This window comes from Sprattus sprattus, assembly GCF_963457725.1.
Source record: "Sprattus sprattus genome assembly, chromosome: 11".
In the NCBI taxonomy this organism is placed as follows: Eukaryota; Metazoa; Chordata; class Actinopteri; order Clupeiformes; family Clupeidae; genus Sprattus; species Sprattus sprattus.
In genome coordinates, this window is record NC_137909.1 from 29,551,455 (window position 1) to 29,623,543 (window position 72,089).

General features: G+C 44.9%; 4 protein-coding genes across 4 annotated transcripts in view; 3 read left to right on the forward strand and 1 right to left on the reverse strand.

The window, feature by feature from the left end:
• Positions 1-9,439: 9,439 nt before the first annotated feature.
• arih1 (ariadne ubiquitin-conjugating enzyme E2 binding protein homolog 1) lies at positions 9,440-36,388 on the reverse strand. Its single transcript, XM_080846908.1, has 14 exons — positions 35,941-36,388; positions 31,345-31,412; positions 30,912-31,056; positions 25,719-25,811; positions 23,069-23,124; positions 17,437-17,503; positions 16,694-16,800; positions 14,340-14,382; positions 13,863-13,934; positions 13,395-13,525; positions 12,901-12,970; positions 10,908-11,168; positions 10,643-10,755; positions 9,440-10,279 (listed from the first exon to the last, which is right to left on the reverse strand). Exons 1-14 carry the CDS (start codon positions 36,220-36,222, stop codon positions 10,195-10,197), a joined length of 1,593 nt encoding a protein of 530 aa, XP_080703034.1. The 5' UTR covers positions 36,223-36,388; the 3' UTR covers positions 9,440-10,194.
• A 703-nt stretch (positions 36,389-37,091) lies between these two features.
• hexa (hexosaminidase A (alpha polypeptide)) lies at positions 37,092-53,838 on the forward strand (the record flags this gene model as incomplete). The annotated part of the gene is made up of 15 exons (XM_080847786.1): positions 37,092-37,368; positions 38,472-38,582; positions 38,781-38,846; positions 39,022-39,068; positions 39,175-39,285; positions 39,882-39,983; positions 42,063-42,195; positions 42,961-43,141; positions 43,510-43,596; positions 44,603-44,675; positions 46,451-46,631; positions 48,074-48,164; positions 49,905-50,012; positions 52,119-52,207; positions 53,016-53,838. The coding sequence occupies 14 exons, from the start codon at positions 37,092-37,094 to the stop codon at positions 52,180-52,182; spliced, it is 1,632 nt and encodes a 543-aa protein (XP_080703912.1). The 3' UTR covers positions 52,183-52,207; positions 53,016-53,838.
• Positions 53,839-65,767: 11,929 nt separating this feature from the next.
• Positions 65,768-71,300, forward strand: nr2e3 (nuclear receptor subfamily 2, group E, member 3; the record flags this gene model as incomplete). The annotated part of the gene is made up of 8 exons (XM_080847343.1): positions 65,768-65,861; positions 66,433-66,583; positions 67,124-67,227; positions 68,722-68,991; positions 69,482-69,663; positions 70,235-70,475; positions 70,766-70,871; positions 71,168-71,300. The coding sequence occupies 8 exons, from the start codon at positions 65,768-65,770 to the stop codon at positions 71,298-71,300; spliced, it is 1,281 nt and encodes a 426-aa protein (XP_080703469.1).
• A 657-nt stretch (positions 71,301-71,957) lies between these two features.
• Positions 71,958-72,089, forward strand: part of stoml1 (stomatin (EPB72)-like 1) — a 6,019-nt gene continuing 5,887 nt past the window's right edge. Inside the window, exon 1 of the mRNA XM_080847222.1 lies at positions 71,958-72,089. This exon is cut by the window's right edge and continues 113 nt beyond it. Within this exon, the coding sequence (XP_080703348.1) occupies positions 72,031-72,089 (59 nt within the window). The 5' untranslated portion in view covers positions 71,958-72,030.

Below are 72,089 nucleotides of genomic sequence, written 5' to 3' on the forward strand. Positions count from 1 at the left end.
ACATAGGGGTAGGGTTAGCACAGTGGCACTAACATAAGGTTAGGGTTAGCATAGTGCCTTAACATAGGGTTAGGGTTAGCACAGTGCCTTAACATAGGGTTAGGGTTAGCACAGTGCCTTAACATAGGGTTAGGGTTAGCACAGTGGCACAGTGCCTTAACATAGGGGTAGGGTTAGCACAGTGGCTCAGTGCCTTAACATAGGGTTAGGGTTAGCACAGTGGCACAGTGCCTTAACATAGGGGTAGGGCTAGCACAGTGGCTCAGTGCCTTAACATAGGGTTAGGGTTAGCACAGTGGCACAGTGCCTTAACATAGGGTTAGGGTTAGCACAGTGGCACAGTGCCTTAACATAGGCCTCTGAGACCGTGGGGACGTAGTTTTGCTGTAAGACTTTTAAGTGCAGATACTTGAGGAAAACCTGGATAATCTCTTGGGTAATCTCTTGCGTTTTTTGTCTCTTTCCCTCCGCACTGATGCCCTTAAAATACAAACATTGGAAGTGATTGAATGAAGAGACTCGTGACAGATGCCCACTAATAAACGCATACAGTCAGCCATAACTCTGCACTGAGCAGATCCCTAAGTCAAGCAACACTATTAAACGCATACAGTCAGCCTTACCTCTGGCCTGAGCTGGTCCCTGAGTTAAACATCATTTACATTACGTTTTTTCTGCTCTACTTGAAATCTCTTGGTAAAAAGAAACGTTTTCTTGTTTTTGCCAGAGAACTCACGGAATTGTATTTATTTTTTTATTTTTAAACTCATTTTATTGTTTCTTTCCCATTTTTTTTAAGTTCAACACAAGTTTAAGTTTCACACTCTCTCGTGATGAACCTTTCCTTGCAGCTTCCATAGATTTCAAGTGCAGTGCTTCAGCGCTTAAATGCTTTTCTCCAATCCGCGCGCTTTAACGTAGCTTTGGCTTTCTGGGTAAGCAGGTGTGTGCACATCAATAAAGCAGGTGATTGGTGCTGTTGTGTGATTGGTGCTGTTGTGTAATTGGTGCTGTTGTGTGATCGATGCTGTTGTGTGATCGGTGCTGTTGTGTGATCGGTGCTGTTGTGTGATCGGTGCTGTTGTGTGATTGGTGCTGTTGTGTGATTGGTGCTGTTGTGTGATTGGTGCTATTGTGTGATCGATGCTGTTGTGTGATCGATGCTGTTGTGTGATTGATGCTGTCGTGTGATTGATGCTGTCGTGTGATTCATACTGTTGTGTGATTGGTGCTGTTGTGTGATCGATGCTGTTGTGTGATCGATGCTGTCGTGTGATCGATGCTGTCGTGTGATCGATGCTGTCGTGTGATCGATGCTGTCGTGTGATCAATGCTGTCGGGTGATCGCTGCTGGCGTGTGATTGATGCTGTTGTTCAAACAGGATTCATGTGGGGCCTCCCTCAGCTCTCCTATGCTGGTCGTCACTTTGCTTTCAGTTGCTAGTTGCTGTCCATTACACGCAGTGCATGTGCCACTTTTGTTTAGCAACAATGCATGCATAGGTCTTCAGTTATTCTAAAAAGGGCTAATGATTGTTACCTCCGCCAGGAGGTTATGTTTTCGCCCCTGTATGTTTGTTTGTTAGCAGGATTACGCAGAAACGCATGGACCGATTTCCATCAAACTTTGTGTGGAGATTGGTTAATATAATGGCAATAATTGATTAGCTTTTCAGATGTCAAGGTCAAAGGTCAAGGTCACAAGGCGGAGGTTTGCATTCTCTGAATGCTCCCATTCTTGTTTGTGAATGCTGTTATGTGAAACGTGAAACATGTAGAGTAGGGCTGGGACGACGCGTCGACGTCATCGATTACGTTCATCCTTATTCAATTTTCAATTTTATTTTGGAATTAAAGGGCAAGCCTGACTCCTGAGCATGTTGGAATGCATACGTTCCTCCACACAAAAATAAGCTGGTTCTTTGTCTTTAACCATGTATTCTGTTTTTGAGTGTTAGACAACATTTTTATGACCTGGTTAGGTGATTTCTTCAATTTTCTTTTTTAAATTTTGGAATTTTGAAGAGCAATAAACAAACACATATTGCAATGTCAAGGGATTCATGTTTTTTTCCCCAGATGTAGAAATCAACATGTATAGTAAATTGCTATTAGTGAATTAATGGGGAGATAATCGATAATCGAATCAAATCGAATCGAACCGAACCAAACTGAAAAAATGAATCGTTAGATTAATCGATGCATCGAAAAAATAATCGCTAGATTAATCGTTTAAAAAATAATCGTTTATCCCAGCCCTAGTGTAGAGCTATGAGTCCAACAAAAAACTGAAATGCTGAATCAGACCAAAACCCGATGGTGGCCCTACAAATAAAGTGACCTTTGACCTTTTGACCTGGTTAAACGAATCAGAAATAATTACTAGGACATTACTGTCCTAGTTAATCATTTTTCTTGGTAGTTTGCCCAGAGATGTAACACTTTATCTTTATCATTGTGGCCGTTGTTAATTCTTTTTCTTGGTAGTTTGCCCAGACGTGTAACACTTTATCTTGTTGTTTTGCAGATGTAGCACCTGATGTGCCAATCAAGGCGGAAACGGAGGATCTTCTAGAGGGAACAGACCCCTTAGGAAACCCCCCCCACTCCTGCGGTCCCGACCAGTTGACACCAGATTCCTTCAAAAGCTCGCGAGACCCCGAGGGGCACTGTTTAACGGTGAAGCAGGAACCTGAGGAGAGGGATATCCATGTGCCTTCAGGAACCATTTCAGGGGGTGCACACAATTCAGTGCACAAGGAGGAACGGGAGAATGTGGAGGAATCTAAGAACATAGAATGCTGGACCATTGTGAACGCTTTGGCCGGGGGGGAAGAGGAGGTGGCTTGGGATGTGTGCACAGGTGTGATCGCCGAGGACAGTAGGGAGGGGCTGGATATAAAGGTGGAGGTGGTCCAGGAGGAAGAGGAGGAGGAGGAGGAGGAGCAGCAGCAGCAGCAGCAGCAGCAGCAGCAGCAGGAGGAGGGAGAGGAGGAGGAAGTAGAGGAGGAGGAGGAAGAGGAAGAGGTGGAGAGACCATGGGGAGGTCCTGTGTCTTCTGACGAGATGCCCTCTGGGGTAAGTGATGCTGAAACCGACAGCGTCTTCACACCGTCCTACCCCAGCTCCTCCTCTTCCTCCTCCTCCTCTTCCTCCCCCTCCTCGGCCCCAAAACAAGTAGCCCCCAGGAGCCACTCTGGGGTGATCCTCAAACTCAGGAGGGTGGTCTGCGGTGAGGGAGGGCGTGGCAGGGGGACGCTCTACCAGACCGTCTCTGATCTGACTGAACCTGCCGAGGAGATGAAGGGGGAAGCCCAGGCCTGTAAGGTGGAGAGACGTTGGGACGGGGACAAACGGAGAAATAGGGATCGAGACAAACACCATAAGAGGGACAGGGACAAGGTCCACAAGAGTGACGGGGACAAACACCAAAAGAGGGACAGGGACAAGGTCCACAAGCGAGACAGAGATGAGAGTCGAGGCCGGGAGAGGAGGAGGAGGGAGAGGGAGCAGAGGAAGAAGAGACGTGAGGAGCGGAGTCGCTTCAGGAGAGAGAGGAGACGAAAGAGACTCCTCCGAGCGCGTTCCTTCTCCTCCCCTTCTACCGGGCCCTCCTCCCCCCCTTCTCCCTACCCCTCTTCCTCCCCTCCTTCTCCCTGGCCCTCCTCCCAGAACCGCCTGCACAGGTCCGCCCTCCCCAAGATCCGTTTCTGTCCCTTCCTGTCCACGTGCCACAGCTCGGACCGCCGGCGGCGCTGGGTGCTGCGCTCCGCCGTGCAGTCGGCCCGGCGAGCCCTGCAGAGCGCCTTCTTCCCGCCGGACCTGGTGGGCAAGCGGATCCGGCACCTGTACGAGGAGACGGACAAGTCGGAGTCGTGGTACCGCGGCGTGGTGCTGCGCGTGCACGAGGCCCATCCCAACCCTCTGAAGACGGTGTTCGAGGTGAAGTACGACAGCGAGCCAGAGTGGCGGTACTTCCTGGAGCTGCTCACGGACTACCAGAAGGGCTGGCTTAAGGTGGAGGACTTGTAGCACACCTAGGGGTGCTGGTCACAAAGACTGCACGTGTGTGTGTGTGTGTGTGTGTGTGTGTGTGTGTGTGTGTGTGTGTGTGTGTGTGTCTGGCTTAAGGTCGAGGACTTCTAGCACACCTTGGGGTGCTGGTCACAAAGACTGCGTGTGTTTGTGTGTGTGTGTGTGTGTGTGTGTGTCTGGCTTAAGGTCGAGGACTTCTAGCACACCTTGGGGTGCTGGTCACAAAGACTGCGTGTGTTTGTGTGCATAAGTGTGTGTGTGTGTGTGTGTGTGTGTGTGTGTGTGTGTGTGTGTGTGTGTGTGTGTGTGTGTGTGTGTGTGTGTGTCTGGCTTAAGGTCGAGGACTTGTAGCACACCTAGGGGTGCTGGTCACAAAGACTGCACGTGTGTGTGTGTGTGTGTGTGTGTGTGTGTGTGTGTGTGTGTGTGTGTGTGTGTGTGTGTGTCTTTCTGTGTGTTTGTTTGCATTTTTCTATGCCTCTGTTTGTGTCCCAGTCTGGAATACCTCGCTCCAACAGTGCCTTGTTTGCAGTTCCCATAGTGTCTCAGGCGAACAGTTTTAATGTTTGCGTTGAGCATGAACGTGACCAACTTGAGACCTCGGTGTGTGCTGGATCTGCTGATGGTTCATTTTGTATGAGTTGAATGACAATCAGTTTTCACTCCGGTGTCTCCCCCTTTTGTGTATGAACACTTTTCCGCTGTGTGGGTTTATTTTTTTACTCCGCAATGGACATATTTGTTTACATGTTATGTTATAGACACACACACATATATATATATATATATATGATACGCGCACACATACACATAAACATAACAATGTTCCATGATCTGTGATATCACAGCTGATTTCCCTGACTTAAATCGGGGTGTGGAAGCACTTCAGTGACCTGTGAAAAGTCCCAGCTTGTTCTGTTTGGGAAAGGAATGATGTTGGGCAAGATAACAGTAACGTCCAAAAAAAATGGGTGGCAATGACTCGTCAAAATTGTATCCAGGCCGGCACGTGATGGCATTACTTCAGCAGCGGTGAAGCTGTTGTCATAATTTAGCATTGTAGGAAATCCGGTTTTTTATAGTGCCTTATCAGATGTAACCACTGTAATTAAACAAGTTAGTTCATGTGTTTCCAGTGATATTGGCCGGCCCTGTCAATCAGTAGGGATGTGTGGGGGGAAAACGCCGGTAGTTTGTATGAAACAGGCTTGTTTTTAATTGAGTTTCAGTAGGTTGGCAAAGATCGAAAATAGATCAAATCTTCCTAGATAATATGCCAGACAAGATTCAACATGAAAAAACCAAGTTGGGAGAACACTGTTGCTATGCAAGACAACCGATTTCAAAGCTCAGCTGGACGAGTGAATTGTGAAAATACTCAGGTTTTATTTGGAACTTTGGGTGAGCCGATCCATGGTTCTATTAGGGACAAGCTCTTCCACTGTAGTCTACCTTTATATGTACAGGTTGTGTAACGATAACAATGTTTTAATGTTTTTAACCCATGTGACCAAATGGTTTATAAATAACTGTTTGTACATCCATAACGTGTAAAATAAAAAACTAAATTGTAACTTGTTCTTCAGTATGTCTGTTCCCTACCTGTGCAATGGCTCCCTCTTGTGGTCGACTCGGAGCAATGCTACTAGACAGAGACGATGGCATTTATTTTCTGCCCTCGCATGTCATCCTTGTTCAAGTCCAATGTAAGAGCAAGGCGTTGGCCATTTGATTGGGCATAAATCCCTCATATAACATTCACAGTTCAACAGGAGGGCACTACGCAGACATGTGACCGTCTTATGTACAGTTTACGGAACAGTGGTGTGTTGTCATCCCCACCCTAATGGCAAAGCATTTTAGTGCGCCATGTCCACGGATGGATTACCGAACTGGCCTACCGTGTCCAGCCCCAGAGACCCCTAAGCCAGAGCCTCTGCGTGAAGTCGCTCTTATTTGAGGTGTATTTTGTTAATTTGATGTTGGCTTTGAGTGAACATGCGCTGTCTTAAAAAAATTGTATGTGCTCTGTATATCCTATTGAGGTACAGGTGAAGTGAAGAAAAAAAAAAATCATTACATTTAAGTAATGTGCGAGCGCACAATTTTTTAGCGTAAAGGAGCGATTTCACATGTCCAGGCGCAGGGGCCCATGGTCTCATCATCCGTCCATGGTCATATCACTGTTTATATGTCAATATTGTGAATTCCCGTAAAACGTTATTAGCCTTATAAATAATGTTACGGTATGAGAGGATGGAGTCCAGATCTTGCTTTAGTCAGTAACGTTACATTGCCAGTGTTTCCATAATCCTTCACTGGACTGCCCCATACTAACTGGAATCGGTACAGTACACACAAGTCAGGTAAACATTTGCACCATTTTGCACTTTAATGTTTTCTCCAAAACAGACAACTAATTTCCTCCACATTTGTACACTATGTATATAAGAAATCAAACAATTTAATAGCATAAAGAAAAGATATATGTAGAAAAAGTATTAAAAGTTTTTTGGATGTCTTAATCAGATGGATGTAGCTGCTTTTTGTTACTGTGAATGTTTTTTTTTTTTAATCGCAATATTCATGAACTACGGAACATGATCCAACAAACACACAGAGCTTGGGGAAGCCTCATGTTGGCTAGAGCGCCACCTGGCTGTGACAATGGGACACACAGCCGACGAACAATTGCACATCTTCATAAAACCCTATATACATCCCCCAGTATTTCACTGGCAGGACATTGGGACAAACCAAACGAAAACAAAAACAAGTGTCCAAACATGAAACTGCATCACTAAGGTCACATCTGTCGGTTATCTGATGCAATAAGAGACAATAGTAAATAAGTACAACACGTCATTTTAGTTCAAAGTTCCAGCTGTTGTAGTTCATCTATTTAATAGACGAGTCAATGTTTCACCCCACATACACATCTGGAAGAGACCACCTTGAGGTCGGAGCCATGGGATTTCATTTTGCCTTACTCCAGCTATGTGTTAAATTGAATTTTTTTTTTTACTTAGTAATACGTAAAAGCTAGCCTAGTCTAATTGTCCACATTTACCCCCTTCCCCCTCAGCAGAAAATTAACATTTGTTTTTAAATCGATAACAAGACTTCAATGTGTCCGTCTTTGATGCATTAAATTAAGTTTTGATGTTAGTTACTTTAAAACGCTGTTGGAATCGGTATGCTTAGAGTAGCTGACAGTGACACCAGGACAGCATACACAAACTGGTGTGCAGGACCTGCACTTAAGGGAGACCAGATCCCACCGTCCAGGCCCGACTTGACCCCCGTGCTGCCATGGTCCCTTCACCCTCATCCCCGCACCCTTGCACCCATGAAGGGTACCTTCAGGCACAGAATGTTATGACAGAACGTTTCACAACAATAGCTACAGTTCCATTTCCATGGTTCCATAGCCTTGCACCCATTGGCCCCCCCCCACACACCCACCACTCTCCACCCATCCTGAGCACCAGCACTGGGAGTGGAAGGGTGGCAGAGCGGGGGTGCTGTGGACCAGCCTAAAGGTTCCTTCTAGAAGGTTCTACACTCGGAACACGCTCCTGTCGGGTGTTAACCACGGAGGCTGCACAAGTCCCCCCCCCCCCCCCGACGGCCACGTCACGTGAGAAGGTCCGAGGTCAGCTCCATGCTTCACTTGTGTGAGAGCAGTGGTGCCAGTCAGAGCCCAGGGCCTGCTCCAGTGAACAGCACCATGCTCTAAGCCCGCCCCCCCCCCCCCAAAAAACAAACACACACACACACACACACACACACACACACACACACACTTCCTGTTTCACAACACAGGCGCCATCTCCAACACTGCACTGGGACACCCCGCAACAGGAATTTCAGAAAAAGATTTACTGCAGATCAAAAAAAGAAATAATAATAGCTGACCATGTTTGACAAGAGCAATACACTGTGGAGTACACCCTAGCTGACACCCGCGTGCCCACGTCTGCTGCTCTGTGCTCCTGCCCGACTACGGATGCTCTCGTCTGGGGCGGTTCTCCAGAGAGGCATGCTCCGTCTCCACGGAACCTCAAGCCAAGCCAAGCAAAAGTCAAGAAATCACAACAGTTGTTGATGAAGGAAGCTAAACTATATTTAAAAACAAACAAACAAACAAACCAAAAAAAAAAAAAAAGGGAAGAGATTACATGAGTGAATGTCACTCAAATTTGGCTCCCAGAAAGTAGTAGTGTCACGCTTTGGAAAAAAATCATAACGCTACATATCTAAATCAATTCAGGGGACGAGAGAAAGAGAGAGAAAGGAGAGAAGGACAGGAGAGGAGAGAGAGAAGGGGAGGGAGAGAGAGGAGAGAAGAGAAGGAGAGAGAGAGAGAGAAAGAAAGAGAGAGAGAGAGAGGAGAGAAGAGAAGGAGAGACAGGAGAGAAGAGAAGGAGAGAGAGGGAGAGAGAGAGAGAGAGAAAGAAAGAAAGAAAGAAAGAGAGAGAGAAAGAGAGAGAGACTCAAACATCCCAGCCAAACTACCAACCCTCAGCCCAGTCTGTGCATCTGAACAGCAGCTTAGTATCCTAGCAACAGAGCAGTAGCATCATCATCATCATCACTTCCACTCTGAGCTCCTCCACGCGTCTGCAGTGCGCTCAACAGGCCCGTCCGCCCGGCAGAGGTCATTTGGCAGAGGTCACGCTGCGGCTTTGAGAAGCACTGCTTTCACCGGGTGCTTTTGCACTGATGTGACGGGGGCAAGACACACACACACACACACACACACACACACACGTCGGGTGAAAGGTCCCAGTCTCATTGAGAGTGCGAGAGATGCGGAAGAGACACACACACACACACTCAGTCTACACAGTAAATACAGCAGAATTTCCTTTTGTTTGATGTTTTTTTTGGAGTATTTGTAAAGAATAAATATTTTTTTTTTCCATCACTTTAAAAATTATGCAAACACGTGCCATTCCATGCATATATGCATTATTTACAAATCAAAAAAATACTGATTTGCTTTTTTTGTCTTTTGTGATTTCCCCTACATTTTTTATTTTTTTGTTTGTCGGTTGTCGTTTTCTTACCTAAAATGTTTCCTCTTTACAATGAGCCAATCAGCATTCGAGAACCCAGACGTGGCTGCATGGCCCCACCCACAGCAAGCATGGAGGAGGAGTCTTAAAGCTGTGCACTAAACAGAAGCCCCTCCCACTGATAGGGACAGCTATATAGCTACATGTAGATAGCCACATATCTATCTATGTCTATATCTATATCTATAGATAGATAGATAGACCTAAGTCCAATGGGGTGGGGGTGATATGGGTGGGGGGGGGGGGTGAGGGTGTCGACACAAACCCAGGGAGGGGACGGACCTCCCACCAGTCGTCTAGGCAACTAACAATACACGTGATGATGCTGTTTGGGATTTACTTCCTCTCTTTTAATCTTCTAGCTCTTTATTTAAATATAATTTACTCTTCAGTTTAAAAATAAACAAACAAACAAACAAATTATAATGATGAAAAGAATTTAGAAAACAAAAAAAAACAAAACAAAACTCCAGGGATGCAGAGAGAGAGAGAGAGACTTGTGCTGGCTGGATGAAGAGGTGTGTGTGTATGTGTGTGTGTGTGTGTGTGTGTGTGTGTGTGTGTGTGTGTGTGTGTGTGTGGTTGTGTGTGTGTGTGTGTGGAGCGTAAAGGAGCTCAGCATTACCTCCTCCTGCTGCCCTACTGTTCCTGTATCAGTGCTCCAGTCCATGGAGGGGCTACTCTTAAAGAGTCTGTGTGTGTGTGTGTGTATGTGTGTATGTATGTGTGTGTATGTGTGTGTATGTATGTATGTATGTCGAGTGAGTGTGTGTCGAGTGAGTGTGTGTCGAGTGAGTGTGTGTGTGTGTGTGTGTGTGTGTGTGTGTGTGTGTGTGGGTGTGTGTGTGGGTGTGTGTGTGGGTGTGTGTGTGTGTGTGTGTGTGTGTGTGTGTGTCTGTGTTGAGCGAGTGTGTGTGTGTGTGTGTTCGTTCGGTGTGTTGAGGGAGTGTGTGTTTGGGTGTTGAGTGAGGGTGAATGTGTGTATGTATGTGTGTGTATGTATGTGTGTGTGTGTGTTGAGGGAGTGTGTGTGTGTGTGTGTGTGTGTGTGTGTGTGTGTTGAGTGTGTAATCCAGGCTCAATCCTCGATGTACTCCCACAGGTCCTTCTCATAGCCTTCATGCACGTGCTGCAGGAGCACTCGCCGTCTGCTCTCACAGTATCTGCACAAACACAACAACAACAACGTGTTACACAACAACAACAACAACGTGTTACACACACACCCATTGTGTCTGTGTGGCGGCAGGAAGTGGACAAAACAGGAGCTAAACGCAGAGAGAGAGAGAGAGAGAGAGAGAGAGAGCGAGAGAGGGGAGGGGGGGTAGGCAGACAGACAGAGAAACAGAGAAAGGAAACCCTTCATTTCCTCTTGAGGCCTGGAGACTTCATGCCACTACACCGTCTGGGCTGAGCCAATCATATTCCATGTTTATCAAAGACAAACTCCTGCCTAATCATACAGTTCCAGGGTACTAACAATCAATCAATCAATCAATCAATCAATACACAAACGGCACACGTACCGGTACTTGTCTTGTACTTTCTGCTTGATGTCCTGCAGGGAATCCTGGGAAATGTCTCGCTCCAGGTATCCAGACAGTACTTCTGTGGCATTCTCCAGATCTGCCTGGTTATTCTGAGACACACACACACACACACACACACACACACACACACACACACACAGAGTTAAGTTCTCCGACAGTAAAACAGCACTCTGTCCCTCGTGTGGCCCCTAGTGTGGCCCCTGGTGTGTCAGGGTCCTGAGGGTGGGTGGCGGCGTCCTACCTCAAAGATGATGGACTGGTTGTTCTTCTTGAGGTAGAAGGCGAAGACGTAGGTGAACATGAGGGTGGAGCGGCACTGGCACAGCACGTCCACGGCCTTCTTGAGGAACTGCACCTCGATCCAGGACATGTTGTGCTGCTGCATCTCCTCCATCTTCTGCTTGACCTGCGCGTACAGCTTGTGCTCGAAGCGCAGGCTCTGCATGTGGTTCATGTAGCGGTTGCAGTAGAACAGGTACCGCTGCAGCGCCGCCCGGGAACGCTGGGAGAGAGAGGGACACAGACAGAACCCGGAGAGGGGTCCGGAATGTTCTAATGTGGTCCACATGGAGATAGTCAGACCATGGTCTTATATTGTATATATTGTTTATTGTATGCATACTGCTTAGAGCTAGCATTAGCTTCAGTTTACTGTGGCTGGTTATTGTTGCATACTGCTTAGAGCTAGCATTAGCTTCAGTTTACTGTGGCTGGTTATTGTATGCATACTGCTTAAAACTAGCATTAGCTTCAGTTTACTGTGGCTGGTTATTGTATGCATACTGCTTAAAACTAGCATTAGCTTCAGTTTACTGTGGCTGGTTATTGTATGCATTCTGCTTAGAACTAGCATTAGCTTCAGTTTACTGTGGCTGGTTATTGTAGCATACTGCTTAAAACTAGCATTAGCTTCAGTTTACTGTGGCTGGTTATTGTATGCATACTGTATAGAACTAGCATTAGCTTCAGTTTACTGTGGCTGGTTATTGTATGCATACTGTATAGAACTAGCATTAGCTTCAGTTTACTGTGGCTGGTTATTGTATGCATTCTGCTTAGAACTAGCATTAGCTTCAGTTTACTGTGGCTGGTTATTGTATGCATACTGCTTAAAACTAGAATTAGCTTCAGTTTACTGTGGCTGGTTATTGTATGCATACTGTATAGAACTAGCATTAGCTTCAGTTTACTGTGGCTGGTTATTGTATGCATACTGCTTAAAACTAGCATTAGCTTCAGTTTACTGTGGCTGGTTATTGTATGCATACTGCTTAAAACTAGCATTAGCTTCAGTTTACTGTGGCTGGTTATTGTATGCATACTGCTTAAAACTAGCATTAGCTTCAGTTTACTGTGGCTGGTTATTGTATGCATACTGCTTAAAACTAGAATTAGCTTCAGTTTACTGTGGCTGGTTATTGTATGCATACTGTATAGAACTAGCATTAGCTTCAGTTTACTGTGGCTGGTTATTGTATGCATACTGCTTAAAACTAGCATTAGCTTCAGTTTACTGTGGCTGGTTATTGTATGCATACTGCTTAAAACTAGCATTAGCTTCAGTTTACTGTGGCTGGTTATTGTATGCATACTGCTTAAAACTAGCATTAGCTTCAGTTTACTGTGGCTGGTTATTGTATGCATACTGCTTAAAACTAGCATTAGCTTCAGTTTACTGTGGCTGGTTATTGTATGCATACTGCTTAAAACTAGCATTAGCTTCAGTTTACTGTGGCTGGTTAAGCCAAAGGTGGTTTTCCCTGTGCTGGCAGCTTTAAGCTATACTGCTAATCCTATTCCTGGGTACATCAACAGTATTTTAGAGTTGTTCAGAGCCCAGGACCTAATCCCAAGAGCGCTAGCTTGACACAGAAGCAACTATACAAGAGTGGAAATGAATCATTTATAGAATTATACAATAATTACAAATCTGACAATTATAATTATTGTTATAATTCATTATTCATTTTGGCTTCTCAATAGGTGTAACAGCTCTGGATTCTCACGGAGCGAGGGTCGTAACAATACGAACAGCCCAACGCTCGGAGAAGAAAAGGTGACCCATGGCCAGACAGTGTTGAGAGAGAGAGAGAGAGAGAGAGAGAGAGAGAGAGAGAGAGGGCTGAATAACCGACTGAGTAACCTCCTGAGAGAGAGAGAGAGAGGACGAGAGAGAGAGAGAGAGAGAGAAAGAGAGAGAGAGAGAGAGAGAGGGCGACAGTGGGCTGAATTACCGACTGAGTAACCTCCTGCGCGTCCCTCGCAGCCTTGGCATCATCCTCATTGTAACGGTTACAGTTGTACCTGGGAAACAGGAAACATGACTCATACCGGACTCATCTCAGAACACGGCCCAGAACACAACAACAACAGCAACAGCAACAGCAACAACAACGTGTGCTGCATCCCAGTGCTAGTGCTTAGGGATGCACACAAACAACGAGCCGTTTTGGAGCAGCCCCCTGCATCCCTTCCCAGAGAAGAATGGGATTATGTTCAACCGGAAATGTCAGCCTTGAGCCCAACCAAAACATTCTGATCCGTTAAATGTCAAGCACAACACACACACACACACTTATTTTCCCCCCCCCGGTCTTCTCTCTCTCTCCACAGACACACACACACACACACACACACACACACACACACACACCTAAGACTCTCTCCACAAACACACACACACACACACACACACACACACACACACACACACGCTAAGTCTTCTTACCAGGCTGAGCCATGGGGCTCCCAGGGCCCAAGGCAGACCCAGCAGAACTCTGCTTTGCAGTTCTGGTTCCGGCACACCATGTGGTTGCAGCCGCCGTCCTTCTCTATGGTGACATGACACTTGGGACATTCCTGCGGCAACACACACACACAACGGTTATTATCCCTAAGGCAACACGCAGCACACACACACACAGACACAACGTTTATTATCCCTAAGGCAACACGCAGCACACACACAACTGTTAATATCCCTAGGGCAACACGCAGCACACACACTCACACTCACACACCTACATGTACACACACACACACACACACACACACACAGTAACTGTTATTATCCCTCAGAGCAGCACCATGCATTAAAAGGAGGGTATGTGTGGTGAAAAACACACACACACACACACACACACACACACACACACACACACACACACAGCTACACTTACATATACACACAACTGACCTTGGTATTTGCAGCGATCCAGTTTGAGGTTTCGCTGTCATCGTCACACTTTTTGATCCATTTCCTCAGCCACTGAGAAAGAAGAAAGGGTTGCCATGAGAACGGCCTGCTTGGGTGACATGGATCTGACTGTTACCGCGTCACATCAGGTCACATCTCCACACACAAAACAGGCTTTTGCAGAAGGGTCTAGGTCAGCTCAGTGGTCAACTAACAGTGCGCTCATCTGGGACAAGTGAGACATCTCATAACACCAAAACAACTGATCAGTAATGGGCCAATCAGGACTGTGAATTTACTGGCCAGATAAATGTGGATCACTGAATTGTGATTTTAGACTTGTGGGGGGTGTTGGTCAGTCCAGTGGAGCAGACCTGCAGGTTTCCCCACAGGGATGAGTGACCTTGAGGGGGCCGAGTGACCTTGAGGGGGCTGCGTGACCTTGAAGGGGGTTGTGAAGGATGCTCTTTAACGTACCTTGCATTTGACCGGGTCGTGCCAGTTTTCTCCACAGTTGAAGCTGAGGGAGGAAGGACACATGAGAGAAACAGCACATCAGACTGGGTCATGAACACACACACACACACACACACACAAGAGAAACAGCACATCAGACTGGGTCATGAACACACACACACACACACACAAGAGAAACAGCACATCAGACTGGGTCATGAACACACACACACACACACACACAAGAGAAACAGCACATCAGACTGGGTCATGAACACACACACACACACACACAAGAGAAACAGCACATCAGACTGGGTCATGAACACACACACACGAGAGAAACATCACATCCAAGGCAGGCAAAGGAATAATCCCACAGGTACGTCAGCAAGCGCTCTGTGTGTGTGTGTGTGTGTGTGTGTGTGTGTGTGTGTGTGTGTGTCATGCCTAGGTGTTGACTGAGCATGCCAACAGGATGCGAGGGGCGTAAACAGAGACGTCTCCAAGCACAGGTTCTGCCTAGAGAGTGTTAAGACCTCGGAGACGCCCCCTAGAGGCTGAACGCAGCTGCATCTACGGTAATGTGTGTGTGTGTGTGTGTGTGTGTGAAGGTGGTCAAGTAACACAAATACAAATAGTAATTCTCATAATAAATATTCATAAATATTAATGATTATGATACCTAAACCTTATAAATATAACTTTTGTATCACTGTTATGCAGCTATGGAAAAAGGGCTGAGAAAAGGACTCCATCTACTAGAGGAGTACCACGTTCCTCATGGGGGGGGTTTCTGTTGTTTACGTCACCAAACTGGGCCCTATGCTGCGTTCAAGACACATGGTCAGCACACGGCCCGACAGGAAGTAGACACATGGTCAGCACACGGCCCGACAGGAAGTAGACACATGGTCAGAACACGGCCCGACAGGAACTAGCGGTAATCCGGCCTAACTTCTCTCCATTCAAACTCTATGGTGTGGCTTCGCCCACTTCCTGCCCTGCTATGGCTTTGACAGACAGCTGTGTGGAGATGAAGGGGATCCCCGTCTTTGGGAAGGGCACGGGAATATAGTGTATAGTGTGGACTAAAACCTGAATACTGTTTTCACCAATTTAGTAAAATTTCTGATGCCCAATTCAGTACTATCCACTTGGTAAAAGTATTTCAACATTTTTTTTAAGACTTGTTTTTGGAACCTGGTAATATTCTTGCTTCATGACTGCATCTGTACTTACAGTAACAGAAGCAGTTTGTGGCCATTTTTCAAATGTCATTGTGAAGAAAAAAAGAAAAAAACGGTGTAATTATGTCAACTTTCTTTGAGTTAACGGCACGGTGGATTCCTTGGGTATAGGTCATGGGTAATGACTGGTGTGTGTGTCTGCAGATGAAGCCAACAGAGAGGCTCCTGGGGGCTGGTTGGGGGGGGGGGGCGGGGGCAGTAATCTGGGCGTCTGACTGGAAGCCTCGCACAGGTAAGCGGTTTAACCTGCTCCACGGCGCTCCAGTTGGACGGATTAGAGAGTGACTCATCATCAGGAGGGAGAGAGAGAGAGAGAGAGAGAGAGAGAGAGAGAGAGAGAGAGAGAGAGAGAGCGGGGGAGAAAGAAAGAACAAGAGAGAGAGAGAGAGAGAGAGAGAGAGAGAGAGAGAGAGAGAGAGAGAGAGAGAGAGAGAGAGAGAGAGAGAGAGAGAGAGAGAGAGAGAGAGAGAGAGAGAGAGAGAGAGAGAGAGAGAGAGAGAGAGAGCGAGCGAGCCGGGAGGGGAGAGAGAGACCGAGCCGGGAGGGGAGAGAGAGCGGGGGAGAAATAAAGAACGAAAGAAAGCGAGAGAGAGGGAGGGAGAGAGAGAGGGAGAAAGGAAAATGAAGATGATCTCAAGGGGCTTAAATAAAATGGTCGCTGTCTTGGGAGTGGTTACCAGCGCCTGGCAGCTATGCCAACAGAGCCAATCCCCATGCCAACAGAGCCAATCCCCATGCCACCGCCCGCCCTCCAGCGGCTTCTCAAGCGTAGGTACCAAAGGGACGTGCCAGACACAGTGTCATCAGATACGCCCGTGCTAGACTAGGCGTGTCTGTCTGTGTGTGTGTCTGTGTCTCTGTGTGTGTGTCTCTGTGTGTGTGTCTCTGTGTGTGTGTCTCTGTGTGTGTGTCTCTGTGTGTGTGTCTCTGTGTGTGTGTGTCTCTGTGTGTGTGTGTCTCTGTGTGTGTGTGTCTCTGTGTGTGTGTGTCTCTGTGTGTGTGTGTCTCTGTGTGTGTGTCTCTGTGTGTGTGTCTCTGTGTGTGTGTGTCTCTCTGTGTGTGTCTGTGTGTGTCTGTGCGTGTCTGTGCGTGTCTGTGTGTGTCTGTGTGTCTGCGGACACTTACCAGAACTGCCGTCCACACTTGCACCTGACGGGCTTGGCATCGGGGTACTGGACCTTGACCACGTGGTGGCAGTCTGGCGCGGGGCACCATTTTAACAGTCGGTTGCACTGGGAGAGAAGGAGGGGCAAGAGGGGCAAGAGGGCAAGAGGGCAAGAGGTCAGTTCAAGGAACAATCATCTGAAAAAATGATTGTACTTTTTTTGGTTCATAGAGATTAAAGCAGATATTGTTGAAATGAAGGTCTGATAATGGAATTTTTGAATATGAACATTGTTTAGGTTTTAGTTGACAGTAGAGATATGCTTCATCTCCACCTCTACTCTTCTCTACCTCTCTACTCCATCTCTACTCTACCTCTCTTCTCCAGACAGAACACCTTGGCCTCTGCCCAGCATACTAACTCAACACAACAATACACAGGATGCCACTTGTTTTTTTTTATGCATCTTCACTGGCTGATTCAGACTTAATGAAAACCACAGGAATAAACCTTTCCAGGCCTTGCTCTTGGCATTTTCCATCTCTGGAAATGAAACAATAAAAAGTCTGACAGAGCGAGAATATATTACTTTGGTTTACTTTGATCCTCTGTACATGATTGTGTTGCCTTTTATTGCACAATTATTCAGAGTTTGTAATCTCATTAAATATCTCCATAGCGTGACTTCACAATCTAAATATGACATTCATAAATATGACCTTCATCTCTATTGGTTTAATGAAGAGAAAGATTGCAATCTTACCTCTACAAAACTATTGGTAATTAAGTGCTGGTACTTCAACTTGACTTTCGAGTCCTGGATCAACCTCCTGCAAGGGAACAATTGCACAGACAAGACCTTAGTACAGAGGCGAGGCAAGACCACACACACACACACACACACACACACACACACACACACACACACACACACACACACACACACACACACACACACACACACACACACACCGTGATCCTCTTAGTCAGGTTAAACAGAGCCACCTCCACAGCCATTGCAGTAATTGGCACTTTCTAAATAAACAACGGGGCCTTGGCCCAGCCCACAGACACAAGTCTCAGAGCTCAAACAGGACAGGGCTGCAGCTGTGTGTGTTAGAGCAAGACTGCATGTGTGTGTTTGAGCCAGACTGCAGGGCTGCATGTGTGTGTTAGAGCAAAACTGCATGTGTGTGTTACAGCAAGACTGCATATGTGTGTATTACAGCAAGACTGCATGTGTGTGTTACAGCAAGACTGCAGGGCTGCATGTGCGTGTTAAGACCCAAACTGCAGGGCTGCTGCAGTCAGCAGTAACACCCAGATCCCAACATAGCACACACGACACAGGCTCGTATCTGGCAGCTCAGACAGCTGAGCTGCAGCTGTGTGCTCAGAGCACGGCTCCTCTGGGCTGGCCTTCCACAATAACACAGTGACAGAAAGGACTCCTCTGGGCTGGCCTTCCACAATAACACAGTGACAGAAAGGACTCCTCTGGGTTTGCCACAATAACACAGTGACAGAAAGGACTCCGCTAGGCAATACAATAACACAGTGACAGAAAGGACTCCGCTAGGCTGCCACAATAACACAGTGACAGAAAGGACTCCGCTAGGCAATACAATAACACAGTGACAGAAAGGACTCCTCTGGGCTGCCACAATAACACAGTGACAGAAAGGACTCCGCTAGGCTGCCACAATAACACAGTGACAGAAAGGACTCCGCTAGGCAATACAATAACACAGTGACAGAAATGACTCCGCTAGGCTGCCACAATAACACAGTGACAGAAAGGACTCCGCTAGGCAATACAATAACACAGTGACAGAAAGGACTCCTCTAGGCTGCCACAATAACACAGTGACAGAAAGGACTCCGCTAGGCAATACAATAACACAGTGACAGAAAGGACTCCGCTAGGCAATACAATAACACAGTGACAGAAAGGACTCCGCTAGGCAATACAATAACACAGTGACAGAAAGGACTCCTCCAGGCTGCCACAATAACACAGTGACAGAAAGGACTCCTCCAGGCTGCCACAATAACACAGTGACAGAAAGGACTCCGCTAGGCAATACAATAACACAGTGACAGAAAGGACTCCTCCAGGCTGCCACAATAACACAGTGACAGAAAGGACTCCTCCAGGCTGCCACAATAACACAGTGACAGAAAGGACTCCGCTAGGCAATACAATAACACAGTGACAGAAAGGACTCCTCTGGGCTGCCACAATAACACAGTGACAGAAAGGACTCCGCTAGGCTGCCACAATAACACAGTGACAGAAAGGACTCCTCTGGGCTGGCCTTCCACAATAACACAGTGACAGAAAGGACTCCTCTAGGCTGCCACAATAACACAGTGACAGAAAGGACTCCTCTGGGCTGCCACAATAACACAGTGACAGAAAGGACTCCTCTGGGCTGGCCTTCCACAATAACACAGTGACAGAAAGGACTCCTCTGGGCTGGCCTTCCACAATAACACAGTGACAGAAAGGACTCCTCTGGGCTGGCCTTCCACAATAACACAGTGACAGAAAGGACTCCGCTAGGCTGCCACAATAACACAGTGACAGAAAGGACTCCTCTGGGCTGGCCTTCCACAATAACACAGTGACAGAAAGGACTCCTCTAGGCTGCCACAATAACACAGTGACAGAAAGGACTCCGCTAGGCTGCCACAATAACACAGTGACAGAAAGGACTCCTCTAGGCTGCCACAATAACACAGAGACAGAAAGGACTCCGCTAGGCAATACAATAACACAGTTACAGAAAGGACTCCTCTAGGCTGCCACAATAACACAGTGACAGAAAGGACTCCTCTAGGCTGCCACAATAACACAGTGACAGAAAGGACTCCGCTAGGCTGCCACAATAACACAGTGACAGAAAGGACTCCGCTAGGCTGCCACAATAACACAGTGACAGAAAGGACTCCGCTAGGAAATACAATAACACAGTGACAGAAAGGACTCCGCTAGGCTGCCACAATAACACAGTGACAGAAAGGACTCCGCTAGGCTGCCACAATAACACAGTGACAGAAAGGACTCCTCTGGGCTGGCCTTCCACAATAACACAGTGACAGAAAGGACTCTACATAAAGGCTGATGCCAAAAAGATGATGTTTCTCTCTGGAGAAGAAAAAAAAAAAAACACAGAAGGTGTAAGGTCCTTCCATGGAAAAGACAGCCAATGGGACAAGTGTAAGGTCCTTCCATGGAAAAGACAGCCAATGGGACAACAAGTGTGAGGACCTTCCATGGAAAAGACAGCGAATGGGACAAGTGTTCCAGGCTCAGCCCATCCTCAGCATTCCCTGATCGGAATATTTATTAAAAAAAGAAAAGAAAAAAAAACTGCTGCAATAACAACCAGATCCCAAAATAGCGCACACAACAGGCACAGGTCTGAGAGTGTGTCTGGTCATTACTGCAGTAGCCATGCTCTGACAAGAAGCCAAGATGGCACACAGGACAGACAGACACCGGTCTGACACCTCACACAGGACAGGCACAGGTCTGACACCTCACGCAGGACAGGCACAGGTCTGACACCTCACACAGGACAGGCACAGGTCTGTCACCTCACGCAGGACAGGCACAGGTCTGACACCTCACGCAGGACAGGCACAGGTCTGACACCTCACACAGGACAGACACAGGTCTGACACCTCACACAGGACAGACAGACACCGGTCTGTCACCTCACACAGGACAGGCACAGGTCTGACACCTCACACAGGACAGACACAGGTCTGACACCTCACACAGGACAGACAGACACCGGTCTGACACCTCACGCAGGACAGGCACAGGTCTGACACCTCACGCAGGACAGGCACAGGTCTGACACCTCACGCAGGACAGGCACAGGTCTGACACCTCACGCAGGACAGGCACAGGTCTGGCACCTCACGCAGGACAGGCACAGGTCTGTCACCTCACACAGGACAGGCACAGGTGTGTCTGACACCTCACGCAGGACAGGCACAGGTCTGACACCTCACACAGGACAGACAGACACCGGTCTGTCACCTCACGCAGGACAGGCACAGGTCTGACACCTCACGCAGGACAGGCACAGGTCTGACACCTCACACAGGACAGACAGACACCGGTCTGTCACCTCACGCAGGACAGACAGACACCGGTCTGTCACCTCACGCAGGACAGGCACAGGTCTGACACCTAACGCAGAGCTGCCTCTCAGTTGGTTACCGCAGTCGCTCAGCAGAACTATGCGGGAAGGACGGACACCAACATGTCACATGGGACGGGCACGGATTTGGCACCTCAAGCACAGCTGCTTCCGCCTGGTCAATAGTGCAGGGGCTGTTCTCACACACACACACACACACACACACATATATATATATATATATATATATATATATATATATATATTTGTGTGTGTGTGTGTGTGTGTGTGTGTCTGGTGAACACAAGACAGCTGCATCAGTGGCCTTGTGATTGTAGTTGCCCAACAGTAGCAGACAACAACATGGGAAATGTGGCGAATGTGCCTTTAAATGTCAACTGCTGCAACTAATTTGGGACAGCACTATCTCCTTTTCTTCCATAGAGGATGGTCAGTGTGCCCTATGCTAAAGGAGATAAGAAAGGAAGCATTGAAAACCCATTTCCTTAGCATTTAGAGAATTTGACCAGCTCTTTATCATTGGTTAGCACTTAGATACTCCTGGGTCATTTTCCCAGTTAGAAACGTTCGTAAGCCAAAGACTATTGGACCACAGCCTTCCTGTCTTCCTGTTGCCTTCATAACTTACTAGGAGTAGGAGTGAGATTGTAGTAGTAGTCCTTTATTGTTACAGCACAAGTATACAAGTACACAAGTATACAAGTACACAAGTATAAGCAACGCAGCCCGTCACTAGTAAACTAGCGAAAGTGGCAATCAGCCCGTCCATAACATGTACTGACAAGGGGGTAGACAGAACGGGAGGACAAAGGACAAGGACAAAGACATTGTAAGAATCAATGTGACCCATGTTGGTGGGACGAGGCTGTGTGGCTTCTTTCCCAGGTAGTGTGTCCTTGGGTCTGGTCCCAGTCACTTCCAGGTCAATGTGCAATCTAGACTTCTGTAACACACCACCCCTACACAACTCCTGCTCTACCCTGCCCTGCCGTACACGCACACGCACACGCACACGCACACGCACACGCACACGCACACGCACACGCCGGGATGCAGGACTGTGTGTGTGTGCGCGCGTGTCAAGTCTTCTGCTGCCCAGCGGATGTAGGTCAAGACAATTACAGCCTTCTGTACGGCACCACGGGGGGTCAAATGAGGAGTGACATCAGCAACAGATGCTAACACTCTACGGTTTAGCATCCTCGCTAGCACCCCCACCTCCCACGGCAAATACTGCAGGTTAAGGTCCAGTGTGAGACAGTGCTTCTACACAGAGGCTACACACGCATATGCTAAGCACATGCTAAGCACATGCTAAGCACATGCTAAGCACATGCTAAACGCTTTCGCTTCCTTGGGGGACGCCGCTTCTACACAGACTACTTCTGTCCAGACCACGCCCACAAGCAGTGTGTGAGCCCTGGCAGCTTACTGCTGTGGCCGACGCGCCCCCAAACCTGCCCGTCTGACCCTTGGAGGCCCCCCTAAACCTGCCCCTCTCATCATTGGAGGCGCCCCCAAACCTGCCCGTCTGACCGTTGGAGGCGCCCCTAAACCTGCCAGTCTGACCTTTGGACGTCTTCTCCTCCTCCAGACTCAATCTGGCGAGTTAGCGAACATCTATCTACCTGCCGTGACACACAGCCTGGACTGAGCCCAACCCCCACCTCGGCCTGACACAACGTTTCCTCAGCCGCCATCTTATCTCGCTCGTACAGTCCACCGAGATCGTCACTGATCTTCTCCTTTTTCTCGAGCGCTTGTCAGGGTTGGTCATATTGTCCTTAAAGGCCAAAACCACCCAACTAAGTGACTCATACATCCAAAATATCTTCAACCTCTTTGGTGATGTCCATAAAGGCTTTGTCTCTCTCTCAGAGTACTCCACAGGCCTGGAGTGTGTGTGGTCACACGGTCCTCATGCAGTGCAGGGGCTATTGCGACACGCAAGATACTGGTCACACCTTAAGATGGTCTTTTCCTTTTCCAGCCAGACACCATCTGGGTTAGTAGAACCCTAGTAAACATCAACCTGTTGCCACAGACACCCTGGAGCCAGTGCCCCTCTCCACACACACACACACACACACACACACACACACACACACACACAGAGCTGGGTGTTGCCTTACAATAAGCTAAATGGACACCTGAGGAAGCGTGGTGTGGCTCAGGTTACACACACTAAGGGTGAGGAAACATGGTAGAGATACTTACATGACTGTGTTGTCATCCACGAGGATATCGCAGCTATGTGCTGGACAGGAAATAGTCTGAGAGAGAGAGAGAGAGAAAGAGAGAGAGAGAGGATAAGTTAAGTTATCAGAGAGCTGTTCAGACATCTCAAGAAGAAAGATATAGGGTAAGCAGTAAACTGACTGTGGAAAAATAAACCCTAAAATGGCTAAGCTCTAAGGGCCTCTTTCTATGGAGCTGGTTTGCGAGAGAGACCGAGTCGACACAGCTAAAGAAAGGGGAATCCATAGCTTATATCGCTGCTGGAAAAAAGAAATAAATAAAAAAGCCCCGAGCACACTAAAGAGATTCCTCCTGCCCTTTGCTTGCTCCACACGAGACCCAGTTTGAATGCATCCCAGCTGGATAAACCCAGTCCTCCATCACACTGCATTAGTCACCCACTTTCTCTGTCCACACACACACACACACACACACACACACACACACACACACACACACACACACACACACACACACACACACACACACACACACACACACACACACACACACACACACACACACACACACACACACACACACACACACACACACACACACACACACACACACACACACACAGCTTGTCTGAGAATGGAGTGTTTTTCTCTCTCAAACACACACACACAACCTGAGAATGGAGTGTTTTCTCTCTCTCAACACACACACACACACACACACACACACACACACACACACACACACACACACACACACACACACACACACACACACACACACACACACACACCTCACTGACTGACTCACATAGTCACTGGGGCTGCCAGAGAACAGAACTGCCCTCATATCTCAGCGGTTATATGACTGAACAGAGACCTGAGACTCCCCAGCAGTGCACTGCTCTTACCAAAGCTTTTATAAGGCTGAAAAAAGCCCTGCGAGAGCACCCATGGCTGCTCTTGCAACAGTGTACGAGTGACTGGAGACTGACCAGACAGACTCAGAGTCACTCCCCTATGCTGCTGTAAGGGCAGCCAAACTGGTACCAACGACAGAAAATACCAGACTGGAAGGTTTACATGTGTCATTATGGGACAGTCGGGGGAACGTTAAGAGTGGTAAATATTGCGGGCAAATAGAATTAATCGGACTCCATTACATTATTAAATGACCTACAATATTAACAGTGCATAAGCCAGCTGTTAGATGTCAAGGCACGAAACATGAGGAGTTATATGAACGGTTGATGAATGAACAGTTTATTCATACAGTAAACCCTAAGCTTGAATGTTACAGGAATATAAAGTAACAATTGTAAACAACTGTAAATAATAGCCATCGAATGAACAGGTTGGATGTCAGTTATATACTTTAATGTACTCAAATAACCCTGAATGCATGAAATAGACATAGGTTTAAGGTTTTATACCTCAAGACCCATTGCTATGCATTTGCCACCAGCCAATCCCGTAAGGCCACATTCTGCCCCTGATGCCCTAAAGAGAACATTCTCTCACCCCCTACCCTTTGATGTGGGATCTGGTGATGCCAAGGCAGAGGTCACAATGGGGATGGGGTCAAATGATACAACTATGGCAGGTACTTCTGATGGCAATGCAACTATGATTAGGCTGCTGACTGTTCTCTCCCTTGTACGTCACTTTGGACAAGCTAAATGACTAAATGTAAATGTAATGCTAATCACATCAAAGGCAATGCATGTGATACATTCAAATGGATACATTTGCACCTAACTTGGGAACCAGAAACCCCCTTTGGTTGTCTCTATGGCAGTGGGGCAAGGCTGAAGCTATCAACCAGATACTAAAGGAATGCAGAATGTGGTAATTAGTTCAACTGTGACCAGGCCATGGGGTGCCTGATAGCAACCAATGCAAGGGAGTCGCTATGGATACAAACAGTCCAGACCGAGGCGCTGAGGTGTGACCTCCTACCTTTGACCCCCTTCTGACCTCTGACCCCCTGGCCAAACACCCCAAATGTCCACTTTCAGGATTTAATCAATCAGAGTGAATTATTTTGCGTTACGCTGCAATTACCTGACATAAATCAAAGCTGCATTTAGCCACAGCATCTATATGGTCGACTTGAGACCTGTGACAAACCGATACAATTTCGACCAACTCTATATACGACTGAACGGAAGCCCGGCTTAAACCAAATCTGCCGTCGCCACAGCCAGGATAAGGCTGCTTTGAAACCTGCCATTACCCACTGCTAATGTTACTGCAGTGTGTCTGTAGCAGAATGAAGACTCACAGAGGCCTAATGAGTCATGAATATGTTTCAATGGGGAGCACGCAAGCCTCATTGCACGCGAACAATACAGGGCTGTGCTTCAGTATCTAAGGGTGGTGGATGAAAGGATTTACGGGAAAAGTTAAATATGGCTTTAAATAAACAGCTGAAATGTAAGTCAGCAAATTAAGGTACAAATGTAAGCAAATAACATAATGTAAACATAATAACATTTTGGCATATTAATGGCAAAGTCACTGTGGACAAAGGTCACACAAGGTGTGGTCATTATGTGAGTTAGCTATGCCAGAAAGCTCAAAGAATCACTAATGACTGGCATCCATCAGTATCGGCTGCATTAAAAAAAAAATAAAGTAAAAAAAAAAAAAAAAAAAAGCATGTCCAGTACCTGTCCCATTCCCTCCTCGATGATTTTGGTGGTCAGGTAGTCTCCCCAGCACTGCATGCAGAACTTGTGACCACACTCCAGGCCTGTGAAGTACTGCAGGACAGACAGAGGGAGAGAGGGAGAAGAGAAAGACAAGAGACAAAGAGACAAAGAGACTGTCATTATGGACACATCACCAAAGAGGAATTTGGACATGCGAGTCACTTCAGAGTTACGTGCTTTTGGCCTTGAGGTAAAATTCCCGGCCTAGACTGACAAACATTTCTGACAAAAACAGATCCAGAGCCTGGAGGGCAGAATAAGACCATGTTGATTTCTGGCTGTTTTTTTCAGAGGTAATTCTGTTGTTCTTATAACAATGTATCATGTTAACTTAAAATTGTTTTTAAAAAAAACCTTCCTGATAAAGTAGCTATGTTATTTCAAATAGTTTAGATTTAGTCCAACACTTGATTCATGGTTGCTCCTACTAAATATCAAAGACACCCAATCAAAACCAGCCCGCCCCGCCCCCCATGGACTGCACTCTAACACTTGATGCACCTTAATATGGAGATATGGAGATATATTGCTTTTTTTTATATTATTATTATTATTTTATGTATGATATTTATGAATCTATTTATTAATTGTTATTTATTATTATTTAGCTGTGTAAGAAGTCTGTGCTGCCTCTACTGTCTCGTTGTCTTTGTGACAATGACAAATAAAGTACTTTGAACTTTTGAAAATCCAATTCATGCTAATAATGAGCATAGCATCTGCAACCATTAAGTGTTGCTTTCTTTCGCCATGCGAATGAATAGAATGTTGACGTTCCAGAACGTAGAATTTAACGTTTAAAATGTAACTGTCTGAAGCGACTGAAAATATTGACAATGTTGATGGAATGTTGTGGTCCAATTAAAGGGCTTAAGTGTATAAAATGCAGAGTGATTTACTAGTGGAGAAGGGTTTGAGTGAGGTTGTTCCAGGATATCCTCGCGCCTGGAATGCCTTTTTTTTTCAATCAGAAATGAATTAATCATTAAACTGGATCTTACTGTTGTATGCACTGACAAGCACTTAAAAATATATATATAAAAAAATGAAATGAAAAATCAGAGAGAGATATTCTCAGTATGCCTTGTTTGTGGAACTTCAGAAGAGAAAACAAAAGGTGCTTTGTTCATGGTCTCTGCCCACCAGTCGATACAGTGTGAGGCTCTCTGCGCCACCCTCTCTGCTCACCAGTCGATACAGTGTGAGGCTCTCTGCGCCACCCTCTCTGCCCACCAGTCGATACAGTGTGAGGCTCTCTGCGCCATCCTCTCTGCCCACCAGTCGATACAGTGTGAGGCTCTCTGCGCCATCCTCTCTGCCCACCAGTCGATACAGTGTGAGGCTCTCTGCGCCACCCTCTCTGCCCACCAGTCGATACAGTGTGAGGCTCTCTGCGCCACCCTCTCTGCCCACCAGTCGATACAGTGTGAGGCTCTCTGCGCCACCCTCTCTGCCCACCAGTCGATACAGTGTGAGGCTCTCTGCGCCACCCTCTCTGCCCACTGATGGCAGACAGAGGCCTGATGGGTCACAGATGTGCCCTCAGCCGCTCGTGTTTATCTCCGTTAGCTTTTTAAACGTTCATATCCAAACAATAACAAAAGGCAGATGCCACAGGCCGTTTCAGATGTGTGCAGACAAGAGCCGTGTCCATATGAAGGTGAGCGGAACAGGACACCTATGCAGGGTGGCACCAGACTAATATGCCACAGGACACCCGTGCAGGATGGCACCAGCTTCATATGCCACAGGACACCCGTGCAGGATGGCACCAGCTTCATATGCCACAGGACACCTATGCAGGGTGGCACCAGCTAAATATGCCACAGGACATACGTTCAGGGTGGCACCAGCTTCATATGCCACAGGACACCCGTGCAGGATGGCACCATCTTAATACGTCACAGGATTGCACCAGGGTGGCACCAGCCTTATATGCCATAGGACACCCGTGCAGGGTGGCACCAGGTTAATATGCCACAGGTCTGCAGTCAGGCATTGCATACAAGGTGTTTCAGCCCCCTCTGCATCCCAAACCCAGAGAAGAAACCAAAATGTTCACAGGCTGTTTTCAGAAACACTCTGCTGAACAGCGGAAGATATGCTGTTTGAGGCTCGTCTTTGTTCCACACTGCAGTTGCCTCTGGAATGGATTTGGTGCTGGTCTGGCGTGCATCTGGACCAGAGCAGGGCCCGGTCAGTTGCTAAGTCCACTACTATCAAAGGCATTAAACACCTGCATACCAAATTGCTCCAGACTGCCATGGCCTATTTCTGATACTTGATTTATGGCAGTAGCTACCAGACGTATATATGCTCGACATGCAAGCAGTGTAAACCCGCAGTTTTGCTTGCTTGTTTGTTTGTTTGTTTTATGTAGTGGCAGGAATCAACACTCATTCACATTTAATCTTTTCCGCATATTAACAGAGTGCACGCAGTTTATGTAATTATGAAAAAATTGCAATTTTCCCAATACCAATGGCAACAGACATGGATGCATATCACCCTGCTGAATGTGGTGCCTGGCTGCTCGTCTTACAAAACCAGGTCACACACACGCACATGTGTGTGTGTGTGTGTGTGTGTGTGTGTGTGTGTGGCACTTAGGCACTGAAGGGCACGGTGTGTACTTGGACAGTCCTCAGATCAGGAGTGTGTGTGTGTGTGTGTGTATATGTGTGTGTGTGTGTGTGTGTGTTTTGACTCAGTAAGGTCGGCTGTGTGATGAAACACTCAGTAAAAACAGGATCACTCTCAGCTAGTGGCTGTAAGCATCCCAATCCAGGGAGATGTATGAGCTCCTGGTGTGTGTGTGTGTGTGTGTGTGTGGATCAATCCAGGGAGATGTATGAGCTCCTGGTGTTGCTCAATACGTCTAAGTAGGTCAGGAGTGGCAATTTGCCACTCTATACAGCACGTCTTGTCCTGGACCATCTGCTGCTGGTAAGCAGGAAACCTGCAAGTCATGCTAATAGTCACTGGTGGAATGGGAATAACATGAGGAAACCTGCAAGTCATGCTAACAGTCACTGGAGGAATGGGAATAATATGAGGAAACCTGCAAGTCATGCTAACAGACACTGGTGGAATGGGAATAACATGAGGAAACCTGCGAGTCTTGCTTACAGACACTGGTGGAATGGGAATAACATGAGGAAACCTGCAAGCCATGCTAACAGACACTGGTGGAATGGGAATAACATGAGGAAACCTGCGAGTCATGGTTACAGACACTGGTGGAATGGGAATAACATGTCCCAGTCAACAACAAGGCCTCGGGTTACCCTTTAATCTCCAGACAGTGCTTACAGGGAAACGAATGTATACACTCACACACACACACATACACGACTTTCACTTCCACCTGAAAGCAAACACTCGTTGGCAGTAGCCCTTCACTAGCTAACCAAATCGCTAACAGTCACACACTAACCAATCGATGACAGCCGGTGAATAGGACAGTTAGACACCACTGCATCACTGGATCATACAGTGACTACACAGTCCCACGCTAGAGGTTACTTCCTGTCCATAGGTCTAAAGCCTACCACAGTAGATGTTTAAAGTTTTTTTTACATTTAGTCATTTAGCTTTTATCCAAAGCGACTTACAAGGATGTATACACGTTTTACATTTACACTGATGGCATACTGCACATCAGGAGCAAATCACTTACAGCAACTCTGACAAGAAGCCTGGATCACTCTCTCTCAGCAACAAAACTAGATTTGCGTCAAACCGGAAAAAAAGTCATACAATTAAATCCCAGACATGTATTAACCTGTATAAAAAGCGAAAGCAGTCCCATGTCATGGATGCCAGTGCGAGCACATATGAACCTCTAAGAGAACCTGCCAGTCAGCTGCCCACCCCCCGCCCCCCGCCCCCCCTGCCCCCCACCCCCCGCCTGCTTTTTCTACAAATGTAGTAATCCAGTGAAGAGATTAGCAGAGAAAGCAGCTCATTAGAAATCCCCATCTGACGGCTAAGGCTGAGTGGGAGCTAGCAGCTAGCAGCTTACACCCATCCCACCATCCCACCCCCTCCGCTCAGACATGAATACACAGTCCATGTTTACCCCTCCTTACTGTCTACCCTGCCATTCACACACAGTTCACTCACATTCACCTATGCATTTACACACACACACACACTCACTTCTGCTCATGTTCGCATACGCACAGGTACACACAAAAATAAAAGTACACATGCAAATGCATTGTGTACACACACACACACACACACACACACACACTTCTGCTCATGTTCGCATACGTACACAAAAAAATAAAAGTACACATGCAAATGCATTGTACACACATACACACACACAAACACACACACACACACACACAAACACAAAGACACACACACAACTGCTCATGTTCGCATACGCACACAACCACACACAACGAAGTATAGATGCAAATGCATTGTACACACACACACACACACACACACACACACACACACACACGCGCACACACACACAAATACAGTGGCCTATCTCTGCCTTGCTTCTTATGAGCCACCATTCACCGGCACAGAGTCGGCGGGCAGGCAGTACACAAGCGGAGCGTGCAGACGATGGGTGCCATCGGGCTAAACAGAACTGATGGGAAGGGGAGCCTGGCCACATCCAAACACAATCCATCTGACTGGGGGGGGGGGGGGGGGGGGGCACATCCAAACAGAATCAATCTGACTGGGGGGGGGGGGGGGATTAAACTACTGAGTGCAAAGTGCACCAGAGGACAAGCTGAGGGCCAGGCTGATCTGCGAGCTTTTGTGAGGGAACGACAGCGCCACATAGCACAGGGGAGGGGGGGGGGGTGGAGAAGAAATCAACTGAGCAGGACAGCAAGAGGGGAAAAAAATTGTTTGTTTCCTCTTCTCAAGAAGAGAGGGAGGGAGGGAGAGAGAGAGTGTGTGTGTGTGTGTTTGTGACAGAGAGAGATAGTTTGTAACAGAGAGAGATTGTGTGTGTGTGTATGTGTGTGCGCGCGCGTGTGTGTGTGTGTGTGTGTGTGACAGAGAGAGAGAGAGAGAGAAAATGAAAGACAAAGATCCAAAAGGGAAAGAGGACCACTCAGCGAGAGGAAGGGTTCTGGGAGTGGTGAGAGGACACACGTAAACAGGGGCACTGACCGAGTTGGGGTAGTTGAGATAGCAGATCTGGCATGGCATGTCCTGGGCGGACGAGCGCGTGTTCACCGGCCGCGTCCGGGACTTCCTGCTCGGGTTGATCACGTGGCACTCGGAGAACAGCTTGTCCAGGTTACCATCAAAGTACCTGCAGGGAGGACAGAGGACAGGAAACATGGCGGCTGAAGGGTCTCGAGCAGGTGCAAGGGGTTTCTGATGCAATCCTCGTACAACACAGACACAGATAAACACACACACACAAGCACATAGACTCACAGATAAACACACACACAAGCACATACACTCACAGATAGTCACACTCACAGATAGTCACACACACACACACACACACACACACACACACACACACACACACACACACACACACACGCACACAAGCACTACAACATACACTCACAGAAACACACACACTTACCTTTCCATCAGCTTCTCCTTGTCCCAGTTGAAGTGGCTAAGAAGTATCCTAGTTATTGTTGCTGGGTTCTGCGTGAGAGAAAAAGAACAAGCAGAGCTTTATTTTAATGAATTCATCCACACGCACGCACACACACACACACACACACACACACACACACACACACACACACACGATGATCAAAAGATTTCAAGTTTCCCTGATGGGCGTATGCACACTTGTGTATTTCTTTCACTAAAAGCCAGCAGCGACAGTGGAATGCTTCTCTGCGAGGCCTTTTGAATGTGGAGAGGCCATCTTGGGCCGAGGTAAGCACGCCCAGAAGAAGGCCCATCATGCTGGGCTAACAAACTCCGCTTGGCTAACTATTTGTTGCAGCCTTTGTCAACTACGCCCCAAAATTATGGAACACAACATTACCCATTAATATTAGGGAAGAAAACACGCTAGACACCTTTAAAAGGCAGCTTAAAACCTTTCTTTTTACCAAAGCATTTTATTAATTTTATCTGGCACTATTTATTTCTCTGTAACTATTTTTACCATTTCTCTTTTAACCTGTTTTAAGGGTTTTATATTTCTTTTATCATGATTTTAGTAAGCATATCAGAACACCAGGTTCTGATACGATGTTGACAATTTTGTCTTTTACTCCATGTTTTGCTCCTGCTGCTTGCTTTTATTGATTTTATGTAAAGCACTTTGAATTGCAACTCTTGTACGAAATGTGCTATATAAATAAAGTCTTACTTACTATTTGAGTTCCTCTGATAATCTGACAACTGAGCCACACTTCACTCACCTGATGCTGTACTCCACAATAGGGAATGGATTTACAACCAAGATGACTGAACACAAAAATAACAAACAAACCCACGCACACATCTTTATTTCACAATACTACTCCCACACAGAGTACGGAAGGAACCTTTCTTTTTTCCGCGATGTCTTTGGAACAACAGAGGCAGAGCCGGAACCATTTTCGTATTGAACACAGAATGAAAAAGCAGTGGGAGAGGACGAGACACAGTGTTTCTTGTGGCTGACCACACAAAGCCTGATGAAATGAGGTCACTCTTCTCCGTCCTCGTGGACATGCGGCGCACAGAGGAGACACTTGAGGACACGTGAGGAGGACTGGAGAAGAAACATGTCATTATATACCTTAGCATGGTCCTGCTCGACACGACCCCCTTAGCACAAGGACAACAACGCTTAGCGTAAATGAGTCGTATTGTCCAGCTCTCAGTTAGGGCATCATACATCCCCACCCTCTTGTCAGCGCAGCTTTACGAACTGTGACTGGAATGTGGTGAACTCCAGTGATATATCAGGACTTAGCCAAAGCAATTAGTCCTCCTTTTGTCTGTTAATGAATTTGATTCCAAGCCTGAGACAAAATGACCAGTGACGTGAGGGGTCATGATGAACACTAAAGAGTATCCCACAGAACAGAGACATGTCTTCATGTACTAGACTAAAAGCCAGAAAACATATCCCCTCTGTACGCATACGGGAAACAAAAACGTGTTGTGTTGGTTTCAGGGTTTTTCCCCCTCCAGTACACACATCCCAGATGTACACACATCCCAGATGTTTCTTCAGGGTGATTTAGGCTAGGAATTCTAGTCAGAGTAATGGCCAGTGAGTCAGGAAAAGCCAAATTAATATATTTGTGTGGGCCAACAACTAGCCTAATGATTTGTGTAATGAGTCCCCAACACAGATCCTCTAAGCATAGAGAAATGGCAGAATCCTTCAGCATAAAGTAAGTAAGTCATATCTGGCTGTTTCCAACAAACAAAGCTGACTTTGGTCAGTTTTTATTAGCACAAACGACACACAGTAACACACACGTGGCGATCAGGACACACACAAACACACAGGCCTGAGGTTGCAGTGAATTTTATCTCCGCATTTCTCCCATCCTGGACCGTCCTTCCTCCAGGACCCCCCAGGAGCAGTGGGCAGCCGTTAGGCGCCCGGGGACCAAGTTGAGTGATCCGTCTTGGTCAGGGACGGATTACAGTTCTTCAGCATGTTTTTCTGTACGGGTTCTTAGTGGAGGAAACCCCTTGTGTTTAGGGCGATGTGACTTGGCTTTTGCAAGTGTAGGTCTGTTTATTGGCTTATTGTCTTCTTGAATGTTTTTTTTAAAATGGCAGGTCACCCCAACAGCAATGCTGTAAACTCCCCCACCCAGCACTCCTCCTCACTGAGATCTCCAGGGACTGCCAATCACCAGAGGTTCTTTGGCTGCCTCTACAAGCACACTGATGAGACTGCTGACAGCGCAGAAGACACAAAAGAGAAAACACCTACACTAAAAAAAGACAGAAGCACCCTCGTCAAGCCAGATGCTGTTTGCTGTCTGAGTGAGGGTGCATGAAATCTAAGCTTGCATTTTTCTTTGGCTTGGTTAAGTCCATAGCATTGATTGCAAATGGAGGTAAGGGTCTGTGTGAACTTGAGTAAGGGAGTCAGTGTGGTGGTGGTGGTGGGGACTAGGTTAAGCCTGTTCAGAGGAGCAGAGCACGGCACATGGATAGGAGGCCGGCACACATGCTGATTGCCAGGATCGCTCAAGACAGCTCTGCAACAGCTGCTTCCACCTGGCCCAGCAGGGAGAGGATGGCGATGCAACTAGACACCCACACAGCACTAACAATGGATGGAGGAGGAGGAGGAGGGCATGATCTCTTATACAGGCAGACTTGCCATTTCAATGCTGATAAAGACTTTTTGGTGCCGATATTGATTTGTTGTGATTTGGTTTCTATGGCTAATGTTTGCATCCCCTCCTTCCTGGTATTGTTGTAACTATGAGTCATATCCAAATTCATTAAGCAGCACTACTACTTGTGCGACCTACATCGGGAACATAATGAAAATGATCCCGGGGCATCACCAGTTAGGTCTTTGCAGAATACGCGAGTTGAATGCCAAGAGACTAAGCGTGCAGGATTATGCAAGCTAGACAATTATTTGGTTGAATAGAATTAGGATTTAAGTAAGGGTGGTGGGGCATTTAGACTACTGAGGGGGGCTTATATAATAAGAGAGAGTAGGACAGGCTAACTGAACTGCAGTGGAGCTGCAAGCTAACTGAAGAAGGCCATCGGCATATGTCTCTGGCCAGAGCCCGAAAGTTGACACTATCTATTCTTCACACTCTTGGGGGCTCACTTTCCTTACAAAGCTTCGCTGACCAGCCCAGTCGAGATGATTCAAATTACAGGCTTGCCAGCCAAGCAACCGGTCTTTAATGACTCATTTCCTCATCAGAAAGGATGGCTAGCTACTAAAGTGACCAAGACAGAACGATTTGACGAGTGTATGCAATATTACAACGGTTTCAAAATTAAACAGTTCCTGGATCAGAGGTACACAACCCAGATATGTATCCCAAGCATAATTCCATATTTGGTACTAAACCCCTGACAGAAAAAACATCTAGCCGATGGCTAACGGCTTAAGGCTAGATGTCTATGTTCCAGTCTGTCTAAATACACAAACAGACGACAGCAGCATGATCAGTTCACTGGACTACACATTTTAAATGGGTTGACAACATCTGTATTAGGTCACTGGGTCATGAGGTTGATAAAATTGATCACAAACTAATTTTGTAGATAGCATTGCAGGTCAGCTACCTAGCTTCACTATTAGCATAGCTGGCTAGCTAGCCTACGTGGTTGGTTGTTGAATAGGTGCATCAAAATATATTTCTGATTAATACAACCAAATCTGATATAAACTATAAACTTTGAATTGTTTGTCAGCTAAGAAATAGCGCAAACATCCATGATGAGGTTTTAGTTCCGCCATGTTGTTGAGAAGACAGGGCAGTTAGCCATCCAGGTTATCTAACGTTTTCACTTCGCTAATCATAACGTCGTGAAGTATACAGTTTCTGAATAACAACACCATACGCTTTATATGGCTAAAGCTATAATGGCAATCGTGGCAAAACATTTTTTTTTAGCTAAGCAAGCATACGATTGAAGGAAGTATCTAGCTGCCATGTTTTCATTATTGTCCCGCACTTCTATGAACGGCTTGTCAATTTGATTCGAAAATGTAACTTGCTAGCAGGCTATTCTACAGGGTTGCCAAGCAAACGAACGAGATAACAGGCTAGCTATCGCTAGCGAGATTATTTAAGTGCCGTTGACCATTTAGCTATCTATGTGTGTGTGTGCATCGTGCTGTGGCTCTAACTGATAGGCGAACTTGTAAAATAGCTTGCTAGCACTTTGAAGTTTGGCAGGTAGCTAGCTATCTGTGGCCTAATTATGCGCACAGCTGATGCACCACCACGACATTAGCGAGATATTAATCTTGCCTGCTAGATCGACGACATGTTTGAAATTTCTACTCATAAGACTATTTAAGATGGATAACCTGCGCTTTGTCAGCTAAGTTAGCCAAGTTTTTAATGCTAGCTTTAAGGATAGCCCTGACCCCATTTTACAAATTCCTCCCTTAGCCACCAGAGGCAAAAAATCAGTTTACAATTCATTTCAAATACGTGGCTTGATAACTTTTTTGCATCCGTTATCATACAAACTACTTATCTATCCCATACCCACTTACCTGTATGACCTCGTTGACCTCCCTGATACACTCCACCATATGTTGGAGGATCTGTTCGGCAGTGAGTACTTCGAATCGGTAGTCCTCTTCATCTTGACCAGGCCCGAGGCCGCTTCCCCCAGTTTCTCCACATTCATCTCGTTCACCACCGGCCACCACTGGATCCACTAGCTCCACATCCCCCAGCTCTAGGTTGTCGTCTTCAAGATCCTCTTCGGCACTATCCTCGCTACATTCCTCGTCGTCGTCGTATTCATAGTTATAACCCTCGTCCGAGTCCATTACTAGGCTAACTTCGGATTATGACAAGCCGAGTTATAGTTGTTTGGTAGGTTAAAGCCCGATACAATGAGGTAACAAAACAAAACAAAACAGGAAAACTGTTTCGCTGAGTAGCCAGTACTTCAGCTTTTCAGCTGCAGAGAAAATAACAACACAAGCGTCTCTGCTGCTGAGCCAACAAAGAGACGCAGCGTCATGAACTGACGGCGCGACTACGTCATATGAGTGAAAATGTAGTTCAGCCAATGTTATCAACGGAGTTTAAAAACAGTAGATTGAAAACATCTTTGCGCATGTAATTTCTGTATTTGGTAAACGTATGTATAAAATATAATTGGTTTGAGTGCAAGAAGATAACATTATTTCAGTAAAGGCTTTAACATAATTTACTTTGAAACCTTTTTCATTTTTGACAGAATAAATAAATCACCTATCTCTTTGTCACCATTCCCCTCGCAATTGGCTTCATTTACAAAATAAATAGACTTGCTACTGTTATGAGTGTCACTGTTTTGGTTATAAACTGGTTACATTCTGTTCAGTGTCACTAGCGAACAACATATTAATTCCAATGTCATAGATCAACAAGACCACGTATTTGTGTAAAAGATGTAGCGTGATAGCCTACTATAATTATATCCTTTTATATTCTAGTACATACATTCTCATGCGCGCTTTCGCTTTTATCACTGATCGTGGGTCATTTTTAAATCTGTTTTTGGTCTATTCATAACCAGCGTTTTTTGTGTACTTCGGTCACGTGCTCTGTTGGCTGTTTGGATAATTGTAGGTCATATGACTATAGTACACTTGCCTCAGCACTATTTCCGCCTTCTTCACGTCCAGCAGCAGTCCGAGCAACTTAAACCATGCTTCTTTGCTGTCTGTGTAAATCGAGGGAGTCTGTTGTAAATAAGCAACACATTTGGTTATTTTTTCTCATAGCTGTCAACACTGTTTCAGTGAATGGAATATGGCCAATGCCTCAAAAGTTAAGCAGTTCCATTGAGCGATACTGTGTCAAACCACAGACTTTCGAATTTCAATACACGAATCTTTCGGTAGCAAAACCAGGATGTTCAGTTCTAGACGCAGCTTTCAAGCGATACTTCAAGCTCATCTTTCCTGACCTCCTCAAAGATCCAGGTAGGCTTCATGCCAATCGATCTAAACATTGAAGTCAATCAAGAAATCTGAAAACATGGTTAATAAATAACCGAAAATGTGATCATTAGTGGGTAAGCAATAGAACTTGCATATTTGGATTTTATTTTATTTTATTCACTTATTTGATTTTTGATTTTTTTTTGTTTAGCCTTTTTTACTCTGACAGGGGGAACCAGCCTTTTGGCTATAATTGGGTGCATTTACATTTTAATGTTTATTAATGTACACCGTCCCTCTTAATCAAATAAACAAACTGAATGGAAGTTCTCAACTTCTCATGTGTGGGTCAAGCAATTTCGGTAAGTTGAATATGTAAGCTTACCTCTCTCAAGGCTATACTGATAAATATATGCTAGCCATAACACATTAGAAGTTAGAGCCAACACAGACCAAAATATCCATGTTTTCCTAACATACTCAAGGCTTCGGAGGTAGGACAGTTCCTTTGAAGGCTTTCTCGGGCTTGAGAATGCAGCAGCAAATTGTCATTAAAAGTAGGCTAGGTTGTCATTTTATTTCCCAATGTATACTGTGTGAGGTGTTTTGATTGTGCTAATGTCTGTTGTGGTTTGCAGGTGTGTAAGGTTTATCTATAATTGCGTGTTGGTTCAAGAGAGGAGTCACCGGACGAAGCTTTTTTGTAGCAAGATAAGTTTACTTGGTAAATGATGATACAATACAACCGTCAATGCAATGCAGTCACGAATGAAACATCAACGTCAATAGTCGGAGAAGGCCTTCGGATCAACACAAGAAATGTTCAAGCTTTTAACGCCTAGTTCTGTGATGTCACTCTGGGCCTCACAGGGCCCCCCCTCCCATCATCATGCGATGGTTTCATACCATAGTCTGGTTCACTCTAGACACAGTAAATCACAAGATGTTTTTTGGTACTTTTTTCATATCAGCATTTCTGTTTTCATCTGATGATCAGCACATTGCATACCGTCGATTGCTTTCTCCAGTCTGTCTTAGTTTTGACATTCAGACATGGGTTATGGCCTGCCGTATCTCTGGTCTTACATTTTTCCCATGGGAACCTCACTCACTGTTTTATGATACATTTTGATTTTATCTTACAGGTGAAAGACAGAGCTGGTATGACAGGCCCTTGGCAAAACCGTTCACAGTCCAGGTGGGAGTGTCCGAGGGCGACTGCGATGGCTATCCCAGCGAGAGTTCCAGAGAGAGCTGTGAGTACTGCTGCGTCTTCCTCCTGACAGCTTGTTGTTCTCATATGTCCACTCCACTCACATTCCAGGCTATTACCACAACCAACACACACTCCACTTTGTCTCTGATGCGGCTGTCAATGTTATCGGCGTGTGGGAGTGTGGCTTAGGTGTGTGTGTGTGTGTTGTGTGACCTTCGTTAACTGGTTTGTGTCACAGACAGGCTGAGTGTGGCATCTGGACAGGCGGTTCTGAGTGCAGAGACAGTGTGGGGAGCTCTGAGAGGTAAGGTAGGCATGTGCCTCTGCTAATAAGAAATAAAACTATGTTGATACTATATATATCTAATAGCTATTATAAGCTATTGTTCTAACTAATAATACAACTCACGTCCAGTACATAGGTGGAGCTTTGATTTACTTGATGCTGATTTGATCAGTTGTTCAATTGATTATTTCAGGTTTGGAGTCTTTCAGTCAGCTAGTGTACCAAGATGGTTATGGAGCTGTAAGTACTGCATTATTAATTGCAGACAATTTTACGATGTTTATTTATTTTATGATTTACTTGTTTTCATGGTAGTTTACAGTGTTTTTTCTTTTTTCTTTCACAGCATTACATCAACAAAACCGAAATTGAGGACTTTCCCAGGTTTGCGTTTCGGGGGCTTTTATTGGATACCTCTCGACACTACTTACCTGTGAATGTCATCCTGGAAACCCTGGTAATGAAACATTTAGCATACTTAAAGAAAGTTGTTGGCAAAAGCAGACTTTTTTTTTCCAGTAGTGTTTTTATTCACCCTGTCCGTGCATTCACCTCCTCCTTTTTATTATGGTTATAATGTTTTAACATAAATATCAATAGGGCAGATATGTAAATGTCAAGTGAAGCATCGATAAAGTTTGATGAAGACTGCTGAAAGACAAAGTCATTGTGAAATGTTAGCACAGATTAGGAACATACATTTTGCTGATTGACCGAAGATGGGGAATGTGATGTTGATTGGTAAGAGAGGAAAAGAGAATAACAATTAATAAGTGTCGGCCATTCATGCCCACAATTTCGATATGAATTTACATGTAGTGGCACTTAGCTTGGCCTTTAGAGACTTCAAAAAGTGATTCATAGTTATAGTTTAAAATTAGTTTAAGAATTTTATAATTGTTCTTTCCATGGAAACCTGCCTTTTCCTGGAGTAGTAGCACCTGGGGGTGTTCTCCTCTCATAACGCCCTGTAATTGTAAATGTTGTGTTCGATCATAGTGCATATCATGGTGTTATTAACTGTAACATGTCACAAATGATCCCCGCCCCCAGGATGCCATGTCGTACACTAAGCTCAACGTGTTTCACTGGCACATTGTGGACGACCCGTCTTTCCCGTACCAAAGCAAGCTCTTCCCTGACCTGAGCAACAAGGTAGAGTCTGCCTCAGCACTCATGTGGGTATTAGAGTCTGCCTCAACACTCATGTGGGTATTAGAGTCTGCCTCAACACCGATGTGGGGTATTAGTCTGCCTCAACACTGATGTGGGTATTAGAGTCTGCCTCAACACTGATGTGGGGTATTAGAGTCTGCCTCAACACTGATGTGGGGTATTAGAGTCTGCCTCAACACCGATGTGGGGTATTAGTCTGCCTCAACACTGATGTGGGTATTAGAGTCTGCCTCAACACTGATGTGGGTATTAGAGTCTGCCTCAACACCGATGTGGGGTATTAGAGTCTGCCTCAACGCTGATGTGGGGTATTAGAGTCTGCCTCAACACTGATGTGGGTATTAGAGTCTGCCTCAACACTGATGTGGGGTATTAGAGTCTGCCTCAACACAGATGCAGGGTATTAGAGTCTGCCTCAACACTGATGTGGGTATTAGAGTCTGCCTCAACACCGATGTGGGGTATTAGAGTCTGCCTCAACACTCATGTGGGGTATTAGAGTCTGCCTCAACACTCATGTGGGGTATTAGAGTCTGCCTCAACACCGATGTGGGGTATTAGAGTCTGCCTCAACACTCATGTGGGGTATTAGAGTCTGCCTCAACACTCATGTGGGGTATTAGAGTCTGCCTCAACACTCATGTGGGGTATTAGAGTCTGCCTCAACACTCATGTGGGGTATTAGAGTCTGCCTCAACACTGATGTGGGGTATTAGAGTCTGCCTCAACACTGATGTGGGGTATTAGAGTCTGCCTCAACACTCATGTGGGGTATTAGAGTCTGCCTCAACACTGATGTGGGGTATTAGAGTCTGCCTCAACACTGATGTGGGGTATTAGAGTCTGCCTCAACACTGATGTGGGGTATTAGAGTCTGCCTCAACACTGATATGGGGCTTCACTGCATGTGGATACCTCCCAGATATCACTTGACTCTGGAGTGAATGTCTGATCTGGCCTCATCTCACTCCTCGTAGTGCAAGCTTGGCAGCCTTAAAGGAAAACAAAAACCTTACAGGTGAAAGCAGGTGAGATGGGAGCTGTAGCTGGAGGCTGATCTAAATAACTACTAAGGGACTACATTAAATCAAAATGGAAGTATGTCAAGGAAGGGGTTATTTATTTATATTCAAGTGCCAATCAGGGTGACCTTGACTACATAGCTCTAACAGAACCTACCAAGTAAGTCTAGATGCGATAAAAGACTCAATACAACCTTGAAAGTCATTATACCGATATCAAGTAGTAGAACAACATCAATCAGAATCGCATAGAAAAATTGCTGCCCTTCTGATCTGAGCAGAGTAGTCATGGCAACATCAAGTTGTGAAAAAAATATTTTTTCTTCTCCCCCAATTATTTTTAGTGTACGCAAGAAGGTCTGCTATGGTGTGACGAAAGACCTGAGAAATGGGCAGTGTTTGAGTCCTATGTTTGGATAGACTCCTGACCTTAACATGTCGCTTTCTTCAGTGTATCATTTTTATTATTCATTATTCAAACATGATTCTGGCAGTATTTGTATATTAGAAGAAAGCAAGCAGCCACCACCGTTGTGCTCAGGGCATTCTCTTTAACGAGTGTGCTTTGAGTGCCAGTGTGTGTACACAGCCAGCTAAGCAAGCATAGGCATATGGCTTTCTCGTGCCAAGAATCACATTGTGTTCCTTTCTTTGCAAACATTCAAAAACAACTTGTTTGTGTTCATACACATCTGTGGATGAGATTTTATGTTTAAACTATTGTTGATGTCAAAGAAATTGGATTAATTGATACTTGGGGTTGGGGTTGCTGTCAATCAGATTATGAGATTGCCCTGAATTGCAGGATGCTGGTCTCTGATTCTGTAACCCAGGTTAAAAAAGCAACTTGATTTAGTTAATAAATAAGTAAATAAATAGTTGAATAAATAGTATTAAAACTACGTGAGTAAAGTTTGTATTAGCTATAAAATACATTATGTAATATGATTAAAATGTTTACAAAAAACATTAAGATGAATATTTATTTATTAACTAAATCAAGCTGCTTTTTTAACCTGGGTTACAATTGGTTTAGGGGGCGTTCCACCCGATGACCCACGTGTACACCCAGACGGATGTGAGGAGGGTGATCGAGCACGCCAGGCTGCGGGGGATCCGCGTGGTGCCGGAGTTTGACTCCCCAGGACACACCCAGTCCTGGGGTAAAGGTACGGCACACACACACACCAGGGCAAGCTACAGCACACACACACACCTGGGCAAGCTACAGCACATACACACCTGGGCAAGCTACAGCACACACACACACCTGGGCAAGCCACAGCACACACACACCTGGGCAAGCCAACTCCCAAAACACAGGCTGCTGCGTGTGTGTGTGTGCACTCAGTTTGCAGTGTGTGTGTGTGTGTGTGTGTGTGTATGTGTGTGTGTGTGTGTGTGTGTGTGTGTGTGTGTGTGTGTGTGTGTGTGTGTGTGTGTGTGTGTGTGTGTGTGTGCACAGCACAGCCTGTAGCACTGCGTACCAGTTTAACTACCTGTAGAACCTGCCATGTCAGTATGTACTGTATGTCAGAGGTTATGCATCTGTTTACAGATGTGTTGGATATACATGTGTACTCAGGAGTGTGTGTGTGTGTGTGTGTGCGTTGGTTGTAAATGAAACACGTGTGTGTGTGTTTTTGCATGCATATACATGTGTGTGTGTGTGTGTGTTTTGGATGTAAATGCATATACGTGTGTGTGTTGTGTTTTGGATGTAAATGCATAGACGTGTGTGTGTGTGTGTGTGTGTGTGTGTGTGTGTGTGTGTGTGATCTGCTCCCTGTTCATGTGATTGTTTTGTGTGTGTGTTTTGCTCCCTGTTCATTCCTATCACTCCTAAACAAAAACACAAAGTAGGAAGCGGCAGGTGTTAACCTTAGGAGAAGGGGTCAGGTGCTTTAGCCAGTGCTTTTGCTTCTCTCTCCCAGGACAGCCTGACCTCTTGACCCCTTGTTACCGTGGCGCTGTACCCTCGGGAACCTTTGGGCCTGTGAACCCTACCCTGCGCTCCAGTTACACCTTCATGGCCAGGCTGTTAAAGGAAGTGACATCAGTCTTTCCTGACTCCTTCATGCATCTGGGGGGGGATGAAGTCGACTTCACCTGCTGGTAATAAGTCACTTCCTTGTGTGTGTGTGTGTGTTTGTGTGTGTGTGTGTGCGTATGCTGTGCTCTTGACAAGCCATTGTTTTCAAGGTTATTTGTACTTGACACATTCATGTAGAAATAATGTATTGGTCCAAGTCTTAAGTGAATAAAGTTGTAATTTGATTTAATGAAGGTATACCGTAATTAAATGACTAGCGAGGAGTGGGTTATTAAGTTAAGTCAAGAATATAAAGTGAAATATAACATACATTTAAATACATCTGAAAAGGTGACATTGTCTTTGAGAAGAGCACACAGAAATATTTGCGTCCAAAGCTTTGCGTCCTTCCCTAGACAAACCAAAGCCTGTCCGCCTTTCTCTTGTACAGGAAGTCCAACCCAGGTGTGAGGTCCTTCATGAAGCAGATGGGCTTTGGCACTGACTTTCCCAAACTGGAGGCATTCTTCATGGAGAAGTAAGAACCGTGCCTTACTAGATGTAGCTCTTTAGTATGTATGTATAGTGTAGTATAACACAATATATAGATTACTAGATGTAGCTCTTTAGTATGTATGTATAGTGTAGTATAACACAATATACAGATTACTAGATTTAACTCTTTAGTATGTATGTATAGTGTAGTATAACACAATATACAGATTAAGCTCTAACACAATATAGGTGCCACATATAGATTAAGCTCTAACACATTAAAGGTGCCACGTATAGATTTCGCGCTAACACAATATACAATCTACATATAGATTTAGCTCTTACACAATACAGGGTCTGCATATAGACCCCTAAACACAATTTAAGGTCCACGTATAGATTGAGCACATCTCTCAGTTGTTAAGCCTTCGATGGAGCATGAGTGTGGTCACATTGAGAGGACAAGAAAGGCTTATTAAACTGTGTGTGACATGCAGCTCTTTTGAGCTGATGGAAACCAAATGGACCGTTTCGGAAAGCATCCCCATCTTAAATGTCCTCTCTACAGAGACAGACTCAGACCTGCGTGTAGAAGCAGCCAGAGTGATTATAAAGTGTTTATAGACACCCTTTAGTGTAGGCGAGGTGATTATTCATAGGGTATCTATGGTAGTACCTGCACTGCAAAAAATGCTTTTCTAACCTAGTGTTATTACTCTTATATTGAGATGAAAAATCTAGTTGGTCTTGTTTCTAGCTAAATTGTACTTACCTAGTGCTTTCTTGGTAAGGTTATTTTTACCTATTTCAAGCAAATATTACTTATTTTAAGAAATCTTAACAAGCCAAATTTGCTTAACGCACTGGCAGCCAAATGTGCTTGTTTTAAGCAAAATCCTGCTTAAATATGTAATTATTTGCCTTAAATCTAGAGGGGCATTTTTTGCAGTGTGATACCAGAGTTTCCAATGATGAATATCTGCCCATCCTGCACTGTGAAAGCATGCTGTGGTGCCTTGACCTTTGACCTTTGACCTTTGACCTTCTAGTATAGTGAACATCACCAGCGCACTCAACAGGACCTCCATTGTGTGGCAGGACGTGTTTGACTACCACGAGAAAGTAAGTGGGCACCTGTCTGCACTATACGACACTGATTTAAGAGCTCCGTGGCGTTAACTAGCCTTTGTTGTCTTTGCTGACCTTTCAAACACACACACACACACACGGTCTCTCTCTCTCTGTCCCTCTCTCTGTCCGTCTCTCTCTCTCTCTCTCTCTCTCTCTCTCTCTCTCTCTCTCACACTCACTCACTCACTCACTCATTCATACACTCTCAAAAAAACCATATGCTCTCTCTCTTTTTTTCTCTCTCTCTCTCTCCTCCACACACATACCTTTACTAATCACACACAGACACGGTCTCTCTCTCTGTCCCTCTCTCTCTGTCCCTCTCTCTCTGTCCCTCTCTCTCTGTCGCTCTCTCTCTGTCGCTCTCTCTCTCTCTCTCTCTCTCTCTCTCTTTCTTTCTCTCTCTCTCTCACTCACTCACTCACTCATTCATACACTCTCAAAATAACACATATTCTCTCTCTCTCTCTCTCTCTCCTCCACACACATACCTATACTAATCTGATGGCAAAGAGATACTGTGTTGTGTTGCAGCACAGCCCTGACTATGTGGTGGAGGTGTGGAAGATGGAATGCTACCGGTGTAAGATGCGTAAGGTGACCAAAGCGGGCCTCAGGGCCATTCTGGCAGCGCCGTGGTACCTGGACCTCCCTGGCCCCGCCCACGAATGGGCACGCTTCTACAACGTTCAGCCGCTTGCCTTCGAGGGTCAGAGCTGGTGTTGGTGTGAACTGATTGCCGTGACGCTGTGTGTGTGTGTGTGTGTGTGTGTGTGTGTGTGTGTGTGTGTGTGCGCGCCGTGATAAGGGGGGGGCCCCTGCTTCACGCCGTCCTTGCCAAATGTTCTTGACTCCACCCATTTCACATGTGCAGAGAGATATATATTCTCGAATCCAATGGCATCCGGCAGAGAGGGTGTTTAAGGTTAACGCTGTTAAACATTGCCCACTAACTTGTCCCAACACGCCGCCATCTTGGTTCAAATTATCCTAGCTGTCAAAAAATAAACGTTACGTTGGTTGTCAATGGTAACCATTCAAGAGCATTGATATGGAACGGCGATATAACTTTTCTACTGGGACTACGTCCAAGGTGTCCGGTTATACGAACTTAATGTACACCCCATTAGCCAATCAGAAAACAGTATTTCGTTCCAGAGGGAGATAACAAAGCACTATTTGACTGCTTGATTCCAAGGAGAATGCAAGGAGACTTTCTAAAGCAGTGCACTGCCTTGGGACTTCCCTGTGTCGTTGTAGTGACGTATTTTACCACTAGATGGCAGCGCACACCATTCTGTTGCAGGAGTGAGCAGCATGTTAACCCCATCATCATCTCATGAAGACTTCTTTGTGACATAGAAGATGCTAGAAGTTATGAATAATCAGAATATATATTAAGTGTATAATGTAATGTGATATTTTTACATAGAAAAAATCTCTACAGCCAACAACAACGTTAACAACTATACCAACAACCACAATCATATAAATATATATACATGTATGTATTTAGAAAAAAAAAATGGCTTTAAATGGCACCTTTTAAAAACAGCCGTATACACAGCAAAGCTTAGCTTGTTTTAGAGCAGGCATGTTTTCAGAGAGACCCCTGGGACAGACAGACAGAGGGACGGACGGAGGGATGGAGGGAGGGAGGGAGGGAGGGAGGGAGGGTTGATGGTGGTGCCAGTGGTGGTTGAAGGCGGTGCCAGTGGTGGTCACGGCTTGAGTTGTGCCTGCTGTTCTTTGTGCCCCCTGGCCAGATCCCTAAAGACGCGGTTCTGCAGATCTGGAGGGGGCTTCCCCCAGCGTACGCCCAGGAGCTGAGCAGCATCACCAGGGCTGGGCACAGAGTCCTGCTGTCCGCCCCCTGGTACATCAACCACATCCGCTACGGCCAGGACTGGCGAGACTCCTACACAGTGAAGCCACTGAACTTCAACGGTGTGTGGAGCGTGCTGGCGGTGTCTGCTGAGTACACAGGAGTGCTTCTAGGCACTGAAGTGTTACTGTAAAGTGTTACTGAGTGCTTCTAGGCACTGAAGTGTTCCTGTAAAGTGTTACTGAGTGCTTCTAGGCACTGAAATGTTACTGTAAAGTGTTACTGAGTGCTTCTAGGCACTGAAGTGTTACTGTAAAGTGTTACTGAGTGCTTCTAGGCACTGAAGTGTTCCTGTAAAGTGTTACTGAGTGCTTCTAGGCACTGAAGTGTTACTGTAAAGTGTTACTGAGTGCTTCTAGGCACTGAAATGTTACTGTAAAGTGTTACTGAGTGCTTCTAGGCACTGAAGTGTTACTGTAAAGTGTTACTGACTGCTCCCTCTAAGCAGGGGTGTCAAACTCAAATACACAGAGGGCCGAAATACAAAAAAAATGGGTGTAAGTCGAGGGCCGGACAGTGGGGCAAGCGCTCCCTAAATTGACGTATGCTACCAGTATTTGTGGTGCGTTCGACATACCAGCGGCCCGAGGCAGACAAGGGAAGGGTTTGTGAAAGCCTGCGTTGGAGTTTGCTGTGAGTTTACTGTGAGGTTGCTGTGAGTTTACTGTGAGGTTGCTGTGTTGCTGTGGTGTGAGGTGCAGTAGGGAAATAGAAAATAATAGAAATCCTTTATTGTAATTGTATTTGCATACAACGACATTTGGAAACACCAAACTGGAGAGCAGGGTGCCGCTGCACCCGTGTGTGCGCCGCCATCTTGGCTCCACCGCTGCACCTGTGTGCGCCGCCATCTTGGATCCACCGCTGCACCTGTGTGCGCCGCCATCTTGGCTCCACCATGCCGCTGCACCTGTGTGCGCCGCCATCTTGGCTCCACCATGCCGCTGCACCTGTGTGCGCCGCCATCTTGGCTCCACCATGCAAATGAGTACAGTACCAGTCAAAAGTTTGGACATACTTTCTCATTTTTGGAGAAGTGTTTTCTTTACTTTTATTATTTTCTACATTGTAAATGTATACTGAAGACATTTAAACTAGGAAAGAACACATATGAAATGATGTTCTAAACTAAAAAAAGTGTTATCTACCTACCATGTAGAAAATAATAAAAGTAAAGAAAAAATTAGAAGGTGTGTCCAAACTTTTAACTGGTACTGTATATGCCTCACAATGCAAAGTTATTATTATCTCAATTTATAGCATTTATGTACTGTAATTAGTAACATTATAGTGTAAGTCATTGCATCATATTGGTATTTAAATCCTTTAAAATTTGAAAACAAACTTACCTAAAATTCATCACACTGTGAAAGTCACCATTCTCATGGTTCAGGATGTAGTTGGACTTGTCTCTCGGCATAAGACAGGAAACTCCTCCTTATTTGGTTATTACAGTTTGAGATGTTGCCCATGCACTGCTCTGATTGGTTGTTTTATTGTGCAGGCACGGAGGAGCAGAAGAAGCTGGTGATTGGTGGAGAGGTGTGCATGTGGGGGGAGTATGTGGACGCCACCAACCTCAGTCCCCGCCTCTGGTAAGAGCACGCCATCAGAGCAGCAAGTAGCCCACAGCATGGGCGCAGATAGCGTGTACGTCAGGGGGGTTCTGACGTACACACATTCGAATGACCCTCAATCCGTCCCCCTCACTTTTATTTGAAAAAAAGAATGCGTTCTGTCTTTGCATTAGGCTAAACTCACAGAAAACCAAAAGACTAGTTCTAATTTACTGCTTTGCAACAACTCTCATAAAACAGTCAGATCAAAGACGGACAAACATTTTGTTGAGCTGGGCAGGCTGCCTGCGTCGTCAGAGATTCTAATCTAAAAGTAACCGGTCTCTCTGGCGTTTACGTTTCGAGCGAGCCTGGTTTCCATTGTTACCCAGAGGCATCAGTGGGACAGCTCTTAATTCAGGATCCCACAACCAACCGACACATGCATGATGAAGCCATACAAACCCACTTTGCATTTTTTTGGTTGTCTGTTCAGAGTAATGTCGCCGTGGAAGAAAAAAAGAGAAGAGACGGTCATTGAGAATAGCGTGAAGAGAGGTGCCAGTTTCCCAAGGGGGAAGGGGGACTCGACATTCATTATTTATTATCCATTTTTCGGCAATTGCAACTTTCTGGAGTTGTCGGGGGTCTTTCGGAAATGTGTACAGTAGGCCTATTTGATTGTACCAATGCCAAGCCTAATGGTGCGTGTAAGTTGTTACAGGTTGAATCATGAGAAAAAACGAACTTTAGAGCTAGACAACTGCCACTGCAGTGGCGCTAACGTGATCAATTTACTATGAACAGTAATTTTAATTACTAACACTTAGTCAGATATCGTGACTGATATTAGCTGAACTGGACGTGGTTAATCTAAAATCATTTAGACTGGCGCAATGTATTCAATTTAAGGTGAATCAGTGTTGGCGTTTAGTATAGCCACCTATTGAGCCTCCATTGAATTTTAATGAGTTGGCTTGTTATCTTGCCAGACACAGTAAATTATTTTGAGTCCAGAATCGATCTTTGTAGGCATTACTAACCATTTAGACAAAAATGACTACACAAAATTACATATATTTTATTATTTTGAAGTCATGTAGAGTACTTATTTACAATTTGATATTTGTATATAGGCTTTGCTGTTCGTGTTTGTGTGTGTTTACAGCCTGCTCTTTTGGTTTGCTTAAAGAATCTGTGTGCTTCAAGTCAATTCATGTTTAAATAAAACCGTTTTTGCATACGCCATGTGGCATGCTTGGTGGCTGATTAGAAGCAGTAGTAGGCCTACCAATACGCTTTATTTTCTTGCAATGATGAGCAATTACGTTTGATGGGTTATGTCATGGCTGAGTGTAATAGCGCCCCCTGGGGGGGGGGGGGGGGTGCTGGGCTAGAATCGTCCCCCCCAGTTTCAAAAACCTATCTGCGCCCCTGGCCCACAGCACAGTCTGTAGCACTGTGTACCAGTTAAACTACCTGTAGAACCTGCCATTAAGATGCATGTGTGCGCACTGTATGTTAGTGTATATGCATCTGTTTACACATGTGTTGTAACGAATGTATGTGTGTGTGTGTGTGTGTGCGTTGGTTGTAAATGAAATACGTGTGTGTGTGTGTGGTTTTTTTTTTATGTACATGCATATACATGTGTGTGTTTTGGATGTAAATGCATATACGTGTGTGTGTGTGTGTGTGTGTGTGTGTGCGTATGTTGGATGTAAATGCACATGTGTGTGTGTTTTGGATGTAAATGCATTTACGTGTGTGTGTGTGTAGGCCTCGAGCCTGTGCTGCTGCAGAGCGTCTGTGGAGCGATGAGGAGCAGACCTTCAGCACAGATGCAGCTCTTCCTCGCTTGAAGGACTTCCGCTGTCGCCTTCTGAGGTACTGCAGCATCGACACGATGGAGTTTTTCCCATAATGCTTTACTTTAAAATGTTTTAGGCCCATAAAAGTAGTTTTTCCCATAATGCTTTACTTTAAAATGTTTTATGCCCATAAAAGCAGTTTTTCCCATAATGCTTTACTTTAAAATGTTTTAGGCCCATAAAAGTAGTTTTTCCCATAATGCTTTACTTTAAAATGTTTTATGCCCATAAAAGCAGTTTTTCCCATAATGCTTTACTTTAAAATGTTTTAGGCCCACAAAAGTAGTTTTCCCCATAATGCTTTACTTTAAAATGCTTAAGTAGTGTTTCACGTAAACACTTTACTTTTAAATGTTTTAGGCCTTTATAAAGTTGTTTTTCCTCATAAATATAATACTTTTCAGTCTGTAAGTGCACATTGCCCTGAAAAGGCCCAGTGATTTGCTCTTTTTTCCCTGAATTCATCATGCATCCTATGTACTGTCTTTTCTCTTGCTTGTTTGCTCTTGTTTGCAGTTCACTTTCTCCATGCCTTTGCCTCCATCTCTTCTGTTCAGTTGTGCAATTAGTTCGCATAAAATAAGCTAACCAATTACGTTATTCTCAAACAAAAAAACATCGATTTTGTGTGTTTGTGAAGTGTAACATGTGTCCTTTATCAATCACTCACGTTATTGTCGTTAATGTTATTTACCGCTACATAGTACACCTAACACAAGTGTAATTCAGTTGCTTTTAATGTTTAACAGCAGCGTTAAACGTGACACCACATTAAAAGTCAGGCAAACGTCGTTGTAGCTAAGTGAAAAAAGTAGAGGTCCTGGTAATGGCCAATCAAATAAATGGTGTTTTCAGTGCCTGCCTGGTGACTAATCTTAGACGAATTCTGGAAATTTTGATTGGTTGTCAACCCATCATCTACCCACAATCTCTCTCAAACCTGTGCTCTCTGCCCCTCTCTCTAGGCGTGGTATTGATCTCTCTCAACCCTGTGCTCTCTGGTATTGATCTCTCTCAAACCTGTGCTCTCTGCCCCTCTCTCTAGGCGTGGTATTGATCTCTCTCAAACCTGTGCTCTCTGGTATTGATCTCTCTCAACCCTGTGCTCTCTGGTATTGATCTCTCTCAAACCTGTGCTCTCTGGTATTGATCTCTCTCAAACCTGTGCTCTCTGCCCCTCTCTCTAGGCGTGGTATTGATCTCTCTCTGTCCCTCTCTCCAGGCGTGGTATTGATCTCCCTCTAGGCGTGGTATTGATCTCTCTCAACCCTGTGCTCTCTGGTATTGATCTCTCTCAAACCTGTGCTCTCTGCCCCTCTCTCTAGGCGTGGTATTGATCTCTCTCAAACCTGTGCTCTCTGGTATTGATCTCTCTCAAACCTGTGCTCTCTGGTATTGATCTCTCTCCAACCTGTGCTCTCTGGTATTGATCTCTCTCAAACCTGTGCTCTCTGTCCCTCTCTCTAGGCGTGGTATTGATCTCTCTCAAACCTGTGCTCTCTGCCCCTCTCTCAGGCGTAGTATTGATCTCTCTCAATCCTGTGCTCTCTGGTATTGATCTCTCTCAAACCTGTGCTCTCTCTCCAGGCGTGGTATTGATCTCTCTCAACCCTGTGCTCTCTGTCCCTCTCTCCAGGCGTGGTATTGATCTCTCTCTGCCCCTCTCTCTAGGCGTGGTATTGATCTCTCTCTGCCCCTCTCTCTAGGCGTGGTATTGATCTCTCTCAAACCTGTGCTCTCTGCCCCTCTCTCCAGGCGTGGTATTGATCTCTCTCTGCCCCTCTCTCTAGGCGTGGTATTGATCTCTCTCTGCCCCTCTCTCTAGGCGTGGTATTGATCTCTCTCAAACCTGTGCTCTCTGCCCCTCTCTCTAGGCGTGGTATTGATCTCTCTCTGCCCCTCTCTCTAGGCGTGGTATTGATCTCTCTCTGCCCCTCTCTCTAGGCGTGGTATTGATCTCTCTCAAACCTGTGCTCTCTGCCCCTCTCTCTAGGCGTGGTATTGATCTCTCTCAACCCTGTGCTCTCTGGTATTGATCTCTCTCAAACCTGTGCTCTCTGCCCCTCTCTCTAGGCGTGGTATTGATCTCTCTCAACCCTGTGCTCTCTGTCCCTCTCTCTAGGCGTGGTATCCGGGCAGAGCCTCTGGACGTTGGCTTCTGTCCACACGAGTTCCAGGGCGAATGAGGGGTTGCGTGAGAAGATGGTTTTGGTACAGTGTTACCTTTCTTTTTACCAAAGCATTTTATTAATTTTATCTGGCACTATTTATTTCTCTGTAACTTGCACTATTTTTACTATTTCTCTTTTAAACTGTTTTAAGGGTTTTTTATTTATTTTATCATGATGTTAGTAAGCCTATCAGAACACCAGGTTCTGATACGATGATGATCATTTTGTATTTATCTTTTACTCCATGTACTGCTCCTGCTGCTTGCTTTTATTGATTTTATGTAAAGCACTTTGAATTGCAAATCTTGTACGAAATGTGCTATATAAATAAAGTCTTACTTACTTACTTACTTACAAGACTGGATATTTCTCTGGATATAAGAGATTTAATATAGAGTTAGCGAATTAAATTATATTTTTATACGACTGAAATACTGATTTGAATAGTTCCATTGGTTGACTAATGGTGCCCCACCAATCTAACTCATCTGTAATAACTATATCAGCTGTATACTGGTTTTATGTCATTTAACCCTCTTCTGTTGTAACTATATCAGCTGTATAGTGGTTAAATGTAATTTAACTCTCATCTGTAATAACAATATCATCAATAAATGAACCGCGACCTCAGGTCTGCCTGCTTGTGTGTGTGTGTGTGTGTCCTGGGTCGCCTCCATATATGCACGTGTGTGTTCCAGGGTGTCGTGTGTGCCATTATAAACCTAGCAAAGGTCTTAATAATAATAATAATAATAATAACCTTTGTCAGGTTTTTAATATAATAATAATTATTATTATAATTAGCTGTATAGTGGTTTAATGTCTTTTTACATTTCGTCTCATCTAAGGCAGATTCCCAATGTGTGAAGGGCAGCTTCCAAAGAACAGAGGTCCCAGTTCTCCCTACTCCTTTGAACGGGACACGTTGACGTAGAGAACATCTCCATCAGCTCGCTGCCGCTGAGATGGCCGAAATCATTCCAAGACCTCGTTCACTTCGAGCTGTGTCACAGGGTTACCTCCATCTTCCCCACAAGTCAGTGCGTAAACACATACACACACACACACGCCTGTGGGCGGGTGTGAGGAGGATTGGTGACCTGCACGCTCCAGTGTAAGAACGTCCACGTTTAATGAAACACACACACACACACACACACACTGTCACACACACACACACACACACACCCTGGTTGCGAGGCCAATCCTGTCTCACCGGGCGCATCACGGCAGATCCTATTATCTCCCAGGGGTTTCCTACCTGAGCTCCCCAGACAAAGCAGCACGGACATCAAGATGATACGGCCATGGCCTGGGGATAAAGCTGAAGGTTCAGGTGTCTGTTACACACCCACACACACACACACACCCACACACACACCACAGAGCCTCGCTCTTCATTAAACTAATGAGTTGATTTTCCGTAGTCAGTATTTCAGCACGAAAGCACTGCTGTGATTCTTTTTTTGTTTTGTTTTTTGACTGTTTACGGCAGAGGTAGTGACACACACACACACACTCTGAATTTTATCTCTGCATTTTACCCATCCAGGGTAGTGATACACACAGTGACACCCAGTGAAGCACACTAACCCGGAGCAGTGAGCTGCTTTTGAGCGCCCGGGGAGCAGTGATTGGGGTTAGGTGCCCAAGGGCACCTCAGCCGTCCTCAGCAACATAATTTCAAAATATTCAATTTATTTTGAATGGATTTATCTGAATACAATGATGAATGGCTGAATATTAATTTGATTTATTAATTCATTTTTTATCTATTTGCACATTTTCTGTGAACCTACTTGAAATCTTGAATCTTATTGTTTGAAGGATCACCAATAAATAGTTCGTTCTGCACGGATTGAAGTCTGTCTGATATGTTCCTCCTCGTCTTGAGCACAAATCACCCGTAAATCCCTGATGTGTGTATTCAGCAGCTTCTCCCTGGTCCACACAATGGAAGGCCTTGTTCAGCAGTTACGTGGTGGGCCCTTAACTCAAATCTGACCCATGTTTAATTGTTGAAATGGGCTTACGTGTCTTTGATATTTACTTAGACAATTGATTTTTCTCCTTGCCGGGATTACTGTGCTGGGCAGCAGATGGTAGTGGATGGATAATCTCTGGAGGCACAAGTGGTGGTACCCCAACACACACACACACACACACACTCACACACACATTCACACACACGCACGCACACACTCACACACACACACACACACACTCACACACACACACACACACATTCACACACACACACACACACACAAACACACACATTCACACACACACACACACACATTCACACACACACACACACACACACAAACACACACTCACACACACACACACAAACACACACACACACATTCACACACACACACACACACATTCATACACACACACACACACACACACACATTCACGCACACACACACACATTCATACACACACACACACACACACACACATTCAGGCACACACGCACACACATTCACGCACACACGCACACACACACTTCTACTCGTGCCTCGTGTCCGTTCTTGGAAGTGAAGGGGGCAGTGTGTTGACCAGTCTAGAAGCCCCCACCAGAGCAGGTAATGCCAGCTCAGCGATCACAGGGTCCACACACACACACACACACACACACACACACACACACACACACTCAGTGATCACAGGGGCCAGGGAAGGGGGCTGACCTCCTAGTGACCCATGTGTTTGTGTCTGTGTGTGCACGAATGTTTTTAGCTGTGTGTGTGTGTGTGTGTGTGTGTGCGCGTGCAAATGTACACAAGTGTGTGAAAGACGTGGGGCAAAAATTGGGAAAGGGGAGGTGTGTGTTCCCTTTCTTTTTGACTTGCCCTGGTGCCACAGAACAAGCGAACAGAACAGAGGCACTTTTTAATTGACATCTTTGTGACTGGAGTCTGTCTGTTGGACTGGTAGACATTTCTCTAGCATCTGTTACCAGCAGCTCCACCATTTTGTGTCTGTGTGTCCTAGAAAAAAAACTGTCTTGTAAAATAAAATAATAAATTGGGCACGCCTTAGCTTATTTTAAGTCCATCAGGCATCATATGAAATACAGATAAAATGGCATTCAGGGTTTCACCTCTAAATCTTCCTGGCATAGCAGGCGCCTTATTCTTTTTTTTAATACCGCATACTGATCATAAAGTAAGGGCGGTGTAGATAATGATCTAATTGGTTTTGCATACTTGCCAAGAGGATGGTGTTGTTATTCCACTGACCTGTGTTAAAGATAGCTTAATCCACACATATGATACTTCATGTGCTGCGAGGCTGCTAATCCAAAACACACACATGCATAATACTGCGTTAGCCATTATTCATGGAAGCATTCGACGGCCATCTGGTTCCAAACCGCATAATTAACTATTAGTAGGCTACACAGATTACAGCAAGAGCTAATTAAAGTTTAAATCTTAGTGCCGGGGAGCAGATGATCGACAAAACAGATGATTCAGTTGAAATTCATTGATGATGATTGCTCTTCTCAATCATAAATCTACTTATTTTCTTTTTGGAACATTTATTGCCGCCCTACCTGAAATGAGCGGAATAGTATAAGCAAGAAGACATAAGGATTTTTAAGGAACGGGAACTAACATACTAGCCTTTAGGGAGAAACATAAAATATATGAAATGTATTTATATAAATATCTTATAAATAAATATGTATCTGTTCATTGCAAAGCTTAAATATCCATGTTGAGAATATTAAATAAGGTAAAGAAATTACTATATTGACCACAATGACATGGTCAAATACACGGTTTCTAAACACATATTTTATTTCCTAATTTCCTTATTTCATAATGTTAAAATATAATATAAACACATATTTGTGCACAGTAGCAGAATAAAATAAAGCACATTATAATCTGCTGTTGTTTTGAAGTTCTCCATATTTCCACGCAGGCGCAGCTCACCATGTGTCTGTGCTGCTCCTCCTGAGCACGAGGGAAGCAACCTGCAACGCATCTTAAAAAGTTAATCTCACTCTTTGACAATAGCTGACATTCAAAGAGATTATACACAAAGAGGCTTAGGGCCGCTGCACGGAGATGTGAACTTATGTCAACGTGCCTTCAAGGACATCTCAACGTCGGCACAACGCACCGATGGAACAATTCATTATTTTGTCAAGTTTAAATTCTTCGATTGTTTTTCTGTATGCCGTATACAAGTCCCTATGTTTCACTTTTTTTTGTTTTTTTTTCGGCGATGGTGCTGATTTCACATTCCATTTATGAATAGCATACGGTTATGGATGATACATTATTTTTTTGTTCCCCAATCGCTTACACACTATCACCTGTCATCTTAACATCCCAAAACATGACTCCATCTCCAAAAAGACAGATACATTTCCCACAATTACATACATTTACATTTATAATACTTAAAAAATACTTTGTGCAAAACTCGACACACAAATCCCTTCATAAATCACTGATTGTACCATGTGGAAGCACTGAGATTCAATATTATTAACTCAAAGTCATCAATGCTCAAACCCAACTAATACACAGTTCCCCACAGTCAAAATTGGTCACACACCAATCAGAACTTCAGAATAGACAGATAAAAGGTCCATGGGTCATTTCACTTGTTTTGGAACAAGGGATGCAAAAAGACCTTTCTTTAAGTACAAACTGTTTTTTAGGTTTATATTGGTAAATACACAAATATTATTTTATTGTATTCTATGCTAAGAATTTAACTGTGTTTTTAAATGTATATATATATGTATATGTTTTGTGTTCTTATATTGTGTTCATCTTGTAAAGAGGCTGGTTTGGGGGAAAACCGGAGAGCTGTTACTAATTGCATTGATCTGACCCGTGTGTAGTGGCTATTTTGTATTTGATGGCTTTTGTGGGGTGTCTGAAGGCAACGGTTTGGATGTAAGATCACATGGTTTTAAGTGGAGGGTTTGGTTTTGCCATGGAAGTTTGCAGTGTGCGACGATGAGAGTGCAGTTATGCATTTGTGGTTAGAGTATCATTACAAGTACTCTTGGCAATCAGGGAAAAACATAAATGTGACAAGATATTTTGGTGGAGGTATTGTTCTCAGAGAAAGCCTATAGCTGTGTTTAATCTTCATTGGTAGTTTTCTTCCATGGCCCTCTCCCACTCTCTCCCTCTCTCCTTCTCTCCCTCTCTCAGATCACTTTAACTTGTGGAAAGCTAATATCCTTAGCGGACCTCTGCCTGCAGACCTGAAAAATTTAGATTGACTAAACACACAAGGTGTGCTTTAATTGTGCCACTTGTGGTGGCTGGCGTGTTGTGTGTGTGTGTGTGTGTTTGTGTGCGTGGGTGTGTGTGTGATACCTGGGATCTTCTAAACAATCTTATGCCCAATGAGTCCCGTCAAGCGACTCAAGAGAGGAGCAATCTGACACTTATCCTCCCCCCCCACACCCGAGCCCCACCCTCCCTACACACATTCTGCTGATGGAAGCACCACTTCAGCCGGGGCAGCACCTGTTTACTATCAGAGATCTAGGTCAGGGTGTGGCAGAGAGGGGAGGGTGTGTGTGCGTGTGTGTGTGCGTGTGTGTGTGGGTAGAGGATGAGCAGGAGTGAGGAGAGGCATGAGGGATGAATGATGTGTGTACGTGTGTGTGTGCGTGTGTGAAGAGGATGAGCAGGAGTGAGGAGAAACAGCAGGGGTGATGTGTGTGTGTGTGTGTGTGTGTGTGTGTGTGTGTGTGTGTGTGTGTGTGTGTGTGTAGAGGATGAGTGGTGGAAGATGAGTGTGTGGAAAGACAGGAGGCATGGCGCGTGCTGCTTTCACACCCCATGGGGACTCAAGACTTTAGGCACAACTTACACACTTGGGATTTCAGTTTCAATTTCAATCGAGTTCGTTCCACTAAAAACCGAATCACATCATCACACAGAACATGAGAACTAAATGTAAACATTTTAAAATCAGTTTTCTTTATTTAAAATCAGTCAAGCGATTTAACAAGATGATTCTCAATGACTCACATGTTGTGAGCCTCTACTCACCCATCCTCTTTATGCTCTAAAGTCTCTCCCTATCTCAAAACATCCCTCTCTCTACGTTAAATATTCTTCATACCTACATTACATCTCACTTAAAAATGATTATAATGTACAGTACCTGTCAAAAGTTTGGACACACCTTCTCAGAAGTGTTTTTTCTTTACTTTTATCATTTTCGACATTGTAAATTTATACTGAAGACATTTCAACTATGAAAGAACACATATGAAATGATGTTCTTAACAAAAAAAGTCTTATCTACCATGTAGAAAATAATAAAAGTAAAGAAAAAGCTTCTCAAAAAATGAGAAGGTGTGTCCAACTTTTGACTGGTACTGTATATGGAAACTGTGATGTTGATGAACATTGATCATCGTGTTCTTAATATATGTTTGGACCGCTGGACGGACAGACAGACAGAATACCGCTTGTAAGACAGACATGCTTCCAAACACCTGGGGGACAGAGAGGGCCGGCTGTGTGTGTGTGTGTGTGTGTGTGTATGTGTGTGTGTGTGTGTGTGTGTGTGTGTGTGTTCTTCTTTGCACTACTGTTGTAACAATTCACAGCTCCTGTATATACTTAAACTTCATAGACCATTGCACTGTTTGTTTTTGTATTGTGTTTGTTTTTGTATTGTGTTGTTATGTATATTTTGTGTAAGCACATTGAGTGTCAGTTCACCAGGTCAAATTCCTTGTTAGTGCAAACTTACTTGGCCAATAAAATCTGATTCTGATTCTGATTCTGAGAGTAGGCCCACGCCTTATCTATCTCCCCTCCTGTTTTTTTTGTTTTGATCATCGTGTTCTTGTTAAATGCATGGACCGCTGGACAGACGGACAGACAGAGTACAACTTGCATGATAGACATGCAACCAAACACCTGATGGAGAGTAGGCCCTCGCCTGGGGGAGAATAGGCCTACACCTAATCTATGTCCCCTCCTGGAGGGCTTTTTTGCCTGAGGATGTGAGTGCTGGTGAGGCATCATGGGGGGGCTGGCATGGCATCAACAGCCTCTCGGGCTGAGGTGGGGGGCTGACGTGGGGGGCTGACGTGGGGGGGTGGCGTGGGGGGCTGACGTGGGGGGGTGACGTGGGGGGCTGACGTGGGGGCCTGCTGTAAGAGGCTAATCCCGCTAGCTGCTGCTGCTGGTGGCTCTGGCGTGGCCGTGCTAAGAGGGCCGGCTTTACCGCGGCTCGGTTACGTAACACCGGCTGAAGAGGAAGCCTCAGGGCTACCCAGTCAGCACTGCACAGATCAGAGCCTAAACACCTTAGGGCCTCTTTTCGTCTGGGAGGTGGTGGAGAAGGTTGGGGGTGGGGGGGGGGGGGGGGCGGGTGGAGGAAGGGAGGGAGGGTGGGGTGGGGGGAGTGCCTTCAAAGCATCAGGTTGATTATATATTGACATATCAACTAGTTATGAAATATATTTCCAATATATCAAATATCCATTTCCAATAAGTTGTATGACTGTCTGAACCTCACCACCACCCGGAGGACACTGAAAGATGTTTTCTAAACCTGAAAGATTCTGTTTTGCATTGGAAACATAAGGACTATAGGAAGGACCTTTCTTCGTCCGTCTTTCTTCTTGCAAGCATCAAGATTTTCAAGAGCCGTCAAGAAATGCCCGACAAACTAATTAAATTCACCCATCCCTTCCTTCTCTCTGGCCAGTCCATCTTTCTTCTTGCAAAAATCAAGATTTTCAAGAGCCATGAACTTTGCTCCCAATAACTAACCCTAACCCTAATCTTGAATACCTATAAAGAAGAACGTAACACTGAGTCACTACAACTCGCCACCGCAGTAATGGCAGCGTCGCAAGATGGCCGAACACTCAAATTGGCCGCCATTTCAGGTTTCATCTTTTAAATGTACGTTTAACTTCATAACTTCCTGTTCCTTTTCACGATCGTACCTTACTTATTAGGTTCGTATGGACATTTAACATCTGGTGAGCATGTACGTATAATCATTCTAATTCCAGGGCAAACCCCCACCTCTAATCTCATTGTTTCGCCATAATCTCTGCCCTGCCGCTCTAAGCAAGTCTTGTCCTAAAAATCCAGTGCGGACATTATTCATCAGAGCCACCTGCCACCTGTTACATAAACACAGGTAATACACACCTGATCTGCCTGTCACCAAGCTAAATAACAGGTTAGCTGTGACAGGTGGCACTTACACAGTGCAGCCACTAGGGGTGCTTGTTCTGCCTATGCAGTACCTGATGCAGATTGCCTAAGGTCACACAATTATCACGACTCCCATACATCTATTGACGAATCATGTCTGATTTAAATGCCTCTGTATTGCCTCAGAATCACAAAACGAGAGCAGGCGAATTAGTTTGAAAACAGAGAAAAGAAGAAGGGAAAAGAAAGAAAGGAAAAGAAAGAAAGAAACGAAGAAAAAAAACATGTCCTTGTTCAGATCATTCCTCGCAGACAGTGCTATTGCATGCACATAGCTTTCAAACAATCACAAAACAGTAGACTTTTTAAATCTATATCTAAGAATATAACCTAAAATGAAATAAGTTAAATGAGTGAATGAAAAAGTATACCATTTTTGGTAAATAAATACTGTATTGGCCTTCCAATCAAATTTTAGGTCAAATATTCGCAGATTCTCATGAATTCCTGGGGTTCACAAACCTGCTAGCATCCCTGTTCTTGGGAATTGAAGTCTAAATAGTTTTAGCTTTAATATGATATTTTAGTTTTATGAATTTAATTGCATTAAACCTATGGTGTACTACACGCACTGTTGTTATTACTCTATTTCTATTAGTTGCTTTGGATTAGATTAAATTAGATTAGATTAGATTCAACTTTATTGGCATTGCAGACAACGAAATGCAGTTTAGCATCTAACCAGAAGTGCAAAATAGCAATAAAAGTGCAGAGTATGTGCATGTGTAAAGTGGAATAATTGAATCAATAAGATACATACAGTAAGAGTTATGAGAAAAATGAACAGAATTGGGACTTTGAAAGCGTCTGCTGAATACCTTAACTCTAACTGTAAAATATCAGTGTAATTGTGACCATTCCTGTCCAGTGGATCTGTAATTAAAACAACATGCTTAAAAAAAAGCATGCTTTAAGTGTCGTCAGTATAGTATGGGAAAAACCGGAGGGATATCTTCACTCCTTCCCTTCCCTTCCCAATTAGAAGCAGAGATTAGCGAGGAGGACCCCAGGCCTCTGGGAACCCGCCGGGCAGTTCAGGTCCCAGCCTGGAGCCTTGTGTGTGTGTGTGTGTGTGTGTGTGTGTGTGTGTGTGTGTGTTTGTGTGTGTGTGTGTGTGTGTGTGTGTGTGTGTGTGTGTGTGTGTGTGTGTGTGTGTGTGTGTGTGTGTTCAGGTCCCTGCCTGGAGCCTTAGGGCTGCGGAGCTGCTAATGCGGACCTCCAGTGTCAGAGTTCAAATGACTGTCTGCCAAACCAGACGCCCCCCCCCCCCCCCCCCCCCCAAACCCACCTCCCACTAAAACCACCAGAAGCACACCAGCAGCGACTCCCTCTTAAGCAGGATTTCTAATCTTTTTACACACCAGTTTAGGCCAACAGAGAGGGGTCTGTTAGAGGCACTAAGCACCAAGAGATACAATGAAGCGAGTATTACCAGGGGGTCTGGGGGGGGAAGAGGGCTGAGTGTGTGTGTGTGTGTTTGTATGTGTGTGTGTGTGTGTGTGTGTGGGTGTGTGTGTGTGACCAGGGCAAAGTCTCAGGACAAACTAAACCAGCCACTGAAGGTTTGACTTGGGTGACGAGCAAAACCGGTGGATGTTTTGAATACAGACTGCAAAAGGCAATCATCACGAGTAGAAAACCAAAACTATAAACCCCCTGGCCATCTATGAAACATGCGTTACGGGTAACCTCCAACCCACTGTGACACAGTGGCGTTAGTGACGTTATTTGTCGATGCTTTGAGACCGGAGTCAAAGTTTCATATGAGGCACCAAGGCATCACCCTGACCAGAGAGGAGAGCACAGTGAAGTGGGGGGAGGGGGGGGCGGGGGGGGGGCATCACCCTGACCAGAGAGGAGAGCACAGTGGCTGGGGGTGGGGATGGGGGGGGGGGGGGGGCATCACCCTGACCAGCGAGGAGAGCACAGTGAAGTGGGGGGCGGGGGGGGAGGGAGGGGGGGAACCACAGAAGGCATGTGTTGCTGTCTGGCTTCTGTGTGTGACTTGGCACTGCATAAGTTCCCTAATAGGATAGAAGCACGAATCAAAAGAAAAAAAGCAAATCACTGACTTCAGCCCCTCTAATTGCCAGTGAATCACACAGAGGTCACTAATTAGGCAGCCTCTGAGATCTCTAACCCCGGACAGCAGTACCCACCATATGGCTCGGGTGGGGTGGGGGGGGGGGGCCCTCGGTGCTCTCTGCAGCTCGTGGCTAATTGTTTTTCTTGCCCCCCCCCATCCCCTGACCCACCCACTATCATCCAAGTGCTCCTGGACTCTTTGTTAACTTAGCAGAACACATTTATGTGGCAACCTAAGCCTATTAGCTGATTGGAGATGGTTGTTGTTTTTTTTTTGGCCCCTGTCTTTTCAGTGCCTAAGGAGGAACGAGGGTATTTACCCACAGGCACTGAAAAGACATCTTTCCATTGTTTTGACACCTAGGAGAAGATGGGAATAAAGACAAAAGCAAAGGATAATTACAATGACAATGTCCAGAAAACTGCTTAGACTGTACAGTATAGCATATGTCATTCTATGCAGTGAGCAAATAATTAATAAAATAAGGCAGGCGAACGTCTGTGGTGTAGTCCAGGGTATGTGCAGGTTTACGGAGTATACCCACTTATCTTTCTGTCAGCATTGAGTATACCCACTTCTCAAAACAGGGCGTTTATCCTGTGCTGTATGGGCTGCTTAAACAAAATGAAGAGTATACCCACTTCTCTAGGGACCACTACACCACTGGCGAACGTGACATACAGGGCAGAGTTTGAAGACTCTATCCGTTCGCAGTAGAGTTGATGTAGAGTAGCATGACTCATAGCATCCTATATGGACGCTCCAGCGGATTAAACAGTGATGAAATAGGAGAGAGAAGGCTCAACGTGTGAATGGAAGCTTTGAAAGTTAGCACAGCATGCTATCTTGACTATCTTGTCCGTAAACAGTGACCCAAGGACCTGTCACTCTGATGGCACTGACCTGTTTATTCACCACAGATCTGCTGCTGTTTTGGAAGTCTTTGAGATTTTTTTTGTGTATCAACCTTTCTCTGTGGTAAGACTGTGGTCACATAGTCTGTGCTTGGTAGAGCTCTGTCTTTGCTCTGTATCTCTAAATACTCCACCAATTCATAATATCATCTGTATTGGTATTTTATGAAAACTTCTTTTGATTGCACGAAGAGCTCACATGATCAGTGGTGCGATGTTTTGTTGAAAAGTTAATCGGACTGAAAGGTACCGAAGGTATTGTGTGTGATGTGGAAGGCCTGTTAAATGTACTATTGAGCGAATGATGGGCTTTTAAGAATAAAAAAATGCATGAAGCTGTTCAGAACCTAGAGCTCATGATATTCAGAATCTAGCCATCTTAGATCTTAACTTAGGCAATAGCACACAAAAATATAGCCTTCCCATGCACATTTTTATTTTAACTTTGTTAAGTTCCTCTGTTTTAAAGTTTAACTCTTAAAATGTGTCAAGATCACTGAAGTATACACAGTATAAGTGCTGTAAAAACAGTTTTAGGTACTTTAGTTGTTTCACTAAACATTTGTCTTATATTCTATCCCTGTTTGCATTAGTGTGTGAATAGTAGATTGAAAAACTAAAAGCCATCAGCTCAGAACTGGCAAAAACCAGCGTAACCAGGGATTACATAGGAATCAAGGCATTCTGAGAACCACCAAAGAACTGTGGCTAATTCTCCCAAAAACCTCCAGAATCAGAATCAGCTTTTATTGGCCAAGTTAGTTTGCACAAACAAGGAATTTGTCTTGGTGCAGTGGCTCTCAGTGTGCTTACACATATTACACATATATACATCACAACACAAAACAATACAACGGTGCAAAACAATACAACAGTGCAAAACAATACAATACAATACAATACAACAGTGCAATGAAACAACCTACCTGTCAAAGTCCTTTAAAAAACGACTTTACCTTTTGCTGCGCCCATGCTGTTTTGAAGACAAAGGGAGGTCTTCAAAATATTGATTTGATTTTGTTTTGTTTTTCTGCTTTAATGCACTTTGTTTGTTGTACATTTAATTAGTAAAAACTAGTCAATTACCACTATTTTTGAGCATTAAGCATTCTCTTACAACAGCACTTTTCCACAAGTGCCTTACACATTTGCACGGTATTGTGTATCTAAGTATTTAGTTGCTACTGCTAAAGAGGTGCAGCATGTTAACCTATTTTACATTTCTATAGATGTATCTACGTCTATAGATGTATCTACGTCTATGGCTAAATCTATATCTATAGATATTGTGCATTCAAGCTTGTGATCATCTCCCCAGCATCCTATTAAGGGGGCATTGAAGAAATCCAGTCAACCTGACATAAAAGCATTTGTCATAGAATTGTTTAACAAACGTTTGATTGTACGACATTTTGCAGGTGTTTTAGACTGAGATCACTGTCAGAAATGACTCTTTGTTTTTTTTATGTGTTTTTTTTTTCCTTCAGAGACAAGAAGTCAAAATATACCCACATATCTTTTTCTCTGTGCTTTGTATGTAAAAATAAAAAAATGTATAAAAAATACATGCATCTTATCATTGTTTGCCTTCAGAAAGAACTGAGACATCTGATGAGCACAGTCTTCTCCATCATCCCACCCCACCCCACCCCACCCCACCCCAGCTATCCTCTATTCGTTAGCTCCTCTGTTTTTCCACTTGTTGAGGATGTGGCTAAGTCCTAGCTGTGTGTGTGTGTGTGTGTGTGTGTGTGTGACTGATTGATCCACCCCTAGATGGACAGTAAAGATTAAGAGGATGACAAATAGGCATGTGCTTACACAGCGTTTGGTGCTAATCTCCTTGTCTTCCTCCTTTAGGGAGCCCCAGCCAGTCTCAGCCTCTCAGACGCACTCGGACATCACAGGGCACAGGACCTCTCCACCACAAGACAAAACAAAACACAACACACCAGACCACACCAGACCACACGATACCAGGGACCCAGAGGACAGCCAACTGCCAGGAGCCCACAACAGGGATACAAGTCTGCATCGGACCTCTGGAAGCTGCTGTCAGGACCCCCGACTTTAACAAACCGACTGATGAACTTGTCTTTTTTTCAGAGAAGCAAAGCACTGTTGCACCCGGACTCTTTTTCCCTAGTTTGTGTTCTTCGTCCGGATGGGCAATAGTTTTGCGAACGAACTGTGAAGAAAGAAAAGGAAATTTATTTTGTTAAGTTTGCAACTGAAGAGAGGAGACCAAGATATACCCACACAGGAGAGAGATCCTTGGTCTTCACAGCTTAAGCAGGACGGCTGAAAAGAGATTCCAGAACTTTCCGCCAGAAATCCACATTCTCCTCCAGATGATGGACGACCACATGTCCAAGATCGCCATGGTGCGGTCCTCCTCCCCGGGTGACTCCCCTCGGAGTAGCCTAACAGACGACAGCCTGCGAGGTGAGATGAACACATAGCGTAGCACTACGGAGCACCAGTGGTGTAGTCCAGGGTATACGCAGGTATACGGAGTATACACACTTATTTTTCAGTCAGGATTGCGTATACCCACTTCTCAAAACAGGGCGTTTATCCTGTGCTGTATGGGCTGCTTTAAAAAAAAAAAATCTAAATTAAGAGTATACCCACTTCTCCAGGGACCACTACACCACTAGGGAGCACGCTGGTCAAACAAATATTTATCATTACGTCATTTATTTGTGTTGCAGTTGTTTGTTTACTTTAGGCAAAGAAAGATGTTGGAAATTGTGAGGTGTGAGATGTTTAACGACTTTCAGATGTTTTGTGGTGATAACTTCTCATGTAAAGTATTTTAAAAAGATGATCATATATATAACAGCTGTCAAATACACCTCTAGACAACTGAAAGTCAACTGTCTGTGATGATCACTACTTGACTTAGTGGTTTATTTGCCATGTCTCTATTGTTTTCCCCACCTGTGTGATGATCACTACTAGACTTAGTGGTTTATTTCCCATGTCTCTAATGTTTTTCCCACCTGTGTCACAGGTAAGAGTCCAGCGCCGGGTAAAGTCCTGAGCTCCGGCCTCATGTGTAAAGTGTGCGCCGACACCAGCAGTGGGAAACACTACGGCATCTACGCCTGCAACGGCTGCAGCGGCTTCTTCAAGCGCAGCGTTAGGAGGAAGCTTATCTACAGGTGAGGACCAGTTTGGTGCAACTCTTTTTTTCACCAGGAGGTGGCAACGTGGAGTCATTATATGGAGTGCCCCTCATCTGTTCACACCCTAAGGTTCTCTTTGGCCCTGACAGAAAAAGTTGTTTATGTAAAAAAAAAGCAATTATGTATTCTCTGATTTGTCCGTGTGGATTTCTTAAAAGTGTCATGTCTTGGATAAACTACAAAGTCTTGAATTCATGGGGCATAATCCCTTTAAATACAGTGTTATCTTCCCGCAAATATGCACATTTTCAAACTGTTGCTCCAGAACACCACATCTGCATATGTCTACATGTGAACATAAACAGATTTGAATGAGAGTGTGTTATGACAGTTTCCATCCAGTGATGGCTCAATGAGATCACGGTCATTATGTGCTTTAGGGGGTTCCAAACAGCTTTGAATCAGAGCTTATGTTAGCCTTCTTTTCCGCTGCATGTGTGTGTGTGTGTGTGTGTGTGTGTGTGTGTGCACAGTGCTGGTTATGTGATCTCACCGTGTCCTTGTTCACCCTTGCAGATGCCAGGCGGGTACAGGTATGTGCCCCGTGGACAAAGCCCACCGCAACCAGTGCCAAGCCTGCCGTCTAAAGAAGTGCCTCCAGGCTGGCATGAACAAGGATGGTGAGTTTCTTTTGGCAAAAATTAATCCTTTCTTCTCTCTCTGTCCTCTTCTCCCCATCTCTTCTCTCTGTCCTCATGTCTCCATCTCTTTTCTCCATCTCTCCTCTCTCTCCGTCCTCTTCTCCCCATCTCTTCTCTCTCTCTCCTCTTCTCCCCCATCTCTTCTCTCTCTCTCCTCTTCTCTCCATCTCTTCTCTCTCTCTCCTCTCCTCCCCATCTCTTCTCTCAGCGATTTCCCAAGAGGTCAAAAATTGAAATCTCTGAAATCCATAAAGTTACAAAACTCTTGTTCAACTGTAAGTGACTTATGTTGGTGTCAAAGGCTACTGTCTATGCATCTATACTATACTATCCACTCTACTAATAATCTACTCATCTATACTATACTATCCTGTCTACTAATAATCTATGCATCTATACTATACTATCCTGTCTACTAATAATCTATGCATCTATACTATCCGCTCCACTAATAATCTATGCATCTATACTATACTATCCTCTCTACTAATAATCTACTCATCTATACTATACTATCCTGTCTACTAATAATCTATGCATCTATACTATACTATCCTGTCTACTAATAATCTACTCATCTATACTATACTATCCTGTCTACTAATAATCTACGCATCTATACTATCCGCTCCACTAATAATCTATGCATCTATACTATACTATCCTGTCTACTAATAATCTACGCATCTATACTATCCGCTCCACTAATAATCTATGCATCTATACTATACTATCCTGTCTACTAATAATCTACGCATCTATACTATCCGCTCCACTAATAATCTACGCATCTATACTATACTATCCTGCCTACTAATAATCTACGCATCTATAGTATCCGCTCTACTAATAATCTACTAATCTATACTATACTATCCGCTCTACTAATAATCTACTCATCTATACTATCCGCTCCACTAATAATCTATGCATCTATACTATACTATCCTGTCTACTAATAATCTACGCATCTATACTATCCGCTCCACTAATAATCTACGCATCTATACTATACTATCCTGTCTACTAATAATCTACGCATCTATAGTATCCGCTCTACTAATAATCTACTAATCTATACTATACTATCCGCTCTACTAATAATCTACTCATCTATACTATCCGCTCCACTAATAATCTATGCATCTATACTATACTATCCTGTCTACTAATAATCTACGCATCTATACTATCCGCTCCACTAATAATCTACGCATCTATACTATACTATCCTGTCTACTAATAATCTACGCATCTATAGTATCCGCTCTACTAATAATCTACTAATCTATACTATACTATCCGCTCTACTAATAATCTACTCATCTATACTATACTATCCTGTCTACTAAAAATCTCGCTTCCTTACTTGCGCTCTCCATTATACATTTATTCGTTGTTCTCCATGACTGATTCTCCTGTTCTCTCTCTCTCTCCTGTTCTCTCTCTCTCTCTCTCCCTCCTCCGCCTCAGCTGTGCAGAACGAGCGGCAGCCACGCAGCACGGCTCAGGTGCGTCTGGACTCGCTTGACGTGGACCAGGAGAGGGAGGAGCACCTGGCCACCACGCGCGAGCCCACCTCCGCCTGCTCCGTCATCAGCCGGGCACACCTGCCCTCATCGGGCATCAGCAGCGCCACCACCGTGCCCGCCCAGCAGCGCTGCCCCAGTCCCCCGAACGGACACCGCTTCATGGCCAGCCTCATGACCGCCGAGACCTGCGCCAAGCTGGAGCCAGAGGACGGTGAGGAGAGGGAAGGGAATGAAGGGAGGGAGAGGCTGGAGTTAAAAAGAAAAGGGGTTAAAAAGAAAGTCTATGTTTATCTTTACTGTATTGTTGTTTATAAGGGACTGCGCTGTAAAAGGAGTTAATGGTTATGTGAAGGCTTGTTTGTGTAAACACACATGAAACAATTGACTTGATGATCTTAATTCATTATTAATGGCTAAATCAGCTTTGCTTTTTATTTGCTCCGAAGGGGAAATATTACGAACCATGTGAATAATATCATAGTAATTTAAGAAAAAGAAAGAACATTATTTATTCTTGTTCTAACCTGTTAATATTTGCTAGCACACTAAATCATCAACTTAGAACAAGAACAATACTAACAACTAAGAACAATATTTATTCTTGTTCTAACCCGTTCATATTTGCTAGCACACTAAATCATCAACTTAGAACAAGAAAGAACGATATTTATTCTTGTTCTAACCTGTTGATATCTCCACAGTGGATGAAAACATTGACGTGACGAGCGACGAGCCAGAGAGGAGCTCGCCGGACTACAACAGCTCCCTCTACCCCTCCAGCAGCCCCGAGAGTGTGTACGAGACCTCCGCCCGGCTGCTCTTCATGTCCGTCAAGTGGGCCAAGAACCTTCCGGTCTTCTCTCACCTTCCCTTCAGAGACCAGGTGAGATTGATTGATTGATTGGTTTATTGACAACACATCAGCTTTTTCCTTTACAGAAGCACTGTTCTTCCTGTGATGAAAGTGAAATGGAAAATGACTCTATGGCAGAGAGAGAGAAGACACACACACTCTGAATTCCACCTCTGCATTTGACCCATCCAGTGTAGTGACACACACAGCACCCTGTGAACACACACAGTGAAGTGAAGTTACACTAACCCGGAGCAGTGAGCCATGATGGCATCAGCGTTTATAATCATAGCTTAGTGCACTGCCGTGGACACATGAACCCTATACACGTGAAGCAGAATGTCTTATTTAATCATATTCTCTGCACTTTGTAAATAAACACATCCTTTTCTATTTAATATGTATTAATAAGTCTTTTACATCAGAGCATGTGTGACACTGTGTGGATCTATTTTTTTTATTTTAATTCATACCCCTCAGTACTGAGATCCTTTCACAGAGTCTGGACAAATAGGTAGCCATTGATTTGGAGACGATGACCGATGAATATTTACATAAGTGGATTAACCTGAGCCTGGTCTCATCTCTCCTGTGGTCTTAGGTGATCCTATTGGAGGAGGCGTGGAGCGAGCTCTTCCTGCTGTGTGCCATCCAGTGGTCCATGCCCCTGGACACGTGCCCCCTGCTCTCGCTGCCCGACCTGTCCTCCCCTCAGCAGGGCAAGACCAGCCCCTCAGCCTCCGACCTCAGGGTGCTGCAGGAGGTCTTCACCCGCTTCAAGAACCTGGCCGTGGACCCCACCGAGTTTGCCTGCCTCAAGGCTATCGTCCTCTTCAAACCAGGTGTGTGTGTGTGTGTGTGTGTGTGTGTGTGTGTGTGTGTGTGTGTGTTTGTGTGTGTGTGTGTGTGTGTGTGCGTGTGTGTGTGTGTACATTTGTGTGTGTGTACATATGTGTGGGTGTGTTTGTGAGTGTGTGGGTGTGTGTGTGTGTGATTGTACGTGTGTGGGTGTGTTTATTTGTGTGCACATATGCATCTGTGTATACTGTATGTGTGTGTCTGTTTTAGTGGACACATCGTTGTTGCACACATCTAACCTGTTGTGTTCTCGCTGTCTCTCTCCGGCATCCAGAGACCAGAGGACTGAAAGACCCAGAGCAGGTGGAGAACCTGCAGGACCAGGCTCAGGTGATGCTGGGGCAGCACATCCACACTCTCTACCCCAACCAGGCAGCCAGGTGAGTGTGAGGGGCGTTAGAGACAGATGAACCCACTGAAGGCAGACAAAACCCTTTAGATCATAAAAGATCATATATGACTACTTGGTATAGAGTATACATTTGTGGTAAAAGCAAAAAAGTCTTATATTAAGATTTCATTTCATGATCGTGCTTATACAAAATAAAAAAAACACTAAAACAACACTTTTATACACCCAAAATCAATAAAAAAAATTCTTCTGTGATGTTCTATCATAAATTGCAAAGATATGAACATATTGTAATTCTTCTTTTGCGTGTGTTTGTGTGTGCAGGTTTGGGAGACTGCTGCTCCTGCTGCCTGCTCTGCACTTTGTGAGCTCGGAGCGGATCGAGCTTCTCTTCTTCCACCGCACCATCGGGAACACCCCCATGGAGAAACTCCTCTGTGACATGTTCAAGAACTGAGGAGGACACCGTCGGAGAGAGACACGTCTCGCTTTCATGGACATCACTACGGATGAAGATAGACAAGAAGGGGGGGGGGGGCGGGGGGGGGGGGGGGGGGTGGGGGAGACAGAGGAACAGAGTCGGGACATTTTGACGAGGGAGCGAATACAATATGACATTTGAATGTTGGATTTGTTCATTTAGTTGATTTTGTTTATCTTTTTGTCTAAATAAAACCTGGGAGAAACAGCAGTATTGGCCAAAGTATTGCTTGCTTAATGCAAATAAGTAGAGACTGTGAGTAGCTATTGTACAGTATAATTAATATATTTTATAGAAAATACAAATATTACTTTTGGTGCATTTGCCTTTACATTTGATACTTTTTGCTATTGAAAAAAAATCTGCACAGCAGCATGCTTATTCATTTTCTGTAAATAACAATAAAAACCTTTATCGTGAGTTTTGAATGTTGTGAATTATTAACATTATAGGTAAAAAAAGGTATAACATAATTCCAATGACACCATGGTGCGACTGCTAAAACATGCATTGCTGCAATAAGTCGCCTATCCGGTAGATGGCAGTCATGCACTACCTCTTTGCGGGTATGTTTGCGGAGTGCCGACTCGTTTCAAAACACGGAAGTGAGACTTCCAGTCAAGGCAACGCACATAACCACGAGTTTTATTTTGGAAATATGTCGGGGACATAAGCATTGGATAACTGACTCTCAAACCCGACAATTATGTTTGGGAATTCATCTCGATATGAGTACAACGCTCTTCCTCAGAAAGACTCGGCTTA

Bases quoted from the DNA above. Each gene is read 5' to 3' on its own strand.
- arih1 (XM_080846908.1), bottom strand. From the start codon at position 36,222: ATGGACTCGGACGAGGGTTATAACTATGAATACGACGACGACGAGGAA. The intron at 31,413-35,940 runs GTAAGTGGGTAT...TCTCTCACGCAG, and splicing joins AGGTCAACGAGGTCATACAG to AACCCAGCAACAATAACTAG. The intron at 14,383-16,693 runs GTAAGTGTCCGC...TTCCTCCCTCAG, and splicing joins AAGTGTGGACGGCAGTTCTG to CTTCAACTGTGGAGAAAACT.